This window comes from Mus musculus, chromosome 15, assembly GCF_000001635.26.
Source record: "Mus musculus strain C57BL/6J chromosome 15, GRCm38.p6 C57BL/6J".
Taxonomy (NCBI): Eukaryota; Metazoa; Chordata; class Mammalia; order Rodentia; family Muridae; genus Mus; species Mus musculus.
Window position 1 is genome coordinate 99657882 of NC_000081.6, and position 68213 is coordinate 99726094.

The 68213-nt window shown below is 52.2% G+C and overlaps 4 protein-coding genes, 3 long non-coding RNA genes and 1 pseudogene across 12 annotated transcripts in view; 4 read left to right on the forward strand and 4 right to left on the reverse strand.

The window, feature by feature from the left end:
* Positions 1 to 6482: 6482 nt before the first annotated feature.
* Gm34880 lies at positions 6483 to 11975 on the reverse strand. 2 transcript variants are annotated; one of them, XR_875662.3, is made up of 4 exons: positions 11527 to 11975; positions 10530 to 10868; positions 7586 to 7703; positions 6483 to 6836 (listed from the first exon to the last, which is right to left on the reverse strand). It is a non-coding gene; the product is annotated as a predicted gene, 34880 (long non-coding RNA). The 2 variants fall into 2 exon arrangements; XR_384449.4 differs by having other exon boundaries at positions 10530 to 11975.
* A 340-nt stretch (positions 11976 to 12315) lies between these two features.
* Asic1 (acid-sensing (proton-gated) ion channel 1) lies at positions 12316 to 43249 on the forward strand. Of its 5 annotated transcripts, none has more exons than XM_006520297.4 (12): positions 12316 to 13013; positions 13903 to 14280; positions 14987 to 15182; positions 36813 to 36963; positions 37592 to 37719; positions 38628 to 38781; positions 39091 to 39147; positions 39558 to 39711; positions 40166 to 40257; positions 40749 to 40828; positions 40914 to 41018; positions 41153 to 43249. In XM_006520297.4, the coding sequence occupies exons 2-12, from the start codon at positions 13919 to 13921 to the stop codon at positions 41255 to 41257; spliced, it is 1584 nt and encodes a 527-aa protein (XP_006520360.1). In that variant the 5' UTR covers positions 12316 to 13013; positions 13903 to 13918; the 3' UTR covers positions 41258 to 43249. The 5 variants fall into 5 exon arrangements, with proteins under 5 accessions (XP_006520360.1, NP_033727.1, XP_006520361.1 ...); NM_009597.2 differs by having other exon boundaries at positions 12496 to 13013; positions 38631 to 38781; XM_006520298.3 differs by lacking the exon at positions 12316 to 13013 and adding an exon at positions 13274 to 13371.
* Positions 43250 to 43525: 276 nt separating this feature from the next.
* On the reverse strand, positions 43526 to 45923 carry Gm34939 (predicted gene, 34939). Its single transcript, NR_168656.1, has 3 exons — positions 45745 to 45923; positions 45361 to 45621; positions 43526 to 44909 (listed from the first exon to the last, which is right to left on the reverse strand). It is a non-coding gene; the product is annotated as a predicted gene, 34939 (long non-coding RNA).
* On the forward strand, positions 44406 to 56114 carry Smarcd1 (SWI/SNF related, matrix associated, actin dependent regulator of chromatin, subfamily d, member 1). The gene is made up of 13 exons (NM_031842.2): positions 44406 to 44617; positions 45225 to 45412; positions 45710 to 45752; positions 45857 to 45979; positions 46450 to 46572; positions 47746 to 47862; positions 49430 to 49531; positions 49759 to 49920; positions 50004 to 50101; positions 51400 to 51535; positions 53212 to 53334; positions 54278 to 54379; positions 54491 to 56114. Exons 1-13 carry the CDS (start codon positions 44441 to 44443, stop codon positions 54542 to 54544), a joined length of 1548 nt encoding a protein of 515 aa, NP_114030.2. The 5' UTR covers positions 44406 to 44440; the 3' UTR covers positions 54545 to 56114.
* Gm17241 (predicted gene, 17241) lies at positions 48624 to 48965 on the reverse strand (annotated as a pseudogene).
* A 1538-nt stretch (positions 56115 to 57652) lies between the features above and the next one.
* Positions 57653 to 66593, reverse strand: Gm16537 (predicted gene 16537). The gene is made up of 3 exons (NR_155353.1): positions 66436 to 66593; positions 64033 to 64279; positions 57653 to 57958 (listed from the first exon to the last, which is right to left on the reverse strand). It is a non-coding gene; the product is annotated as a predicted gene 16537 (long non-coding RNA).
* Gpd1 (glycerol-3-phosphate dehydrogenase 1 (soluble)) lies at positions 59706 to 67133 on the forward strand. Its single transcript, NM_010271.3, has 8 exons — positions 59706 to 59767; positions 60271 to 60448; positions 61253 to 61393; positions 62215 to 62353; positions 62685 to 62797; positions 64054 to 64287; positions 64575 to 64681; positions 65310 to 67133. Exons 1-8 carry the CDS (start codon positions 59727 to 59729, stop codon positions 65404 to 65406), a joined length of 1050 nt encoding a protein of 349 aa, NP_034401.1. The 5' UTR covers positions 59706 to 59726; the 3' UTR covers positions 65407 to 67133.
* A 603-nt stretch (positions 67134 to 67736) lies between these two features.
* The window catches only part of Cox14 (cytochrome c oxidase assembly protein 14), a 2519-nt gene continuing 2042 nt past the window's right edge, over positions 67737 to 68213 (forward strand). The window contains exon 1 of the mRNA NM_183256.3: positions 67737 to 67967. The gene's annotated coding sequence lies outside the window, so the exon portion shown is untranslated. The remainder of the gene's footprint in view (positions 67968 to 68213) is intronic.

A 68213-nucleotide genomic window follows, 5' to 3' on the forward strand; every position in this document is an offset into this window, starting at 1 on the left:
TCCACCTGCCTCTGCCTCCCAAGTGCTGGGATTAAAAGTGTGCCCCCTACAGCCAAAATCAGAATTTCCGTGAGCCAGGTTCCACTTAGAATTTCTCATACAATATCCAGACTGCACAACACAGGCCAAGAAGAGATTAAATTGACACTGAGGCTAACCCTATGTGGGTCCATTGTTACCAGCTGGAGGAACCCAAGGCAGGATAGCCTGATCCTGTCACCCCACTGGGCCTCCACTGACCGACTGGGCCTCTGTACAGGTCTGTTCTTCATGGCTGAGCTGGAAAACTGAACCTATTATTGCCGCCCACATCCCAATTCCATGCTGGAGACTTCATGCAAACTAAGCAAGGCTCCACCACTGAGCCACACCTCCAGCTCCCTACCTCCCCGCCCCCCCCCCGCCCCCAGCCCGGCCCCCCTCCAGTGAAAGAGCTGTCTCTCAGGAACAGCACAGGGGGCTCTGGAAAGCCCAGAGTCTTGCACAGGTTTATAAAGTGCTGTGTCTTCACAACCTGCTGTGTGCTCCAGGCTCATTTCTCAAGGCTTCCTTGCATGCCCTTCCCCTACATCCAGTTTTCCCCTGAAGCATCTAGGAGCATCATCTTCCCCTGCCCTTCCCCTGTGCTGATCTCACTGATCCTCCAAGGACTGAGTAAAAGCCTTCAAGAAGCCTTCATGGAGCTCCTCCTCCTCCCACCACCCTGTCCCGTCATCTGAGATGGGGGAACTTCAACTAAGAAAACTATGCCTCCATAAGATTAGACTGCAGGCAAGCCTGTAAGGCATTTCCTTAATGAGTGATTGACAGGGCAGGGCCCAGCCCCTTGTGGGTGGTGCCATCCTGAGGCTGTACATTCTATAGAATGTATACAACCCTGGTGCTGGGAGCTATAAGAAAGCAGGCTGAGCAAGCCATGAGGAACAAGCCAGTGAGCAGCACCCCTCCCTTCGTGGCCTCTGCTTCAGCTCCTGCCTCCAGGTTCCTTTCCTGTCTGAGTTCCTGTCCTGACTTCCTTTGATTAAACAGCGATATGGAAGTATAAGCCAAACAAACCATTTCCTCTCCCCAAACCCCTTGCTTTTTGGTCATGGTGTTTTGTCGCAGTGATTAAAAACCCCAACTAAGACACACCCTAAACTAGAGGCAATGAATATGGTTTTTCTTGATAAACAAACAAACAAATAAATATACCATCCATGTTTTAGGAAAGCATCCTGACTGTTCAATTACAGTCCCCCAACTGACAGCTGAATACACCTCCCACCTCTGCTGTCCTGGGGAGGAGGCCCGGCACCTCCTGGGTACTAGAAAGGGTTTTGCAGCTGGTAGTGAGGGTTCTTGTGACAGTAAATGACATAAATTTGAAGATGGCATTGGTAACAGTGCTGGATGTCTATCAGCTACATAAGAGATTCCACTCAGAACCCAGCTGCTCAAGACAATACACATTCAGGCTGGTGAGATGGCTCAGCGGTTAAGAGTGCTGACTGCTCTTCCAAAGGTCCTGAGTTCAAATCCCAGCAACCAGATGGTGGCTCACAACCATCTGTAACGAGATCTGATGCCCTCTTCTGGAGTGTCTGAAGACAGCTACAGTGTACTTACATATAATAAATAAATAAATATTTTTTTAAAAGACAATCCACATTCATTGTCGTCTCGGTTCCTGCAGGCCAGGTGTTTGGATGGCCTAAGTTGATGATGAATCTGGCTCCTGTCTCTCACAAGTCAGCTTTGAAGGTCAGCTGACAACAGGGGCTACCGGTTTCATCTGTTATTGCCTTCACTGGATGGTTGTCTAGAGCTGGCTTTGAACTCCTGAACTCCATTAATGCTATTACAAGTATTCACTACCACACTCAATATGGTTTAATCTTTTTTTAAAGATTTTATTTATTTATTTATTTATTTATTTATTTATTTTGGGGTTTTTCGAGACAGGGTTTCTCTGTTTAACCCTGGCTGTCTTGGAACTCACTTTGTAGACCAGGCTGGCCTCAAACTCAGAAATCCGCCTGCCTCTGCCTCCCGAGTGCTGGGATTAAAGGCGTGCGCCACCACACCCGGCTTATTTATTTATTTTATGTATATACGAGTACACTGTCACCGTCACCATGTTCAGACACACCTGAAGAGGGCATTAGATCCGGTTACAGATGGTTGTGAGCCACCATGTGGTTGCTGGGAATTGAACTCAGGACCTCTGGAAGAGCAGCCAGTGCTCTTGACCACTGGGCTATCTCTCCAGCCCCAACCTAGTTTAATCTTAAAGTCACATCACTGGATTGTGTTTGATGGAAATGTTGGGTAAGTGGGCGAAGGGCTTGAAAGCAAGCCTAAGAACCTGAGTTTGATCCCAGAATCTATAGAAGAATGGGAGTACTGATTCCTGAGAGGTATTCCCTGACTACATAGGCACACGCACACACACACGCACACACACACACGTACACACGTACACATGTACACATGCACAATAAACAAACAAACAAATAAATAAATGTAAAAATACTTTAAGTAGAAATGAGTTGTTAATCCCCACTCATACCCAAAGGAATATGATTGCAGTGGTCCCTGGGAGCCATGTTAGAGGATACCTACCACAGTGATAATTGCGGTGACTATGACACAGAGGAAAATGGAGCTGATGGTATTGATTGTACCGGGATGGCAGGGTATCTGGTAGTGAAAGTGTTGGTGTCCATATTACAGTTGAGAAATGCGTCCTCCAAACTGGATCTGAGCGGGCTCTACTGTCCTCTAGCCCGTGTCAGACTCCAGTCCCTGCCATTCCCCAAGAGTCCATCTAATCCATTACTCCTCCTGCCAACGGCCCCTACTCTAGGCTTCTCGTCTTCTTCGGGCAATTAATGAGCTAAGTAACGACCAAATGGAGAGCAATTACCACCAGCAGACAGGGAGGAGGGTAACATGGCCAGAGTCCCAGGGCAGACCAGGAGTGATGCTGCACTTAAGGCCTGTTTGTGGCTCCCTCCGGTTCCATGATTATCTTCCTACCCTACACGGAACCCTCATACCCTTGGTCTCCGGCTGTCATATCCCTGTAGACGTACCCAACCCCATCATCGTATTCCCTTCCTCGATCTTCCCACAGGCTTTAAACCTGAGCTCAGGGGAGCCATAGGCTGGGCCTCCAATCCCTTCCTACTTCTATCTCCTATCACTTTAAACTCCCCAATACCACCCTGTTCCTGGATAAGGCCACGAGTGGGCTCATCTTTGCCAAAGCCTCACCACTAAATCCATCCATGACTCCCCAGTCCCAGCATTTTAAAGCCTGACAAACAAACAAAACCCCTCCTCACATAGACAGCTGGGTAACCAAGTCCTCATGCACTAGGATCTCCACATCCAGTGACAGGTCAGAGGTCAGAGGTCAGAGATGGCAGATTGGGGGAGGAGCCCATGGCTCTAAACATGTGACTTCTGCTCTCCATCCTCAGTACATGTCTGGCTTGGCTTGGTTTTTCCAGTGCTGGGGGTTAAACCTGGCATGTTAGACATGCAAGCAAGTGGTCTTATCACAGAGGAGCAACGGTTCCAGCACTTGGTTCTTTGAGGCAGCGTATCGCCGCTTAACCCAGGCGGGTTTTGAATTCGCTTCATATCCTAGGCTAACCTTAAACATGTGATCTTCCCGCTTCCACATCCCAAATCCTGGTATCGCAAGCATTCGGCACCGTGCCTGGGTAAGTTCCTGCTGGTCCTAAGCTCCTGCAATACCACTTCTCAGAATCTCAGGAAAGGCTGGAGATTGAGCGGGAGGCAGGCGGAGGCTGTGCCAGAAGACTAGGACCATATGGCACAGTTTCTGTTCACCGAGAAGCGTCAACCTGGTCACAGAAGGATCCTTAGTCCTGTGCATCCTAGGAACCAAAAGCCATCTCACTTTCCTGTCCTGCATCTTTTCGGGTCCCAAGTGTATGGCTTTAGTCCCCAGCTCCTCTATGGTCCACATCAGCATGTCCTATGGACCCTATACCTCTTTTACTTCCCTGTCTCTTGATGTATCCATACTGCCCCCACCTAGTTCAGACTGGACCGTTTCTCCTGGCCTTCATAGCACACAGCACCATTTCTTGTCCCCACCCCCTTGGTCTCTATGACCCTGGCTCTTCTTCATCCTGCAGCCAGCCTTTCTTTCCCAGTGCCTCTTGTCCTTCAGGCCCCCTTGCCTCACCTGCCTTCTTTCACCACATTTGTAAAAAACCCTGTGTGGTTTTGTTCTCAGCCATTTCATAATCATAACTTGATAACAAAAAGAAGAGAGAGGGGGGAAGAAAAGGATTTAGTGGTGCTTGTAAGGCACAAAAGGCCTCACGTGTACTTCATTGGTTCCATGAGGCAAATATTATCCTCCAGTTGCCAGAAGTCAATTTTGCCTTCATGGACTTCCTAAAAACTGTCTGAAAAAAAAAAAAAAAAAAAAACCTGTCCTCTCCTTTTTTATTTCCACTGCCACTGCCCTAATTTAAGCCCTTAATACCTCATCTTAAAAACTTGCTTCGGTGCCCTGGCTGACAATGCTGGAGGTCTTAGCAGCTGATGAGAAGGAAAGGCTGAAGTCCCAGTTAACCAATTGACCAAGGGCTTTCAGCTTAACCAGACCAGGCCCCGTTCGGAACAGCGCTATCCGGTGGGCTGCGCTGTAAAGATAAGGCCTCAGGACCAGAAGCATTGGGGGTGGTGGGCGGAGGAAGATTAGGGCCATACACTAAAATATGAAAGCCTGTGATTGGCCTGACTGGAAAGAGAACAGTTCCTGATGAGGTAGGGAAGGGTTGCATAATGAATCCCAGAAGAATTCCTCAGAGGTCCCCCACCCCTGGGGTTTGTGCACACACCAGACTCTCCCTTCCACCTAATCTCCTGCAGGAGTCAGCCTATGGAAAAAGTAAAGCTTCCCTCTCTAGCTCAAGGTGGGAAATTCCTATGTCTGGGAAAAAGCAAGACAAAACAGTAGGAACAAAGAGAGTAGTGGCAGAAATAACACACAAAGACATTTAAGTGCCCGACGCTGGTTTTGCAGTGAATGTTTTGTCTGCTTTTAATTATGTTTAAGGCTTTCAAGAAAAACTGATGGGTTTACAAAGTGCTTAATTTCATTTGCAATCAATGTTTAAATATTTGGAGAAAAGGAATTTGCTAATTGCAGAACTTCTCAGTTTATTGGTTGTGTAAGTAGCATGAGACTATTTAGAGGAATGCTAATCATCGATAACGATAAATGTATTGAACATCAAAATACAAAAATATCTTTTTTCCCCCCAATGCCTGAAAGTGCAGGAGTCATTAAATAATTTATGCCTCCATCTCTGTATCTTCCATTGATTCGAATTCTATCGCCAGCACCTCCATGGCTTTCTCATCTATTTACAGTGAGATAACGCAGCCTCTCTGCCTTTTGACTAAGGTCTAGTGTAAAATGTCTAGGATTTAATGAGACAATCTCTTCCATATTATTTAGTAAATGCCCATCACACATTGTTGACTATGCCACTTCCTGCTCACAACCCCTCAACGGCCACCCTGCACCCCAAGGCTGATCTAAGATCATCCACTTAACCCCAGCCCTTGACCCACTAAACAGATAAAACTACCCTGTCTTCACCCTGACATCCCCCGTCGTCATCTTTTTCTTTTTCAGACTAAAATGCCTTGCCTCCATCTCACGCCATTATTACCAATTCAGATTAATAATAAAAGCACGGGGGCTGGTGAGATGGCTCAGTGGGTAAGAGCACCCGACTGCTCTTCCAAAGGTCCAGAGTTCAAATCCCAGCAACCACATGGTGGCTCACAACCATCCGTAACGAGATCTGACGCCCTCTTCTGGTGTGTCTGAAAACAGCTACAGTGTACTTACATATAATAAATAAATAAAATCTTAAAAAAAATAATAAAAGCACATCCCAAACACTACATTCTAGAATGCTTTCCTGGTTCTCACCAATTCTCTTCTCCCCCCCTCCCTTCCCCCCCCCCAGGCCCCCCTCACTTCTTTCCTCCCCGCCCCTCCTCCTCCCGGTAGTTTTTCTTAGCATCACATTCTTTCTCTCAACGAATCAGCTACCCAGGTGTCAGTTGTCCCTCCCAGGTGTCAGTTGCCCCTCCTAGGTGGTTAGCTCCATGAAGGCAGGACTCACTTCTGATTGTGGGAAGCAGCGCAGAGCTGCCTGCCCACGCCCCTACATGGAATGAGTACTCAGCTAACAGGTGGTGGGTTCCTCTAGCTCTGGGTAACCATGTCTCATAAACAGATGTAGCAGAAATTCTCATTGTCCTATGCAGACCATGGAAACCCCCAAAATGAAAGGAGCCAGAAGTGGGCACGTGCCAGGGCCCACGGGGCAGATGGCAACGAGCTGGCAGAACCAGATTCTAAGAGCATGTGGCGCTGTGTCTGCTTAGACCATCAACATTCACCAGTCAGTCAACGTTGGGTTTTTGTTGTTGGGTTTTTTTTTTTTTTTGGGGGGGGGACTCTTTTCGAGACCGATGCTAGGCAAGGATCAGGATGCTGTCAGCTTCTAAAGAAGTGTGTGCCCGTGTGCCCCCAAGCTCTAGGTGTCACACACGTGTGCCCACGCGTGTTCCACGTGGGCAGAGAGTTCCAGCTCTCCACAGGCAGCCTTATGCGTGACGAGGCTGATAGGGCCACCCTACACCCTGTTTCCAAACAGCTCCCCTTTCTGCGCCAGCGCTGCTGCCTCTGCCGTCTGTTTGCCCCTCGCCTCCTCCTCCCTCTGTTGGGGCTGCCGCCGATGATGAAATTTGGCTTGCAACACCCTCTTCCTCCGGTTCCTGCAGGCCTGGGAGAGGATTAAGCCGCTGGAGTCTGAAATCGGAAAGATCCCAGCTTCTGCTCCCCAGCACCTCCCCTCGCCCTCTCCCCCTCCCCGCCCATGCAAAACCAGAAAATTAATCTCCCCTTCTGCCTGTGATATGGAGGGCTGCATTACAAGCTGGGCGTCGAGATAAAGCAGAGAGCCGAGGGACGCCAGCCCAGCACAGGGGCCCCCGGGTGGGGCCGGCCGGGGAGATAAGGGCCTCCCAGTCCTATGAATTATTCACCGCCTCTGCCTCCTCCGGCTCGCTGGCCGCCCTGGGCGCTGAGATTGCGCCTTCCACAGGCGCCGGTTAGGGTGGGAGGGGGCCCGCTGGGAAGGGCAGCGGACTGGAGAAGTCCTGCTAGGTGGTGGAGGATTGTGCTTGGCTAGAACAGCTCCGAGACCCCAGCGCCCTAAGGACTAACTGATGGAAGAAAAGGAAAACGCGCACACGACACGCACACGCGCGCGCGCGTACACACACACACACACACACACACACACACACACGCGCGCGCGCGCGCGCGCGCGCGTGAGCATACACACACCCTGCCTAACCCAGCCAGGACTCCTGGAGAATGCTCTTCATTTATGCAATTCCTTAAATGCTCACTCCAGGTCTCTGCATCCCACAGTCAGAAACACAGCCCCTCCCCCAGGGGATGCCCTGGATATATGCCCCCACTGCAGGCCAGCAAGTTAAAGACTTGAGCATGCATGCCTAGGCTCACCTTATCCAGAGTACTCTCTCCTCTGGAAATCAAGGCAACCCCTGCTTATTCTGCAACACCCCATGTGAAACAGGTTCAAAAGGATGTAGAGAAGGCCAGACAGGAGTACAGGGAGGACCTGGAACTCAGGTGAAAAATAAATCAGGGAAGTTTCTGTGGGTAAGAAAAGCCCCTGGCACCATGGACCTTCTGTTTCCCTCTGACTCTCATTGCTCAAAGACCCAGACTTTCCAGTCAGGGAAAGGACACAGGGATCACTGCCCCGTCTCAATGTCTCCAGCTCTCCTTACCTACCCGGTCTCTCTCCATGCATCTGCCCTTTTAATCTCTACCTTGCCCCCTTCTCCTTAATGATCTTTCCCTTGAAAAACTGATGTCGGAAAATGACATGTTGATACGTAAGTCAGAATGTGAGGCAGGGAAGAGGTGGCCATCTTCCAGCCCCTACCCCAGTTTGGACGGAGGAAGGGCAAAAGACAGGTTCAAGCTTAGCTATGGCTGCACGGGACAGGGGCAACAGCAGGGGGGAAATTGCCACCACCTCCTGCCCCATATCTGTGCCCTCTCGCTCCATGACCTGGCACAAATAAGAGCCCTTGAGCAGACCAGAGAGCCAGGAGTCAGAAACGAAGACCAGAGGAGGATGCTCCAGGACTGTAGGGGAGACACTGGGACCTGACAGACGACCATGAAGCTGCTGGCTCCTGAGGCAGATGTGGAGCCCACTCATCAGATCCAAAGTCAAGCAGGACAGGAACTGGTAAGGTGAGAGAGGAAGGAGAGGAGATGGGAGGAGGACGAGTGAACCTTGACAACAAAGAAGGCGGTGACTTGAATGAGCAGAGGAGAGGAATGGGGTCAGAAGTGAGCAGAGGGTGAGTGAGAAAGGGTGAAGGTGGCAGGGAGGTATCAGACATGGAGGAAAGGAGCATCTGGATCAGAAGATCGACAGCAGGGGGAGAAGGGATGGTCATGGGTGGGACACAGAGGGGTGAAGGGGTGCAGGGATGGGTCCCCAGCCCCTTCCCTGCTGCCTGCTAATTAACTTCTTAATCGCCTCTGCATTTGCTGAGCTGGCAAAGGAAGTGGATGTAGACAGATTGGGGCGTTCGTGATTTCACGCACGGGGGAGCGAGAAGAGCTGCCTCAGAGTCCCAGGGGGGGCCTCGTCCCCCCTGTGCCCTCCCCTCTTCCCCACCCATCTCTGAGAGGCTGGAGGGTGCTTCTATACATACAGCAGATGGGGCCATATGCAAGGAGAGTGTCCATGGGGAATCTGCCCCCATCAGCCTTTCAAGGATGCTCGCTAGGCATTGCTGATGGAGCGAGTGCCTACCGTTTGCCAAGCACATGCTGTCTTATCAGCCTAGGCATTAGTTGCGTTGTATAGTTTATGGAGAAAAGCGGGACCCAGGTAGACTACATTTCCTGTCCAGGATCACCACACAGTAGGACTGAGGATCAGGTCAGCAAGACATCCAAACCCTGGGTGGATAGGCCCAGGGAAGCAGAAGGAAGCCAAAGGGCTTTAATCTCAGCCCCTGGAATCCTCAAATCCTCAAGCTGCTGCTGCTGCTGCTTCAGATTTATTTATTATATGTACGTACACTGTAGCTGTCTTTAGACACTCCAGAGGAGGGCATCAGATTTCATCACAGATGGTTGAGCCATCATGTGGTTGCTGGGATTTGAACTCAGGACCTCTGGAAGAGCAGTCAGTGCTCTTAACTGCTGAGCCACCTCTCCACCCCCTCCCCTCCCCCAGCATCTTCTAACCAAGGCCTTGGCACCACCGACTCCCTTGCTATAGGATAACTGCCTCTCTGCAGCACTCCCCCACCACCGTGCCTTTCACAACTGACCTTTGTTCTAGAATCAGTCATCAACAAACTCCGCTTTGATGCTGAGAGGTCTTGAGGCAAGGACTGCCCTTGCCTCTGACACAGGGAAAGCTGTAGGAGATGTTTGCTGCAGTGGAGAGGGCTGGAAGAGAGTGGCACCCATGAGGGCTGATCTCCCCTCAGACGACAGAGCGAGGAATTTAGGTGTAAAAACCAAGCTCCAGAGGCTAGGGGTTGTTGTAATGAAGTCTTGATTCAGACAGACTGGTTCTGAGGAGACTTAGGAGTTTTAAGAACTTACGGTGGAGCTGTAGAAGGGCCCCATAGCTAAAAGCCTTGGCTGCTTTGCCAGAGGATTCAGGCTCAATTCTCAGCACCCACATATTAACATATTACAACTATACACAACTCCAGTTCAGGAGATCTAGTGCCCTCTTCTGGTTTCTACAGGCACCAGGCATTCATGTGATACACAGACATATACACAAGCAAAACAACCATATACATAAAAGAAATAATAACTTAAAAAAAAAAAGTTTGGCCACCCAGGCAGGCATGGTGGCTTATACCTTTTACCCAGCACTCAGGAGACAGAGGCAAGCAGATCTCTTTGAGTTTGAGGCCTGCGTAGTCTACCCAGTAAGTTCTAGACCAGCCAGGGTGCCACAGTAAGACTGTCTCAAAACAAAACAAAAAGTTTGGAGATCTGAGCTCCACCCACTGAGTTTGAGGTTTACTTGATCTAAATTAAACTCCATTGGGAGGCAGAGACAGGCGGATTTCTGAGTTCGAGGCCAGCCTGGTCTACAAAGTGAGTTCCAGGACAGCCAGGGCTATACAAAGAAACCCTGTCTCGAAAAACCAAAACAGGGGCTGGTGAGATGGCTCAGTGGGTAAGAGCACCCGACTGCTCTTCCAGAGGTCCGGAGTTCAAATCCCAGCAACCACATGGTGGCTCACAACCATCTGTAAGGAGATCTGACTCCCTCTTCTGGAGTGTCTGAAGACAGCTACAGTGTACTTACATGTAATAAATAAATAAATCTTAAAAAAAAAAGAAAGAAAAACCAAAACAAAACAAAAAAAGAAAAAGAAAAACTTACCCAACTCCCCGAATTAGGAGCTACCATCTCGAAGTCTGTCCTGATATGGCTGATATGGCTATTTTTTTTTCTTCCAGATCTAAATCAGAGTGCCAGTAACATTTGTTACTGGGGATTTACAAACACAGATCAATGAACTATGCATTTTCCATCAGTGATTCACATAATCATTGAAAAACAAGGTGAAATAAATACAACCTTCATCATAAGGATGAAGAAACTGAAGCTTGGACTGGCCAAGGGTCCTGCCGGTGGTATTGCGTGGTGGGGTCAGGTCCTGTTCTTGGAGCCTGGATACCTGATTCATGCCTTTTATCTTTCCCCGGACTACTCCTGCGGCTGTTCATTGGCCTCAATCAGTCCTCGCCTGCCGCCACCTCACCTCATCACCTTCCTTCCCTCCACCCACGCTGCTCCCTGCTCCCTCGGTAACATCCCAGGTGATTGAAGCAATTTGCAGCCATTAGAAGAGGCTCCACGTGTCGCTCAGCTTGTGGGGTTTGCAAAGATGTTACAGATGTTCCAAGATGGTCCTCCCCTCCCCCGAGGACATTGGAGAGCCTGGAACCAGACTAGACCCAGGGCTAGAATCATCACTTAAACCCCGTTTGCGACCCTCCTAGAGTAATTCCTAGTTTCACAGGCCGCCTCCCCCATTGCCCTTTAAGTGGAGTTTAAGTATCCGAGAGAGTGCTGTCACCTGGTGGCTGCCCAGGGGCATGGCAGCCCACCAGCAGCGCTTGTGCCGTTGGACAGCTCCCCAGCCGGAAGGCGAGATACTATCTTTATTTTGGCAGCTTGGCGCTCTGGGTCCTGCTGAATGGACCTCAATCTCTCACCAGACCTAAACCCCTATCCCTGGAGAGACATCTTCACTGGTTTCTAGGGTACCTCTTACTCCCAACCCCTCACAAATTCTCATCAGCTTCTTCCCTCTATGTCAGGTTCATTCCTCAAACTCAAACCCAGAACCATGTCCCTGAGACCTGCTTCTCACCTTCCTTCTCTCAGAGCTTCACCAGCCTGTAAGTGGAGCAAAGGAGCTGCAATGGATATAATTCTGATCTTGCATCACACACACACACACACACACACACACACACACACACACCACACCATCATCTGACACCATCAGACCTCAACAGCCTCTGTGTTAAGAGCTCCTAATGAGCATCAGCAAATTAACAACTTCCCCTTGATTGCTCCTTCTCTGCTAATTGGATAGGGAGGGCCCCCCCCCCAAGGCCTCGGAGAAAGAAAGAGGGAGGGAAGGAGAGAGGTGACAGCTACAGGAGCAGCCTCCAGGTTTCAGGACTCAGATTTCTGGTCCATCCCAGAACACACTCCTCCTTGCAGCCTTCATTTTGTATCTTTTTCTTTTTCCCTACTTCTGCCCCATCTGCCCTCACTTCTGGCCATGTCTCTTTTCTTCTCTCTGTTCCTCTCTGCTTTATAGATCTGCCAATGAGGCACTTGCACACGGGCTGCTTAAGAAATCCACTGATATACAAATGGGGTCTGGGTGGCCAAGGGTATTTATATATGTGCATGTGTGTGGGTCACATGAAGGTGGGAAGCAGGAATAAGAGCAGGTGAGTGAATGTGTACAAACAGGTAAGTGCTCGTGTGAGGGTCAGGCTTCAGGGATGTGTAGGTGTATGTGATGTGTGGATGGCTGAGTGGCAAGGTAAGACTCCGGTCTGAATGTGCCTGTATCTCCACACAGGCAAATGCTTGAATCAGTCAAGTGTGACTGTGACTCGGAGTGTGTGTGTGTGTGTGTGTGTGTGTGTGTACACGTGTGCATGTGCCATCAGAGGAAGCAGCAGCAGCAAGAAGCAGGAGCTTCGATCCGAAGGAGACAACGTGGGGAGGGGGACGCTGGGGGCAGACACCCTCCTTCCTGCGCGCACACGTGCGCGTGCACACACACACACCCCATAGTCACACACGCACACACACGCGCACACACACACAAGCCACAGGGCCTCGCAAGCAGAGAGCGGAGCCGGCTCCGGGATCCGAACGAGGCAGCTCTGCTGAGAGCGGCGGGAGGAGGCGAGCCAGCGGGGGGAGCCCTCGGTTCCGCTCCCGGGCCGGGGGCCCCCCGCGCACACCGGCCCAGAGACACCCTCGCAGACACTCGTAGGCGCGCACGCGCACCCTTTCCCCTCCTCCTCCCCTCCCGCCGCCTCCCGGCCGGACGATGGATCCCTGCAGATCCCGGGGCTGAGAGCACCGCGCAGCGCCAGCGCGCCGAGCCCCGGGCGGACCAAGCCGAGCGAGCAAGCGCGCGCGGGCGGCGGACCGAGCTGAGCCGAGCTGGCCGAGCGGGCCGCTCCCTGCAGGGCTCTACGCGGGTGCCGCGGCAGCCGGCGGCTCGGGCTCCGGGCCATGAGCCCCTCCGCCGCGCGGCGCTGAGCCCACGGACCGCCTCGCGCCCCAGGACCTGCAGCGGCGGCCGGCTTTCCCCAGCCCCCTCAGGTGGGTTTCCGACCCCGCTGCCTTGGGCCCCGGGCTTCCTGGTGCCCCAAAGCCGAGACTCTCCTCCACTGTAGCTTTCTCCAGCTTCTGGGGAGGCTCGGCGGATGGGGAGGGGGCGGGGGGCCGAGCCGGGAATATGACTGCGACGAGAAGCTGGACTGGAGGGGGTGCGTTCGGGGCGGGGATAACTGGCTGTCATAGGGAACCGCGCCCCCCCCCCCCATTCCTACATCCACCTCAGGCAGCCTACCATCCTCTCCCAAACACACACACACACACACACACACACACACACACACACATACACACACAGCCTGCGCCTATGCCTGTGCTTGTTTGAGAACTGGAGACACAGAAGGTGAGGATACAGGCAGGGCCCCTCCCCAGATGTGCCCACCTCCGGAGAGGTGGCCCTGGTTTAGCTCCTGAGGTGACAGCCTGTTCCTGGGGATACCCTTGATCAAGAGAAGAGCCCCTGACCCCTGGTTCAGCCCATTATGGGGAGTTTGATCTTGGCTGGGGTAGATATTCCTGTCCCAGAGTGACCTCACATCTGGAGGGAACTCCCATGCCTGCCTGTGGGTGCATCAGGGACTTCCCTCCTTCACTCTAGTGGCTGTATCTGGGGTCCCCCATAGTCTGGGAAGCTTGCAGACCATTCTCTCGACCCGAGCTGACCCCCCCCTCCAAGCCTCTATGTTTTAATGACTGTCATCTTGGATGGTCCCTCGTTCAAGCCACCTTTGGAGCCTGCATGTCAGGGAAGTCTTCCCTTGGACAAGCAGTGACCTCCGGTTAAGGATTTTGAATGGACATAATTGGAGGGGCCCTATATGCGCCTTCATCTCAGGACAATGACAGAGTCTTGTCTCCTCTTTCCTCCCTCTAGGATCCCCTTGGCAAGCATGGAACTGAAGACCGAGGAGGAGGAGGTGGGTGGTGTCCAGCCGGTGAGCATCCAGGCTTTTGCCAGCAGCTCCACGCTGCACGGTCTTGCCCACATCTTCTCCTATGAGCGGCTGTCTCTGAAGCGGGCACTGTGGGCCCTGTGTTTCCTGGGTTCGCTGGCCGTCCTGCTGTGTGTGTGCACTGAGCGTGTGCAGTACTACTTCTGCTACCACCACGTCACCAAGCTCGACGAGGTGGCTGCCTCCCAGCTCACCTTCCCTGCCGTCACTCTCTGCAACCTCAATGAGTTTCGCTTTAGCCAAGTCTCCAAGAATGACCTGTACCATGCTGGGGAACTGCTGGCCCTGCTCAACAACAGGTGGGCAGCTCCCATCCACCCCTCCGCATGACTTGTGGAGTAACACCGTCCTTAGCCCACCAAAAGTCAAACAGCTCTGCCCTCTAGCATTCCTTTAAACCTGCCGCTCAAGGCGGAGGGGCTGAGATCATGCCAGTACCAGTTACCTACACACAATCTCTGATTCCAGCTTAGGTCAAAACAGCTCTGTCCCCACCCAGCCTGAGCTAGGAGATGTTAGCTCTTTCCCCAGAGAGCATCACCTACCTCCTGGTACTATCCTCCTTGCCTCACTTAGGGAATGGGACGGACCACCTTTTTTTTTTTTTTTTTTTTTTTTCCTTTTTTTTTTTGAGACAGGGTTTCTCTGTATAGCCCTGGCTGTCCTGGAACTCACTTTGTAGACCAGGCTTGCCTCAAACTCAGAAATCTGCTGCCTCTGCCTCCCGAATGCTGGGATTAAAGGCGTGCGCCACTACCCCTGGCTAGGACGGACCACCTTTTAAGGGTCAAGACTGTACCATCCAAGGCTCCTGCCCTACAGAGCCTTTGTCTTCTTGTATTCCATGTGTCAGGCTCTCCTGGCATACTCAGCTTTCCATCTCTGCCTATCTATGTCCAGATCTGATCCTCCAGGGGCTCTGAGTGCTGCCCCCACCCCACCCCAAGTAGGGCATGGGTACTAGCGATCATGTTGACCCATGTGCCACTCACCCCTGGGCTCCAGGTATGAGATACCGGACACACAGATGGCTGATGAAAAGCAGCTGGAGATATTGCAGGACAAGGCCAACTTCCGTAGCTTCAAGCCCAAGCCCTTCAACATGCGTGAGTTCTACGACAGAGCAGGGCATGACATTCGAGACATGCTTCTCTCGTGCCACTTCCGAGGGGAGGCCTGCAGCGCTGAAGACTTCAAAGTGGTGAGTGAGGCCCCGGTATGGAGCCCCCCATCACCCTGGTCTCTAGAGGGGTGGGGGAGATGAGGAGCATGGTTTATGTTTGCTTTTCTGGGAGGGGAAGCTGGTGTTGTTTGCTTCTGGCCGACGGGGACTTTCCTCAGCACGTGGTGTCTTTGTACTGCATGAAGACTTGGGCCTTTGCATCCGTGATAGCAGGCGAGAAAGGTCGTGGTATAGACTATTACAAACCACCCAGGCAGATGTTCACATACACGTGGACACACTTTACCCAGGGGTGGCCCTAATCCCTCCAAGCTTACATTCTGGGCCACAGAGGTCAGAGTCAGCAGTGGTAGGTACGCTACAGCCTTGCTACCCAAAAGTAGGCCTGCAAACTGTCATCTGAGAGCTTGGAAGAAATGACTGCCACCCCACATTCCTAACCCGATCGAAGCTGAATCTGCGTCAGATAAGATCCTAGGGCAATATAGCTGCATTCTAAGAGCTTGTGTAGCACAGGGAGTCAGGAAGCTTCCTCAGGAACAGCCACCCTCACCACAGAAGGCAGGCAGGCATACATGCATGTGTGCACGCATGCACGTGTGCACACACACTCATGCTCACAGGGCAGGATAGGTTTCCCCTTGCCGTAGTCCCACATCTAGAGCCGGAGGAGGCTCAAGATGCAACACAATTACAGCTGAACTGGAGGCTCCCTCTGCTTCTGAAGATGGAGATCCCTCCCTGCCATTCATATAACACCCTATCAATATAGCGCCCTCCGGCTCACACCCCAGGCTCTGGGGAACTGACTTTGGAAACTGATATCCTAGGTGTTCTTGGGAAAAATCACAGAGATTCCTCAGGGCTAAAAATCACTCAAAGCTACGTGTGGGGTATATACACATAGCTGGCTGTCAGCTACACACACATAGCTGGCTGTCAGCTACACACACATAGCTGGCTGTAGGGTACACACACATAGCTTGCTGTGGGGTACACATATAGCTGGGTATGAGATACACACATAGCTTGCTGTGGGGTACACACACACACATACAGCTGGTTGTCAGGTACACACACATAGCTGGCTGTGGGGTACACAACTGCAATTCCATCCCTTGGAATGCTGAGCCTGATTGGGACTTTTGAATCAAATAGCTAGACCCCGTCTCAAACAAACCAAAACTGTACCTAGACACATTGCGTTGACACATTGGCTCAGCTAGGAGTCTGAGGTAGGATGAGCAGTCGAGCCTGGGGGTTTGAGACCAGCCTAGGCGACAAAATAAGATTCTTTCCAAAATTAAACAAACAAACAAAATCCTGGACACAAACACACAGGCCTGTCTGTAATCCTAGCACTCGTGAAACTGAGGCAAGAGGATTTTGAGTTCAAGGCATACAGCTTGGGCTATAGGGAGGACCTATCTCACAATTCAAAGAAGAAACACAACACACACACACACACACACACACACACACACACAGAGGCAAGAAAAACCCTAAGGATCTGAAGTCTAGACTCTCTCAATCCTTTGGCTAAGTAACCACATTATTTTACAAATGCACGGCTGGAGACAGGAAGCGCGGAATAGCCTGCCTTAGCTCACTGGCTAGCTGGCTGATGAATGACAGATCCAGGATTAGAACCCACGTCTCCTTAGGTACCGATGTACTGTGTTCTTATCACCAGTATTGCTGACCCTGAAGTCCCTATGTCATTTCCATTGTTGGGATTGCTCCTCAGAACCTCCTTCCTAACTCTCCGCTCTCAGTACCTCTCTTGCCCCACTGACCACTTTCTCTTCAACTTGCTTGCTTCCTCTTCACCTTAGGCAGCAGGAACCCACTTGTTTGTGTAGAGAGGTTAGAGCCCTGGGGATATTTAACATTTCCTGCCAAGGTTACAGGAGAATTCCCAATCTCTTTAAGCTCTGCCTCGCAGACCCATTTTTCGGCATTGTCAATGCTTCGGCAAAGGTTACAGGACCATGCTCCTTGCTGAGCCTGGCCATCACCCCAGTGCACAGCAGGAAAGTCCTGGATTCCCCAGACCTTGAGCCCAGAGGGCTCCCTGGCTCACAAACTGTTTCCAAAAGGAAAAGAACTGTAGGTGAAGGGTGTGTGTGTGTGTGTGTGTGTGTGTGTGTGTGTGAGAGAGAGAGAGAGAGAGAGAGAGAGAGAGAAGAGAAAGAGAAGCTGCCCCTGTCTCAGCATACTGAATATACAAGCAGAAGGGAGTAATTCCGAGCAAGGAGAAGACTGCTTGATTGGCATAGCTTGTTTGTAATGTTGAATGTAGCAGGGAAGAGCATGGCTCAAAACAGGAAGGTGCTAAGGTATATAATATGCATGTATTAAGCCCATGGAAGTTTAGTTGGGTGCTGGTAACATTGCTCAGTGGTTAGAGGTGCTTTCTGCCAAGCCCGACGACGACCTGAGTCCAACTCCTGATATCCACATGGTGGAAGAGAAGTTCCTCCCACAATTGTCTCCTGACCTCTGCATGAGTGCTGTGGTGCTTGTGTGTGCGTGCGCGCGCGTGCGCGCGCACGCGCACACACACACACACACGCACACACACACACACACACACACACACACACACACAAGTAATGAAATGTGATTGGCCTGTACTGTTTGAGGGAGAATTCTAAGCTATCAGATGGAGATGCGTTAGGTTTGCAGAGGTCTGGCGCCATCTGGGTCCTTTTTAAAAGAGTATTTTGTTATTTTAATGTGTATGTGTGTTTTCACATATGTGCATGATCACGAGTATGTGAGCACCCTCAGAGGCTAGGGGAAGGGCGCTGGGTCCTCAGGATCAGGAGTTACAGACGGTGGTGGGCATCTGATGTGAGTGTTGGCTCCTCTGAAAGAGCAGCGAATGCTCTTAACCACCGAGCCATTTCTCCAGCCCCAATGTGAGTTCTCGCTCAGAGGACAGACACACAGGCCAACATCCTGGAGACCCAACAGTGGCACTTCTTGGTTCTATAGTGTCAGGAAAGGCTAATTGTTCTGTTTGTAATGTCTAATGCCTGACCCCGAATCCAGCTGGATCCATACTCTTTGGCCTTTGCCCACTGCCGGCAGGTTGGCCTCTCGGTCAGGCTCCTTCTTCATCATGAGCAGCACCATATATGCCTGTAGGGGTCTTAGAGTGACAGCTCGTGGGGACAGAAGGGCCTGGCTGTCATTCTCCTTTGGCTCTTTAGTTCTAAGAGGGCTCACACTTGGTTCCTCTCCTCTTCTTGGTCTCATAATTAACATCTGTCTCCCGGACTTACGATTCTCTGCTGTGCCTGGAGTACATGTCAGGGATGTGGATCTAGACTCTGAGCCAATGTAGCACTAACACAAAGCAATTGCCCTCAGGGTCAGGGCCAAGAGGAGACTATCCTGGTATCCCTCAATACCAAGGTGCCTTTATTTATTTATTTATTTATTTATTTATTTATTTATCTATCTATCTATGAGATCTTGTCTTACTTTGTAGACCAGGCTGGCCTCAAATCCTTCCTTAGCGCCCCCCACCCCCCAGAGCTAGGATCATAAGTGTGTGTGTCTCGGCAGTCTGCGGAGCAGGGAGTCTTAATGGAGGGCCAAGCCTTTGCTCTGTGTTTGTGGATACTGTGTGCATGGGCATATGTGGACCTCTTTGTGTGTTTTCCAAAGGCAGGCTTCACATGAACAGCAAATGCTCTGTTCATGAGGACTGTTCAGGAAGGCACACAGCGCAAGGCTACTCTTGTGCCCAAAGAGCCCAGCTCCCCCATAAGCCTCCCCCCCCCCCCCAGCAAGTGGATTGCTGGTCACAATGTGAGGCCTGGGAGGATAGGGGCAGAGTAGGGCCTGAACCAAGTTGGGAGAAATTATTTTGAAAATCATTTGGGATTGAGAAAGTCCCAAATAGCACTAGGGGCTATCCCTAGGCAATCCAGTTGGGTAGATATCAGTAGCTCCCTTCTGAGCAGCCAAGAAAGCAAGGAAGGCCCAAGACAAGGCCATCTTCTTTCCTGGCCGGCTCCCTTCCTTCCCAGTGGGGTGCTCGGTTGCCAGAGCAACAAAGTCTGAAGCTCCCATCTCCTTCCCCACCTTAAGGGCAGCCAGGCCAAGGCAGGGCAGGGGGTTCCGTGTGGGTGGGGGGCTGGGGGACTCAGCTGCTGCTAGTCCCTGGGCGGGGGCTGGGGAGTGAGCACAGTCACAGCTGGTGGCAGCCTCCAGCTGCACCTTATCCATCCCTGGCAGTGGGAGCAGGATGTGGCTGGAATGCTGAGCGGCACCGACGGGAGGAGGGAGGGGGCCTGCAGATGGTTGCCCAATCCGCCCAATGCCAGCCCCTCCAGCTGAGACCCGGAGCCTTTGCCTAGGGAGAAAGAAGCAGGGATTCATGTGTGGGCCTTGGGAGAGAAAGAAGAAACAGACAGTGGGTGTCCTAGAGGTAGGGATGAGGTAGGGGTGCGGTAGGAGCGGTAATCTTAAATAGGGCTAGACACACAGGGCAGGAATCTGTGGAGTGCCCACAAGATCACTCTAGATCCTGAAGCAGGGACAACCCTCTAATAAAGGGGAGGAGTGAAGGAGGTAGGCCTAGAAGGGGACAGGCCTTCCTCAGGGTTCTGAAGGGAGACAAGAATATTCTGGAACACCGAGGGGAGGGAGGTGCTAATCTAAGAGGAGGTGAGATCCCAGAGCTCAGACTGGGGACAAAGAGGTCATCCAAAGCCACCAGAGGCCTAGTGGCGGCATAGCAGAGTGATGGAACACTTGGTTGGCAAGAGGGAGGTATTAGGTCCAGCGACAAAAAGCATACATTTTAAAAATAAGTAAATCACGATTTAATAAGTAAAAATTTTAAAACGGGGCTGGAGAGATGGCTCAGTGGTTAAGAGCACTGACTGTTCTTCCAAAGGTTCTGAGTTCAATTCCCAGCAACTACATGGTGGCTCACAACCATCTGTAATGAGATCTGACGCCCTCTTCTGGTGTGTGTGAAGACAGCTACAGTGTACTTAGGTATAATAATAAATAAATCTTTAAAAAATAAAATAAAACAAGTAATAAGAGCCCGGGAACGCCAATTCTTGGACCTCGGACACTCCTCATTCTCACTGCACCCCACAGAAGCTCAGAAACGTCCTTAGGGGACATGATCCAAGTGGTTTTCTCTCTCTCTCTGTGAGTACGCTGTCGCTGTCTTCAGACTCACCAGAAGAGGGCGCGCCAGATCTCATTACAGATGGTTGTGAGCTACCATGTGGTTGCTTGGAATTGAACTCAGGACCTCTGTAAGAGCAACCGGTACTGCTGAGCCAACTCTCCAGTCCCCAAGTAGATTTATTCCCTTCAACTAGAGTGGGAGTGGTGAGGAGAAGGAGAGAGAGAGAAAGAGAGAGAGAGAGAGAGAGAGAGAGAGAGAGAGATCCTGATGACCCCACCCAAAGGAGTGTGGGCAGGATAAACAAGCACACTTTAAAAGAGTAAAGGAATCCGGACACGCCCCATCCTGCTCTCTTCCCTGGCAAGTACGGGAGCCAAGATGCAGGGTGGGGGAGGAGCTAGGCAGAGCCAATCAGGAACCCAGAGACCCTGGGGACGGGTCTCTTGCTGTGCCTTCCCCCTCTTTTCCCTGCATAGATCTTTGGGTAACTTAGCTCTCTCCCTCTCTCACCCCTCCCCCACCCTGGCTACTCCTCCCAGACTGCTATCAGCTAAGAGGCTACTCTAAGCTAATTGATCTCTCTGCTCTTGCCTAAAGTAATAGGGAATTGATGTAAGTAACTAAGTGCCTCTGGGGGCAGAGTCGGAAGTAAGGGCTCTGAGGAGTGGATGTCTATCTAATGCCCAGCTGCAGCCGGTGGACAGCTTGCTGGGTGATGGGTGCTACACCCCACTGTGTTCTGGAGGCAGAATGCTAACAGACTGGTTGGGGACATTCTGTTATAGGTACAGGTCACTCCTGCATGGCTTCAACTTTGTGGAGAGCAATTGTGATTATGGAGGGGAGGGGTGGGGATATCGCCATATTCCTCCGGTGGACAACCGGAGATTGGGGGTGAGGAAGAGGGTGACAAGTTCCGCCATTCACTCCCCTCAGACAGTCACTTCCAAATGCCAGCTCCTGCCCTGCGGCTAAGGTGTGGCAGCTGAATCTAGACTTCACTCCTAGCCTTAGGGGACCTAGCGAGATCAGGGTAGAATCCTCCCACCCACCTCCTCAGCTGGCTACTCCAAAACCCCCAGGGTTACAGAATGCTTGCTCCCACCGCCCCCAGGCACAGATGACAGTTCTCTGGAGCCTTTAGCCATTAGCCAGCCAAACTGAGTGGTTTTGCTCTGAGCTGTGACAGCCAAGGCTTGCTACCTTCTGGTTGAGACCATATCCTCTTGGGTGGGCAATCTGAAAGGCAGGGCAGGGAAGGCCACAGCAGGGCAGGGAAGGCCACAGCAGGGCAGGGAAGGCCACCGCAGGGCAGGGAAGGCCACAGCAGGGCAGGGAAGGCCACCGCAAGGTGTACCTAGCAGGGCTGGAGGGCTACATGTGAGGTAGATTTCCACCAGACTCCTTTCCCCGTTTCTAGTCCCAGTTACTGTGAGGAGATGGGTGGTGCTGAAGTGTTGTCAAGGGGCAACTTTATCCCCTGCTCCTGGGATAAAAAGCCACTGAGATACTTCAGCCAAGGCTAGGTCTGTATTTAACCCATGTGCAGACGTGGACATCCTTTGTTTTGTTTTTGGTGTTTTTGTTTGTTTGTTTGTTTTTGTTTTTGTTTTTTTTAAGATAGTGTGTCTTAGTCAGGGTTTCTATTCCTGAACAAACATCCTGACCAAGAAGCAAGTTGGTGAGGAAAAGGTTTATTCAGCTTACATTTCCACATTGCTGTTCATCACCAAAGGAAGTCAGGGCTGGAACTCAAGCAGGTCAGGAAGCAGGAGCTGATGCAGAGGCCATGGAGGGATGTTACTTACTGGCTTGCTTCCCCTGGCTTGCTCAGCCTGCTCTCTTATAGAACCAAGACTACCAGCCCAGAGATGGTCCCACCCACAATGGACCTCCCACTAATTGAGAAAATGCCTTACAGCTGGATCTCATAGAGGTATTTCCTCAACTGAAGCTCCTTTCTCTGTGATAACTCCAGCTGTGTCAAGTTGACACACAAAACTAGCCAGTACACAGGGTTTCTCTGTGTAGCCCTGGTTGTTCTAGAACTTGCTCTGTAGACCAGGCTGGCCTCAAACTCAGGTAACTGCCTGCCTCTCCTCAGTGCTGGGATTAGAGGACTAGGCTGCCATGCCTAGCCCTGAGGGATACTTTTAAGTTATAGTGAAACTATTGAATTCTCTTAAGAAGTTGTAAGACCTAGGGCTGCTGGCTGGAGATGTAACTGAGTGGTATGCTTGCTGGTCATTAACAGAGCCCTGGGAGATGAGAGAGATAAGAGAGGGAGGGGAAGAGAAGAGGAGAGAGAGAGAGAGAAGATCCCATTAGAGATGGCTGTGAGCCACCATGTGGTTGCTGGGAATTGAACTCAGGACCTCTGGAAGAGCAGTCAGTGCTCTTAACCGTTGAGCCATCCCTCCAGCCCCAGTTAAGACCTTTTAAGATCCTATGAGTTCTAAGAAAGAAAACTTTTTCCCACCCCCACCATCCATCAACTGACTGTCTCATTGGACCGGGAGGTTAGGTTTTGCTGTTCAGTATGGTGTCTCTCTAATTGGTGTGCCCCTCAGCATGCCAGGCAAAGAACATCCCTAAAGGAGATGTTGGCTGCAGTGGCCTGGGCTGTAGCCAACCCAGACTTCTCGTGGTACACCCAATGCATGTGTGCCTCTCCATCCCATGTCTGGAGGAGAATTCGGATGTAGTGTGTGGAATGGACATGTGTGGTTGTGCACGGGGCGCACACAGCTGTGTGTGTGTGCTGTGAGAGGAGCTTCTGTGTGGACACACTTGTTGTTGCATGAGGAAGGAGTCCATGGCAGTGAATTTCAGTCTTGCTTTGAGATTATAAAATCCCCTTTATCTGTGCTCATTCAAGCTTCAATTATGTGTCTGAAGGAAGCTTAATAAATATCACCACTGGAAAGACCAGGACACCGAGGGTCGGGATGTTACGTAGTTTGCCTGAGATCATGACGGTCTAAGGCTTTGACTTTGGATCTTCCACGCCCAGCCTCTTCAGGCTTTGGGCACAGGACCGTGTGTGGCAGACCAAGCTGCTCTGGGCTCTGGGACTACATGTGCTCTGAGGAGAAGCAATGTGGTGAGGTAGGGAGGGGAAGGAAAGGGTGCAGAAGTGACCCCAGGAATCCCATCCCTCTCGAGTGAGCTCAATCTCTAGATGGCTGTTTTTAGTTATTCTATTTCTTACTGTTGTTATGGGAAGAGCTAAGAGGGTTTCCTCGAGTAGCTCTAACTGGCTGGAACTTGCTCTGTGACCAGGCTGGCCTGGAACTCACAAGATCCGCCTGCTTCTGCCTCCCAAATATTGAGACCAAAGGCATATGCTATTCACACCCAGCAACACCTCTGCTTTTTTTTTGGGGGGGGGGGGTCGAGACAGGGTTTCTCTGTGTAGCCCTGGCTGTCCTGGAACTCACTCTGTAGACCAGGCTGGCCTCGAACTCAGAAACCTGCCTGCCTCTGCCTCCAAAGTGCTGGGATTAAAGGCGTGAGCCACCACTGGCCAGCTCACCCCTGCTTTTTAAAATTTCACCATCTTTTCAATCCCTACAACTGGTCCCCTGACTCCCCTCCCCCACCGCAGGGATTAGTCCCAGACAGTCTCACTGTACCAGAGAAAGTCACACCCAGAGCAGCGTGGCATCAAGTCCATCCCCATTGCATTCTTTTTTTTTTTTTTTCCCAGAGCTGAGGACTGAACCCAGGGTCCAACCCCACATTCATTTTTTAAAAATTTATTTATTATTTAATAGTAACACTGTATATTTATGTATTATTTAATAAGACACTGTAGCTGTCTTCAGGCACACCAGAAGAGGGTGTCAGACCCCATTACAGATGGTTGTGAGCCACCATGTGGTTGCTGGGATTTGAACTCAGGACCTTCGGAAGAGCAGTCCATACTCTTACCCACTGAGCCATCTCGCCAGCCTGCCCCTCCCCTCCCCATTGCATTCATGATTAACATCCTTAAGTTGGCCTGCAGTGCTATGTGGGAATCACCCTCGTCATCCTGGCCAACCGATCCACCTCCTCCGTGGTTCCTGCAAGCTTCCTGCCTCTGCCTTTCCTAGCTCTATTCACCCCTCCTCCCAACAGATGACCTTGCTCCTCCACGCGACCCCCACCCCCCACCCCTGTACCAACACCTGGAAGGGGACATTCACTTTATCTAGAATAGTCTCAATGCACTCTGACCCCCTCTACCTGCGTTAGGAGTTGTAATCTGGGGTTGTCTCTCTACTCCTCGAGTAGAGCTGTCCTGCTGACACTGAAACATTCAGGATGCTCCACACTTAAAACGCACACGCCTGAGCCAGGCTCTGTGGTCCATCTGTGGTAACCATCTACTTAGGTGGCTGAGGCCAAGATGAGTACTTCAGCCTTGGAGTTGGGAACCAGCCTGGATATCACAGTAAGACCCCAAATAAATAAACACGTGACCAGAGTCAAATAAAAACACATTCACTGAGTGCTTCCTTTGTATAAAAAAAACAAAACAAAACATACACCTTTCACCTCCACAGTACCCCCATGTTTTTTCTTTTCATTTTAAATTTTTTTCTTTTTTGGATTTATTTGGTTTTTTTTGGGGGGGGGTTGTTTTGTTTTTTGTTTGGTTTTTTTTGTTGTTGTTTTTCGAGACAGGGTTTCTCTGTATAGCCCTGGCTATCCCAGGCTGGCCTGGAACTCAGAAACCTGCCTGCCTCTGCCTCCCGAGTGCTGGGATTAAAGGCTTGCGCCACCACGCCTGGCTGATTTATTTGTATTTTATCTGTATGGGTGTTTTGCTGCCTCCATGTATGGCCGCACCATATGCATGCAGTACCCAAGGAGGCCAGAAGAGGGCATTATATTCCCTGGAACTGAAGTTACTGATGGTGGTTAGCAGCCATGTATGTGGTGGGTGCTGGAACTCAAACCCAGGTCTCTGGAAGAGCGCTGCTTACCCACTGAGCCATCTCTCCAGCCCCCTCCACTCTATGGGGATTCCCTCTGCGATGTTATTAACAGCAATGTGTATGGTTCTCAATACGAATTTCCTCAACTCCATCTTACCCAAGCTTGCCTTGTCCCTGATCTGAATGGCTTTAATCAAAGACCCTCATGTTGTCAAATCCAGCAAACATGTTTTATTCTTGATCTTCAATAGCTTTCAAAACTGGTGAGCCAAGCCATGTGTGGTGGTCCAGGCACTCAGACCAAGCTACTCAAGAAACTGAGGCAAGAGAATCCCAAGGTCCAGGCCAGCCTAGGCTACCCAATGAGATCATGCCTTAAAAAGCCAAGGGGAGGGGCTGCAGAGATGGCTCAGCAGTTAAGAGCACTGACTGCTCTTCCAGAGGTCCCAGCAACCACATGGTAGCTCACAACCATCTGTAATGGGGATCCAGTGCCCTCTTCTGGTGTGTCTGAAGTACTCACATACATGTAATTAATAAATCTTTAAAAAGAAAAAAGATTTATTTAGAAAGGGGAGTTTGACAATGGCCTCTATAAGCTCGATATTTGAATACTTGGTCCCCAGTTGTTAGGACTGTTTGAGAAGGAGTAGGAAGGCTTCTTAAAAGAGGTGCCACTGGGGGCAGGCTCTGAGGTTTCAAAGCCCACACTATTCCCAGTGAACTTTCTCTGCCTCTTGTCTGTATCTTGTAGATCAAGACATGAACACTCAGCTCTTTCTCCAGTGCCCGGACTGCCTGCCTGCCTGCCTACCTGCTGCTGCTGCCGCCATGATGGTCATGGACTCTAACCTTCTAGAACTATGAGTCCCATATTAGACGCTTTCTTTTATAAGTTGCCTTGGTCATGTTGTCTTATCACAGCACTAGAAAAATAACTAAGACAGAAGTTGGCACCAGAAACAGTGTCTCCTCTGTGATTTACTATAGGGGGGCTGCTAAAGGCTCCAAACACCAGTCTTATTTACTACTGGCACCTCAAGTACCACTGGGTCTTCTGGATCATATGGTCCAAGTGGTAGAGCAGCCTGTACAGCAGCCTGGGCCTGATGAAGAGCCTTCTGGTGTTCTAGGCCCCACTCAAAGTTAGCAGCTTTCCGAGTCACTTGGTGTATGGATTGGAGTAACACACCCAAGGGAGGAATGTCCTGTGTCCTGGCTCCAAATCAGCCCCCTAAGCGTTGAGCTGCTTTCTTGGTGGTGGGAGAGGCCAGGCGCAGTAACTTGCCCTTCACCTTAGAAAGAAAATCGCTACATACCCCACACCACTGGATTCCTAGGAATTTCATGGAGGTAGAAGGTCCTTGAATTTTGGTTGGATTTATTTCCCGCCCTCTGATGTGCATATGTGTCTTGTCACCAATGAGTCCAAAGTGGTTGCTGTGTCCAACTGACATGATTGGTTTCTTTTTTATTACCAAAATAAGACAACTTGACCAGGCAGCTTATCAAAGAAATCATTTAACTTAGGGCTTATGATTCCAGAGGGTTAGAGTTCATGACCATCAAAATGGGGAACATGGCAGCAGGCAAGCAGACACGGTACTGGAGAAGGAGCTAAGAGCTCACATCTTGATCCACAAATAGGAGGCAATGACAGCTAATTGGGGGCACTTTTGAAATTTCAAAGCCTGTGACAAGGCCACACATCCTAATCCCTCCCCAAAAGTTCCACCAACTGGAGACCAAATATTTGAATACATGAGCCTACAGTGGGGCGGGGGTGGGGGCGGGGGTGGGGGCGGGGGTGGGGAGCATTCTCATTCAAACCACCACAGGGAAGGAGGGCAGGTAGCCTAGTGGTTTGCATGAAGACCAGGGTCCTCTCTCCATCCCTGCACAGCAGGGTATGGCGACTTGTTCTATAATCCCAGTGTTTTGGATGTGGAAGCCTGAGTATCACTAGTCCAAGCTCACCCTCCCCTACACAATTAGTTCAGAGCCAGCTGGGATACAAGTGACACCCTGACTCAAAGTGTGGGGGTGGAAAGGTGGGAATGCAGGCACATTCTCATAATCCCAGCTCCTGGGAGATGGAAGCAGGAAGATCAAGACTTCAAGGACATCCTCAAGAGAATCAGGAGATCAATGCTGTCCTCAACTACTTGGCAAGTTCGAGACTAGTCTGAGTTCCAGAAAACGCTGTCTTTAAAAACTGAAACACCAAAGGATACAAGATAAAGAAACAAACCAACGGCTAAGAGACTGGGGCAAAGCTCCATGCTAAAGAGCTTGTCTCCAAGCAGAAGGCTCCGGCTTTGATCCCCAGAGCTGCAACAAACAGCAACAAATTGTTTTCATCGTTTTTTAAACCATTAGCTTTCCTGACTGTAGCATCACGGCTTAGCCAGTATGTCCAGCCACTTCTGTTCCTTTACCAGTTCAGTCTCTCTACTTGGCTAGTGTGTACTGTCCACACTCAGGACCCAAACTGGCGTTTTATTCTTCAAGTCATAAGGATATAATTTAAAGGCCTAGCTCGAAGAATTTTGCCCTGGACTACCTTACACTGCAATAGTATGTACTACATTGTTAAATATTTTCATGGACACAAAACATTTCTGGCACTAGGTGGTTCCTTCAGGTGAGTGCCACCCCACAGGGGGAGTCTGCCCTAGTTCTAGCAGTAAGGGTAAGTTTCACTTCTCTTAAACATCCCACAGTTGTGCTCCCCACCACTCCTCCACCCCCCCCCACCCCCACGTCTCAGGGTGACCTACTTTTGCTGGTGATCACCTGGGAGAGTCAGTCATGTTGCCATCCTTGTTTCTTTTTCAATGCTGTGTGCTATCTCATTATATTCATAGAATGCAACTTATTTAGATGTTCTACTAATGCTAGACATTTGGGTTGTCACCAGTTTGGGGCTGTTATAAATAGAGTGACTGTGAACATTCTTCTTCCTGGCTTTTTGGTTGACACCTGTACTCATTCCTCTTGGGTATGGAGGGAGAAGCGGTGTTTAAGTCATAAGGTAGGATTCTATTTAGCTTCAGTGGATAACGCCAAATCAGGCCTCTTTTTCATTCTTTCTTTTTTTTTCTTCGTATTCTATTCTTGGGCAATCACACCTTCGCTCTTGACTTTGAATACCATCTACATGCTGCCTGCCTGCTCCAGGTCTCAGGCTGGCTCTTTTCTCATGACTTCAACTCCAATGGCTAAATTTCCATTAGCGCCTTTACTCAGGTGGCCTTGAAGCTCCTAAAAGCCATCAGGTGCAGAACCACCCTCATATCGACTTACTTCTCAAACAAGTCCTCTTCCTGAGTGTCTGTTCTGGAGAGCACCCCACCAGTTACACAGGCCCTCTCTGACACCCCATCTCGCTCACCTGCCTTGACAGACCCTTCCAAGGCCTGCTGAGAGCTGCAGCTTCATCTGCAATTTCTCCTTCTCTCTCCCTCTCTTTCTGTTCTGTTTGTTGTTTTTGTGAGGTGGGGTCTCGTGTAGCCCAGGTTAGCCTGAAACTCACTGTGGAGCCAAGGATGGCTTTGAACTGATCCTCCTGCCTCAGCCTCCCAAGTACTGAATTATAGGTATATATACCACACCCAGCCAAAACCTAGCTTTGATTTTTTTCTGATCCTTCAACAGGAAGCACACATTACTATTGGACCAGGAGTCTTACAAGGCCAGGTCGCTTGGTTTCCCTTTCTTCCTTTCTAGCCACATCTGACTCTGTTCAGTCCCTCAGTCTCCTGTTTAAAGCATACATGGGCCAGGGCCAGGGGGATGACAGACAGACAGACAGACAGGAGAAGTCGGGAGCAGCACACAGAGAGGCAGAAGCAGAGAGATTACTTCTACTGCAATTCAAACCTCGCTTCCTCGGGAAACCTTACTGATTCCCCAGTCCGCGTGAGGTTTCCCGTCCTCTGCCCCAGGAGTATTCTCATAACATTCCTCATAGTTTGATTCGTAAATGTTTTAAATCACAAGACTGCTCCCCAAGGGCAGGATCCAGCCCACTCTCTGCTCCCCACCATGTTAATGGGTAAGGTAGAGAGAAGGCGTTTAGAGCCAGATGACCTCGGTTTAATTGACCCAGACATCTGTTTGCTTGTTTGCTGGCTTGCTTTTGAGGTATTTCTTGAACTATTTACTCTGGCTGTCCTAGAACTTACTCTGTAGACCAGGCTGGCCTAGAGCTCACAGAGATCCGCCTGCCTCTGCCTTTTAAGGTGTGTACTATCACATCTAACTCTAATCTTAGTACTTGCTCATTAGGAGACTGGAATTGGTTTTTGTGGCTCAGCCCTGTGTGTGTGTGTGTGTGTGTTATGCATGAATGTGGGTAAGCACACTCGCTCATGCGTGCCTGTGTAGTGCTGGGTGTCTTCTCCCATCTCTAGAAAGGGCTAGAATAAATTATTCTATTATTATTATTCTATTATTCTATTTTGGGGCCAAACAGAGCGAGGCCTGGAGCAAGAGGGAGAGGGAAGAGGGAAAAATTATTCTATTTTATTATATGTATTTGTATTTTACATGTATATCTGTGCACCATGGAAGGGGATACAAGATCCCCAGCAGTTGTGAGTGGGTGCTAGGAATTGAACCCAGGTCTTCTAGAAGAGCATCCAGGGCTCTTGCTTGCTGAGTCCCTTCATTTATCTTTTTGGGAGCAGACTCTCTCACCGAACCTGGAGCTCACGAATTAGCTAGGACCCAGCTAGTCACTGAGCTCCAAAGACTCCACCTGTCTCCACCTCCCCAGTGCTGGGATTACAGGCAGTTATCCAATTTCTGCGTGGGTACTGGAACCCAGATCCTCATGCTCCAAGCATGTCACCCATTGCGCCGTCTCCTGAGCTCGCGGTTCAAGCTCTTGCTTGTCAAATGATGATGAGGTCGCTCTGGCGAGGGCCCTGTAAAGAACCCATGAGTTAGTTGAAAACCACCAAACCTTGCCCAATGTGGAAGGAGGTGAGGTTCAGAAGGGATGCAGAGAAAGTAAGGAGCCACCCAGGTGCCACACAGCTGGTGGGGAAGGAAGACAGTCGTCCTTGGCTGGAAAGCCCTGACTCGTTATTCACTGACTTATTTTACTTTAATGTAAGGTGGATGTTCATAGACGAGGTCACCCAACCTCTGACGTCCATACAAGGACACATGGACAAGAGTGCATACACATATGCACATATATATGACTGTAGAACCCTGGTGAGCCTAGAACGTGTGTTATGTAGACCAGGCTAGCCTCAGACTCACAGATCTGCAAGCCCCGCCTCTCGCGCCCCCCCCCCCAAGTGTTGGGATTAAAGGTGGGTCTGCGTTCATGTGCACCTGGTCATCTCCTCAGGGGCCTCTGTGTGTGTCCATAGTCTCTGTGTGTGTCCATAGTGTGTGTGTGTCCACAGTATCTCTATGTGTATCCACAGTCTCTCTGTGTGTATCCACAGTCTGTGTGTGTGCCCACAGGGTGTATGTGTGTGTGTGTGTGTGTGTGTGTGTGTGTGCACAGTGTGTGCACCGTCTGTGTGTGCATGCATACGATACGAGTACATGCACATGCATGTACCTGTATACATGTACATCCACATCAGTGTATGTGTGTGCCTGTATGTGTGTCCATGCCTGTGTGACGATGTATAGGAGTGCAAGGTTGTCTTGGTGTAGGTGTGAGGGGAGTTATATCAGCTCAGTGTCCTCGGAAGCTCCTGTCTCTCTTCACAGCCTCCTCAATCCACCCTGAAGCTCCCTCTGCCTTAGTTTCTGCTTGTGAATCCAGGTCGTCTGAAGGAGAGAGACAGTGCCCTCTAGTGGGAAAGAGGCAGATGGGCAGCTAGGTCAACCCCAGCCAGCACCGCTTAAGCCAAGGCCTCTGCAACTGTCCTGAGGAAGGGCAGCACAGCAAGCCCTGCCCCCTGAGAACTAAGGCCTGGCAGGCAGGAGAAAGCTGTCCATGGAGCAGCAGACAGAAAGGGCATCTATGCATTCGCATTCGTACAGGAGAGAATAACAGTTGAAGGTGGCTGATCTCTCCTCAGACCCAGCCTCTCTGTGGGCTTTCCTTTTATACCACATCTCTCTATGTAGTTTGTGTAGGAGTGTGCACTTGGGAGGTTAGAGGACAACGTGTGGAAGTCAGTCCTCTCCTCCAGCCACGTGAGTTCTGGGGGTCAAACCTTGGTGCTCAGGCTTGTCGGCAAGCTCCTACCTTTACTGCGGCCATCTTGCCCATTCACCTTTAATTTAGTTTATCTTACTTCTTTTTCCTCGATGTAGCCTCTCCATCTCGACCACTCCCTCTCAAAGGCTCTGTGCTCGCTCGAGAGGAGTGGATTGCCTCACATCTGCAATGTTTTGAGTAAGTTACTGACCCTGAGGCAGGCACTGTGCCCTGTGGAATCATCAGAGAAGATATGAATAGGGTATTGAAAAAGATCCAGGGAGTTGGGCGCAGTGGTGTGCGCCTGCAGACCCAGCTGCTTGGGAGGTGAGACAGAAAGATGATTGGAGCCCAGGGGTTAGAGACAGCAACACAGTAAGACCCTGTCTCTTAGAAGGATCAGAGGGGCTGGGACCAAAGAGATGGCTCAGCACTGAAGAGCACTGCTGCTCTTCCAGGGACTGCCTGGCCCCTTCCCAGCACCCATGTAGCAGCTCTCAACCAGCTTCCAGTGGTTTGAGACTCTGGTTCCAAGGGATCTGACACCCTCTTCTGACCTTCTTATTTTGACACACACTGTGGCACATAGTCACACACGCAGAAAAAACACCCACAGACATAAAATAAAATAATAAAAGAATTTTTTTTTTTTTCAAGACAGGGTTTCTCTGTATAGCCCTGGCCGTCCTGGAACTCACTCTGTAGACCAGGCTGGCCTCGAACTCAGAAATCCTCCTGCCTCTGCCTCCCAAGTGCTGGGATTAAAGGTGTGAGCCACCACTACCCGGCAATAATAAAATTTTAAAAGTGATCAGAGGGACCAGACAGGGTGGTGTGCCTTTAATCTTAGCATGTGGGAGGCAGAGACAGCTGTATCTCTGTTAGCTCCAGGCTAGCCTGATTGACATGATAAATGTCAGGCCAGCCTGGGCTATAGAATGAGACCATGATAACAACAACAACTACTACAACTACAACTACAACATCAGCATCAGAGGGCCAGCAAGTTGACTCAGCAGGCAAAAGCAGGGACCCAAGCCACTATGCCCACCCAGCTCCAGGCTTGAATTTGGTTCTGAGAGCCCAACGTGGAAAAGAAAACCAATTTCTGAAAGATGTTTTCTGACCACCAACTCACATGCATGGTAATGATACATAAAATAAAAGAGATGAGAAAAAGAAATGAGCAAGAAGTCCTAGGCTGTGGGTGAGCCCGGTGAGCCTCGGAAGGTTCTGGATGCTGGGCTGGGCTGGGGTGGGGGTGGGGGCGGCAGTGTCAGTAATGAGGGTGCCGAGAGTGAGCTTGACCATGATACACTGAGGAGTTTTAAGCGGAGAAATGGGCAGGATGGCATAACTGAACTGAAGGCACGGACCTGGGGAGTCATTCAGAGGGGATTAAAAAAATTTGAGATGCGTCTAAGGGGAGTGGAGGGCTGGAGAGGGGTCAGACCTCCTGGCTTTCTCCTCTTCTGAGGCTCCATGTCTCTAGAGGTAGAGCTGAGTGAGGCTGAAAGCTGCCCTGCTGTCAGCTCTTCTAGAACCAGCACCTGCCCCTCATCCCAACACACCCCAAGCTCTCTCCCTTGCAATGCAAAAGGGACGGAAGGCCCTGCTAGACTTCTTCAGCCTAGACCTACTCCTGGCCCTGCTGAGAAAGGGTTAATCTGCTTTGCTCCCCACCCCCCCTCTCTCTCTCCCTCCCTCCCACCCTCCCTTCCCTCTCCTAGGTCACCTTCTTGGCCCTAGAGACTTGGCTGCTGGCTCAAGTTCCAAGTTCCTCATCCAGTGGCCCTGGGTGACCAGAGCACACAGAAGGGCCAGGGGCCTGGGGGTAGGGCTTGGTCTAAGGAGGGCAGAGGCAGCCTCAATACCAGAGCTGAGAGGCAGGTGAGAGGCGCTAGAGCTCGAGGGGAGCTCTCAGGTTGGTTCCCAGCCCTGTTCAGCTGCTCCAGGACGTTCCGTCTCCACACTGGTCACAGTTCCTTCCACCCTCTGAAGGAAAAGCCTCTCACATTCCCCTTCTAAAATGGTTTTGTTGTTTTGCTTTTTTTTTTTTTTTTTTTTTTTTTTAGGGGAGAAGGCAAGCTGGGGACTGTGGAGGGCATGGTAGTGTTCTGTCAGCAAGCTTTCAGCTTCAAGAGTCCCTCCCCCAGTGCTGGGAACTGGTCAGAAATGAGTCTGTGGTCAGTGAAAAATACCTGCTAATGGAACCCGGGCTGCCCCACAAGCCACAAAAAATGGGGGGGGGGGGAGGAGGAAACGAGACCTAAATGTGCTGCGCTTGGGGGAGGGATGCGGACCTAAAATAGAGCTGTAGGTTAGGGGAGAGTGGGAGATAGAGACCAGCGGTGGGTCAGGAATGGCAAGGGTATTGTAGATTCAGGGAGTAACGAGGTAAATCCGGGTGGGTGATGGGAAGGTAACTAAGTATCAAAGAAATAATAGCGAATAGAGGCTGGGAGATGGGGAGGGGTGTCAATGAGTGGCTATGGGTGGAGAGGAGTTAGAGAGAATGCCTGCAGAGGACAGGAGGCTTGGAGAGCTCAGAACCAGAGCTAGATGAAATGAGAATAAAAGGAGCCCACAGAACTGGGGTGGGGACACCGAGGAGCATGTGGGGGAGCCGTGGAGGACAAGAGTATTGTGTGTGTGTCCTGGAAGAGGGCAGCAACTGAGGTCATCCTGGCAGTGAGAGGAGTGGGCGTCACCTCACCTGAGGAGAGGGTACCAAGAGCCCAAAACCCTCACCCTGCCGAAGCCAGTGTCAGACAAAGGTTTTCAGCTCTCCCCATCCCTGGCAAGGCCCCCGCTTCTCAGCAGCTCATCATCAATTATTCATCATCGGCACAGGCCACGCCCTCTCTAGCAGAGCTGTCTGGTCCTCTTCCTCATGCCCTGCCCCAGCTCAGCCACACTGCCACAGAGGCTCTGGTGAGAAAGGACAAACAGCCGGGCCAGCGGAGGCCTGGCCGAAGGGTTAGGTAGCTGGCCCTGCTGGACCACACCTGAAGTCCGATCTCCATCCCCTCTGGCACCTTCTTCCTGTCTCCTGGAGAAGATGCCCATCCAGATCTTTTGCTCTGTGTCATTCTCCTCTGGAGAGGAGGCCCCAGGATCCATGGGAGATATCTGGGGTCCCCACCACCACCACCGGCAGCAGCAGGACAGCTCAGAATCGGAAGAAGAAGAAGAGAAGGAAAAGGAGTCAGGGATGGAGCTGGATGAGGGTGACTCACCTAGGGACTTGGTGGCCTTTGCCAACAGTTGTACCCTCCACGGTGCCAGCCATGTCTTTGTGGAAGGGGGCCCAGGGCCACGGCAGGCCCTATGGGCGGTGGCCTTTGTCATAGCACTGGGTGCCTTCCTGTGCCAGGTAGGGGACCGAGTTGCTTATTACCTCAGCTACCCGCACGTGACTTTGCTAGATGAAGTGGCCACCACAGAGCTGGTCTTCCCAGCTGTCACCTTCTGTAACACCAATGCCGTGCGGTTGTCCCAGCTCAGCTACCCTGACTTGCTCTACCTGGCCCCCATGCTCGGGTTGGATGAGAGTGACGATCCTGGGGTGCCCCTTGCTCCACCTGGGCCAGAGGCTTTCTCGGGCGAGCCCTTTAATCTCCATCGTTTCTACAACCGCTCTTGCCACCGCCTGGAGGACATGCTGCTCTATTGCTCCTACTGTGGGGGCCCCTGTGGTCCCCACAACTTCTCAGTGGTGAGTGGGACCCATGCTTACCACAACACCCCAAGAGTATATGCCATGGCTCTCTCTGGCCATCAGATCGGCTCCTGAGGCTGGGGCTGGTAACTGCTGAACCCTACCTAACCTGGGCGAAACTCACCTAGGATCCCAGCGTCTGCAGATAGATTAAGGGGCCCCCAGGTGCATAGCTTTTCCTAGTTGTGTCTTGAAATATGTCGCCAACAGTAATTAGCTGCTGTTCTGATGCCTGGAGTAGCCTTTAGTCTCATCTGCTCTTTTCCAGACCTCTCCATGGCCCCAAACCTTGTTCTAGCTATGAGGTCAACCTTTGACCTGCTGGGGGCTGCCTGTGACTGGCCAGTTGTTGACTATCACCCTGGAGTGATAGTTGTGGGGAGGAGCCACCATTTATCTAGAAGTGCAGAATGGTGTCATAGATGGAGAGGGCAGGCCTCCCTTTACCCCCAACACCTTGTCAACAGATTCACAACAGGGACTTCATTGCATCCTTACTTTGTCTTCTGTGCTCTTTCCTATGGGAGTCCAGCCCCTACCAGTGCTCTCTCTCTCTCTCTCTCTCTCTCTCTCTTGCTCTCTCTCGGGGTGTGTGTGTGTGTGTGTGTGTGTGTGTGTGTGTTTGTGTGTGTGATCCATCTGTTGGTGAAGTTGGGAAACCTCTAAATCAAACCCTTGCTCTTAGCACCTTCACATTCAGAGGTAAAGGGACTTTCTAGATATGGAACCAGCTGTCATCCCCCGATCTCCCTAGATTAGCTCATAGTCTGGTCTAGCCTGATGCCCCTCTAGCCCGTGTAGATTTCAGATGCCTGGCCTTCCCTTCCATACCCATCCCTCTATGCCCTACCATGTAGGAGTACATGGGTGTCATTCCAGTCCCTGAAGCGATTTTAACTCGGTGTTTTGGGCCACTGGGCCTCAGTAAGGGCAGAGGCTACAGCATCTTCTAACAAGGAAAGTATCTTCCTTGAGGCCCTCTGTGTGCCTCACCCAAGCATCCAAGTGTGCCATGCCTTGGTATTCAGTCCTGATTCCTGGGAGAAGAGGTGTTATGCTGGAGTAAGTTTGGTTCTTGGTGTGGCAACTGGGGCTGCTCTCTGGTTCTACTGACAATGGGACAATGGTGGACCCGAGAGAGGTTGAGAGAGGGAAGAGACTGAAAGGCTTAGCTTTGAGGGGCTTAGGTGTGGAGGAAGGCCTTGGAAGGATTTCTAACTCAGGGGTGAAATCCCAAAGCAAACATCTAAAGATCTGTTTCAGAAGGCCTCAGAGGTTTAGCAGTTATAGGATCATGGTGACAGCCGCACACGTTAGGGTCCCAGCAAGATTGTCTCTTGATAGTTCCATTGAAAAGACTTTAACAAAGGGGCTATTTGCGAAGCCCTGAGCAGGATTAAGGAAGCCAGTAAGGGAGGGCGATGGAGCCAGCCTTAGTGGGGAATTGTATCACTCCTAGGCTGAAAGAGTCCTCCTGGCAAGAGTTACAATGTTACAATGACGAGGGGCTAAGCCACTGCCGTTATAGAGACGCAGAGAGGAGATCAGCACTCCACTCTCTGTCTGCCTCTGTCCAATCCCTTGTAGTTCTCACTGGTTAAACGGGACCAGAAGCTCGTCTGGCTGGCAGGACCCTCATGTTCTCTACTCTGCCCTCCACCAGGTCTTCACGCGGTATGGGAAGTGCTACACATTCAACTCGGGCCAAGATGGGCGGCCACGGCTGAAGACCATGAAAGGTGGGACTGGCAACGGCCTGGAGATCATGCTGGACATTCAGCAAGATGAATACTTGCCTGTGTGGGGAGAGACTGGTATGTTAGCCTGCTTAGGACCACCCTCCCTGGGTTTCTCTGAGTCCCTCTGGCCCTAGACTCAAGTAGGGCTCTACTGTGTGGCTCTAACACCAAATTCAGATTCATCCCCTTTCTCCCAAGATCTCACCGTGTTTGCCTTTGCCCTTATGTGACTTCCACACTCTCGATTCCCTGGCTCCTCCTTCCTGGTTTAGTTACTCTCCAAGGTAACCAGGCATCCTCTTCCATCAGTGGCCGCCACTCACTCTATAAATAACTCCCTCTCTTCTTGGACTGCCTGGCTGTCTGGTCTCAGGGGACTTGGGGGCAGAGAGATGGGGAGAAAAGAGAAGGGGATGAGGAGAGATGGAGAGGGGCCGAGACAGCGACAGTCCAGGAGAAATAATCTGAAACAGCAAGATGCATTGCCGATGCCAGGTAAGAGAGGTGTGTAGGATCCGGAGGTCACTGGAGTGTGGTGGAGTTGCTAACATAGGAGGATGGAGATGTGCTTGGACCCCACTGCCTCCTTACTAAGTCCCAATGGAGGCTGCTTATTACCAGGGAGGGAGGTGTGATGCCCCAGGTTCCGGAGACGATTAAGGACTCAGAAATCCTCCCGGTTCTCATGCCTTCATCTTCACAGATGAGACATCGTTCGAAGCAGGCATCAAAGTGCAGATCCACAGTCAGGACGAGCCTCCTTTCATCGACCAGCTGGGCTTTGGCGTGGCCCCAGGCTTCCAGACGTTTGTGTCTTGCCAGGAGCAGAGGGTGAGGGGCTGCAGCAGGTGTTGGGGAGTCGAGATGGAGTTCTGGGGACTGGGGAGATGGCTCAGTGGGTAAAGAGTTTATTATGCAAGCAAGAGGATCTCAAATGAGACCCCAACACCCATGGAAACCAGAGTGGTGCACAGTTGTAACCCCAGCTCTGCCTGGGGGGTACAGAGACAGGTGGATCCTTGAAGCTGGCCAGTGAGCTGCCCCAGATTCAACAAGAGCTCCTCCTTCAAAAACAATAAGTAGAGAGAAATAGAGGAACATATCCGACATCTACGTCTACTTCTGGACTATGCATGGGGGCACAAACACACACACACATGCACACACACACACACTTGGCACATACAGGACACATATATACACATACACTTGACACATACACATGACACACACATACACACACTTGACACACACACATGCACACATACTTGACACATACATGCACACACACTTGACACAAACACATGACACACACATACACACACTTGACACACACACATGCACACATACTTGACACATACATGCACACACACTTGACACAAACACATGACACACACATACACACTCATGTCCACACACGCACACTCGACACACACATGCACACACACTTGACACATATACACGACACACAAATGCACACTCATGCACACACACACTTGACACACACATGCACACACACACTTGACACATAGAATGACACACAAATACACACACATGACACACACATGCACACACACACTCACAGTGGTGGGTGATCAAGAATGGGAGGAACACTCTGAAAACTCTGAGACCTTAGCGCTCCAGGGGTAAGACTCCCAAGATCCATATCTTGGCAGAGAAGTCCATTACGGGGAGCTGGGGAAAAGCCCTACACTTCTCCAGCTCCCCGGCTCTCCCAGCAGCTCATCTACCTGCCCTCCCCCTGGGGCACCTGCAATGCTGTTACCATGGACTCGGATTTCTTCGACTCCTACAGCATCACGGCCTGCCGGATTGATTGTGAAACCCGTTACCTGGTGGAAAACTGCAACTGCCGTATGGTGCACATGCCAGGTCGGGCTCAAGATTCCGAGCACAGCCCTGGGCTATCTCAGGCTACGCTGCCCCTCACCTGTGCTCCGTCTGTATTGTCTTTCCTAACCCTGGTCCCTGATCACTTCATTTCTTTTGTTTCTGGCTCTTGTCTCTTGGTCCCTGCCTATGTCTGCAGGGAGTAGGGGAGGGTTTTTAAAGGGTAGACTGGAGAGTAGGTCCCTTCCAGGGCACCAGGGTTGGCTTCTGTCCCATCTTCCACCTTATATAGTACCACAGCATCACGAGACCCTTTTAATCTCTACCTGTCGTGTCTCCTTTCCTTTGCAGGGGATGCCCCATACTGTACTCCGGAGCAGTACAAGGAGTGTGCAGACCCTGCCCTGGGTGAGCATCTCTGACCTGGGACAGTTAGGGGGAGGGAAGAAAATGCTGTCTGTCCCATGCACAGGCCACTGAGATCAAGGTTGAATTTGATTGGACAATGTCTGTATGCTTCCAATGTCTGCATCTGCCTCTAAATGCCGAGAACTGCACCTTCAAAAGTCTCTGTGACGAATTAATAAGAGTCTCTTGGGAGAGCCTTCACCCTCTTTCAGCCTCAGATGGTTGGTCCTTTAGAACCCAGGTTAAATACAGGGGCAGGAAGGCTGGGTGAGGATGAGCTGAGGATAGACACAGGGCTGAGGTGAATGAGAGAGGGTCCTAGGGATCTCTGGGGTAGGGTTGGTATGTCCATATTGGGAAGACACTGGCAGAAGGACACCACTCAGCCTGTTCTTTTCACATGGGTACAGACTTCCTAGTGGAGAAAGACCAGGAATACTGTGTGTGTGAGATGCCCTGCAACCTGACCCGCTACGGCAAGGAGCTGTCCATGGTCAAGATCCCCAGCAAAGCCTCAGCCAAGTACCTGGCCAAGAAGTTCAACAAATCTGAACAGTACATAGGGTAAGGTGTCTACTGCTCAGGGCAGGGCCCTTGTACAAGGACTGCAGAGGATACAGGTGGACTTTAACAAGAGTCTCTGGGGGTACAGGGAAGTGGAGATAAGTCACAGAAGGTCCAAGAGGCACCTGAAGCGTGTGGGTTGTGTGTGTGTTGCGGGGAGGGGATCAAGCTGGAATAAGTAATTCAGGCACTCTCCTCCTCTCTCCTTCTTTTATCTTCTAACTCCATCTCCATCGCTGTAACTGGGATCGCCTCCACTTGCCAGCGTGCAAAGTGTCTCTTTATGCATGCCATTTAATTGAATCCTCACAGCACCCCTAGAAGGCAGGGCTCTTCATTAGCATCGCAGGAACAGGGAACACTGTCTCAGAGGGGCTCACGGCTAAGGTCTAGAAAGGGGCAGAGGTAGGACTTGAACCTAGCTTCCTTTTCCCCCCCTCTCCCCTCTGTACAGGGAGAATATTCTGGTGCTGGACATTTTCTTTGAAGTCCTCAACTATGAGACCATCGAGCAGAAGAAGGCCTATGAGATCGCAGGGCTTTTGGGTGAGCTCGGGAAGGGTCAACCTTCTCCTATGCCTAGGATAGGATACGGCTCCCTCCCACCCCAAACTGGGTGCCCTCAGCCTGTCCCATCCCCAGGGGCCTTTCCCTGAGCCCTCTGGTATGGCTTGAAGTGGAGAAAATGGACCAGGCCTTCTCTTAGGACAACGTGGACCAGTCAGGCATCAGAGGAGGGGTTGAGGGATAGAGGCAGAACCTGCTCCATACGTCCGTCCTTGGAAAGTGGTCCAGACACTAAAAAAGTAGTGTGTTTTGTAAAGAATTTATTTTTTCTTGAATAAGAAACACTCATTTTGGGGAAGGAAAATACAAAAAAAAGAATAGAGAATAAAAACCCTGCCAGAGTCTGGTTGTCTGATCCTTCTGTATTGGGGGTACCAATCTCAGCAAACATGGCTGGCCTGCCCCAGTCCTATTGAGCCCCATAGCCCCTTGGTCCTGAGTCCACTAACCTCTCCGACCTGACCCCACAGGTGACATCGGGGGCCAGATGGGATTGTTCATCGGGGCCAGCATCCTCACAGTGCTGGAACTCTTTGACTATGCCTATGAGGTAAGGAGGTAAGGGGGCAGGGCTTGGCGGGGCCACCCCGGATTGGGGATTCCGGTCCACCCACCCTACCCTGAACATCTCCCAGGTCATTAAGCACCGGCTGTGTAGACGTGGGAAGTGCCAGAAGGAGGCTAAGAGGAACAGCGCAGATAAGGGCGTGGCGCTCAGCCTGGATGACGTCAAAAGACACGTGAGGGAGCAAGGCAGGGAGGCGACCTCCTGTGTACCCTTCCCCCACAGCCTCAAACCAACTCCATCTCCACACCACCTGTCTTTCCTGTATCCCTTTCTGTAACTCGTTCCTGTCTTATGTCCTTCTCTTAGAATCCCTGCGAGAGCCTCCGAGGACATCCTGCCGGGATGACGTACGCTGCCAACATCCTACCTCACCATCCCGCTCGAGGCACGTTTGAGGACTTTACCTGCTAAGCCCTCGCCAGCCGCTGTACCAAAGGCCTAGGTGGGGAGGGCTGGGGGAGCAAGGGGTACCTAACTGCCCCCAGCTACCCTGGGGACTTAAACTGCATCCCTGGGCAGTGGTTCCCTCTTGTCTGTGGTGAGAAAGGAGTCTTGACCAGAGTCCTCTCCCAGCCTCTATCTCATCTTTTTATTTTAACAAAATTAAACTAATATAAAGAGAGAGAGAGAGAGAGAGAGAGAGAGAGAGAGAGAGAGATCAGCCGCGACCTCAGGCTGCCCCTCTGCTCCACGCTGCCGCCCCCAGCTCCAAGCCTGAATTCTGTCTGTCTGGCTGTATGTCATCTGAGTGTCCACCTACATTCTGCTGCCTCCAGTCACCAAAGCCCCCTCCTAGTGAGGGGTGGAGGGGATCTCTAGGGTCTGAAATTTGGCCCCAAACCAGAGAATGTACCTTAAGGGAGAGGGCTGGTGTGGGGGCTTCCCTAGCCTTAAGAGATGCTCTCAGCCGGGTGACTCCCCACGAGCCCAAGTCTCCAGGTAAGGACTCCGTGCCCAGTTACTGCTCCCTCAAGCATACGGAATCTTTACGGGGCAGAGGATTTCCTGAAGAAGTAGAGATTGGGACTCCATGTGGCCCTGGTGCTGTAGGCCACATCCCAATATCTGTAAGTCACCTCCACCCCAAAGCTGCTGGAGAGAGATCCCAAGAGGCAACCCTCTGTGACATCCCCCAGAAGACCTGGCTGGTTAGCGCCCGGCTCAGGGAGAGGGGCACGGCCGCCTGACCTCACTGGCTTCTCTCTCAGAGGCCTTTGCAGAAGGCCACATCCATAAATTTTCTTATGGAACAATCCCAAGTCCTCTTCCCCGACGTCATCCGCTTCTCTCGGCAACCTCATCTGCATTTTCTATTTCTATATGATACAGACTCTATATTACTATAACCTTGTATATACTCCCCTCCGGCCCTGTTTGTCTCCCCCTCCATTCCCTCTTGTCTCCAAGAACCGCCCTCCCGCCCCTAGTTCTCCCTTCTGTCTCTCCCCCATTCTCCTGTCTCTGAATGCCTTTGCCCGTATAAAGAGCTGGATTCTCCCCTGGTGTCTGTACTGTACTGTGTACACACATCCCTCTGAGAAGCACAAGGAGATGACACGCGCATTGTAACCTTCGCACTGTCTCGGTGGCGACATAAAGGAAGCTGTGAATTACAAGCTCTGCCTCTTTCTGGCCTCGCCCTTTGCCCCCACGACCGGGGCACCCTCTGCCCTCCCCACAGCCTTAACATACCCTCTACCTTGCTCCACCTATCCCAGTGCCCTTTGCCTGGCTGACTGTGGCCTCCCTGAGGGAAGTGACTGCTGGAGAGGTAGCTCCTACCCAGGAATGGAGGACACTAAGCGGAGAGAGTTACAGACGGGAGGTGGGGAGGGAGGCTGGGGATTGGTGACTCCCTCTTGCAGCTGGGCGGTGGGTACCCACAGCCAGAAGCCGGAGCCCTGACTCAGTGGCCTTTCTTTCTTCGGGGTGCCCAGGGCCCAGTCCTCACCTTGATGCCCAGGCCCACCGCTTGCATTTTCTGGTGAGTCAGGGCGTGGTCACATGAGGAAAGAGATTGGCCTAGAGCAGAAGTTGAAAGACGTGCTGTTGTGTGTCCCTACCCTAAGGGGGCCACAAGGTGAGGTAGAGGGCCTCCTCAACCAGACACCCTTCCCAGGCCAGCTCTCCAATCTCATTCCTGGCCTTCTCTGTCCCCACTGTCTCTTGGTCTCTAATCCCAAAACAGGACTTATGGGCAGATCACCTGTGTACGTTGGCCTGGAGCCAGAGAGCAAGGCTTTGGCATCTTTGAGACCTCTTGGTTCTCAAGAGTTGTTTAGAGATCAGAACTCCCCAGAAAGAAACAGGGCAAAGCTGAGAAATGTACACTGGCTGGGGGGGCAGCAGGAGGGGCTCTGGGTGACGCATGCCTCTGGTCTAATAAACTGGGTTTCAACCATCTCTTCAGTGTTGGTTTTCTGTTTGTTGTTTGGTTTGTTTTGAGACAGGGTTTCTCTGTGTAGCCCTGGCTGTCCTGGAACGGCTCTGTAGTCCAGGCTGGCCTCGAACTCTCACAGAGATCCTCCTGCCTCCCAAAATGCTGGGATTAAAAGCCTGAGCTGCCATTATCCTGCCCAGTGCTGTTTTTAGTTGCAAACTGTGGGTGTTACCTTTAGAATGGAGCTTGCCTTGAGAGCCACACAACTAGAGTAAGGGAATTTGAGTGGTAGCCCGGTGTGGTGGTTATACCTGTAATTCCAGCAGGTAGGAGATGGAGCAGCTATCTTCCATTACACAGTGAGTTTAACGCTAGATTGGGCTACACCAGACCCTACATACTTGATCAGGTAAACACTGATCCTGCTGGGAAAAGACAGGCTCAGGATTCGTCTGATCACTGGGCAGGGGACCAGCAGTTATCTATGGCAACAAATATCCAGGACTCTTTGGAGAAAAGTCACGGGAAAAAACGCATCAAAATCTTAAGTTAAACGTCTGAGGTGAAGGGTCCCGAGCCTTCTCTGTGTATCCCTGGCTGTCCTGGAACTCACTCTGTAGACCAGGCTGGCCTCGAACTCAGAAATCCGCCTGCCTCTGCCTCCCAAGTGCTGGGATTAAAGGCGTGCGCCACCACGGCCCGGCATGGGTTTTCTCTTGCTGATTTGTCTTTGCCACGACATTGATCTCCTTCGAGTTCTACTTTTCCCGAACGAACAAACAGCACGTTTTCCTCTTTAGTACCCGGAGTCTGAGCAGTAGGAGAACGAAAAGCAAGGCAACCAGAATGCTTTGGAGAGGTAAATGCACTGGGCCAAGGTGAAGCATCACTCCAGCCGCCAGCCGGATGGGCTGGGCTCTCTGCAAGGCTTTTTACCGTCCTCCAACCGCGTGGAGGCGCTCGCTCCCGGCACCTCTTTATCCGCACACCGCTTCTCTATGGTGCTCCCTCCTGGCCCGTGAAGGCGGGAGGGAGTGGTCAGCACGCCTTTCCCGCTAGTCGCCCCCTCTAGCCCGTAGTCTCGCTGCTCCGAGCCGCCTGTGCCCGCCGGCGGGCCGGGCCCACAAACAGCCCAGGCGCTCGGGGGGCGCGCGGGGGGCGGGGGGAGTTCCGGTTCCGGTTCTTTGTGCAGCTGCAGCGGCGGCTCCGGGAAGATGGCGGCCCGGGCGGGTTTCCAGTCTGTGGCTCCGAGCGGCGGCGCGGGAGCCTCAGGAGGAGCGGGCGTGGCGGCTGCTCTGGGCCCGGGCGGAACTCCCGGGCCTCCCGTGCGAATGGGCCCGGCGCCGGGTCAAGGGCTGTACCGCTCTCCGATGCCCGGGGCGGCCTATCCGGTGAGTGGGACAGGAGGAGGGGCGCGCGGGCCGGGGGCGGGGCCGAGCGAGGGCGGAGGACTGACAGGGGTGAGGGAGAAGTGGGAGGGACTCCCTGGGGAGGGGCTCGGGCCGGGAGTGGAGGTGTGTGGGGGGGGAGGAGGTTAGCATCCTTACCTGCTCCTGGCGGCATTGTTTCCATGTGAGGAGTGAGTGTGGAACCAGGGTGGGCGAAGTGGGCCCTGGGATGGTCATGGAATGCAGAGGGGAGTGGGCAGCCCCCGTGTCCCCAGGAATACCCAGGCTGTTATAGCTGCAAATGGAGGTCAGCTTTAGAGGAGACAGTAGCTAGTAAAAAAAGAAATGTAGGGCTGACTAGACATGTCTGGTGAGTCAGATCCAGCATAGACCAGAAAAATTGAGTATAATCTAGTTTTTAGACTATATGCAATGAAATCACTGAAGGTCCAGTGACTGTATTTCAAAGAAGCAAAGGACTGTCTTGTTGTCCCCCCACCCCACCCCCAGCCCTAACCCACTCCTGAAATCCAGGCTGCCACCATTTTTCCTTTCTTGGTGGGGCTAGCAAGGAAAAGTATGACATTTCTGGGTCCTCTCCCTTCTGTAGAGACCAGGTATGCTGCCAGGTAGCCGAATGACACCTCAGGGACCTTCCATGGGACCTCCTGGCTATGGGGGGAACCCTTCAGTCCGACCTGGTCTGGCCCAGTCAGGGATGGACCAGTCCCGCAAGAGACCTGCACCTCAACAGATCCAGCAGGTCCAGCAGCAGGCGGTCCAAAATCGAAATCACAAGTAAGATGACCCCTGGGGGTGAAGGAAAGAAGGGTATGGGGGAGAGGAGGCCTGTGAGGATGCTGGTGGTGGGCATGCAGAACCAGGAAGTCAGCGCTGTGGCACCAAACGGTGCTGCAGGGACTAACAGGGCCTCATGATGCAGTGGAGTTTTGGTGGTCATGGGAGAGGTAGCGTCTTTAAATGGAGAGTCATTTCGTAGGCCTTGGCTGTAACCATAAACAAAGGTGCTCACAACACTGCTCACGTTCTGACTAGTTCCTATCCCAACCTGATCACAGTATTTATTCTGAACAGTGCAAAGAAAAAGAAGATGGCTGACAAAATCCTACCTCAAAGGGTGAGTGCAGCTGCAGAGGTCTCCTTGAAGGGGTAGTGGCTTTGAGAATAGAAGTGGTCAGAACGAGGGCTGCCCCATCCCATCTCTGTCTTTCTGTTCCTAAGATTCGGGAACTGGTCCCAGAATCACAGGCCTACATGGATCTCCTGGCTTTTGAAAGGAAACTGGACCAGACTATTATGAGGAAGCGGCTAGATATCCAGGAGGCCTTGAAACGTCCCATCAAGGTAACAGGACAGTACCAGGCTGAGGGTCAAGGGAGGGGCCCAGGTCTCTCTCCAGCTCAGGATGGAAAAATCAAAGGCACAGCACAGCTCTCTGTGGCATTTAAATTGCATCTTTCCCTTCCGCCTACAAACCAGGAATTACATTAGGAGCATAGGAGTCTAACAGCTGGCAGGGAAAGGGGCGGGGGTGGGGGGTTGGGGGGGAGCTATCCAGGGCTCTAGACAGAAATAGACCCGTGCGCGCTTTTTGCTGTAACCACTTGCTACCTTGGGAACATGCCACTTTGCACAATTTTGTCTCCCTAGTCCCCTGGTGCATTCACTTGCACCCAGGCTCAGGTCGGGACTGTACACTTCCGAGTGGAGTCTCTGTCCCCTGTAGTGAGCCAGCCAGTGAGGAGTCACTTGGGAGTTTTAGGGGACCTTTACTACCGAAGCTCCACTGTCGATCCTGTTTCTGCCTTCCTCAGCAAAAACGGAAGCTGCGAATTTTCATTTCTAACACGTTCAATCCGGCTAAGTCGGACGCGGAGGATGGGGAAGGGACGGTGGCTTCCTGGGAGCTCCGGGTAGAAGGCCGGCTCCTGGAGGACGTGAGTTCAAGGTCCACTGTGGTTGGTGCTCAGGGAGGGAGCTGCAGGGGTGGCACTGTGCCGGGTGCTTGGTGCGGTGTGCTCAGCAGGAAACCTGACTGCAGTTCACCACTCCTGCTGGGAGCTTCCGGGAGGGGGCTGGGGGGCTGTGTTCCCTGCATACAAAGACAATGGTCCTTTGTGTCTGCTTCCTCAGCTGCACGGTTTTGTCCTGGGGTCTGGGTTGCTGTTGACTTGGCCCTGGTGATGCTGCCCTTTGGATTTAGCAGTATCAGTGGATGATCTCAGTGGTCCCCATCCCTGCCCGCCACCCATCTGTGCTGAGCCTTTGAGGCCATGTTTCCTCCCTTGAATCCTTGAGGTTATTTCTGTGTTCCCAACTTTCCTTGGAGGTACCACAGTTTAAGTGTGAGAGTCCCCCAAAGGCTTGGCTCTCTGTTGCTCCAAGGGGATCATCAGACTAATGAGCACCCCCAAACTCTCCACCCAGCAGCTCATGCTCACCCAGTGCTGCGCTCTGGCACTATATTTAGCTGTGCAAGTGAGCTCGTTCGAGTGCACTTTTGCTGGAGAACCAGAGCCTCCTGTGGGTAGTCCGGGCTGTTTGCTGGTCATGTGTTCTGTCCAGATAAAGGCAGATTTTGTTCCACTGCCTTTTGCCTGTGATTCATTTGCCCTCTGCTGCCAGGCTCTTCTCTGTTCCAGTGTGCTTTGTTGTGTTAATGGTCGGGCTTAACTTGCCTCCCTTCTCAGTCGGAAGTCGGAGACCCTGCCATTGTTAGTGCACTGCTGTGGCCAGGACTGACTTAGTGGCTGCCTAGCCATAACCAGAAGATATTTCCCCAGTGGAGTTAGAAATTGCTTCTTTTTTTTTTTTTTTTTTTTTTTTAGATTTATTTATTTATTTATTTATTTATTTATTATATGTAAGTACACTGTAGCTGTCTTCAGACAGCTACAGAAGAGGGCGTCAGATCTCATTATGGGTGGTTGTGAGCCACCATGTGGTTGCTGGGATTTGAACTTCGGACCTTCGGAAGAGCAGTCGGGTGCTCTTACCCACTGAGCCATCTCACCAGCCCTAGAAATTGCTTCTTAAGGAACTCCATCCTGGGGACTTCTTTCTGGCCTTGTGTAACAACACACTCCACCCACTCCCCATCTCTTTTCTAGGCGGCCTTGTCCAAATATGACGCCACCAAGCAAAAGAGAAAGTTCTCTTCCTTTTTTAAGTCCTTGGTGATCGAACTGGACAAAGACCTCTATGGCCCAGACAACCATCTGGTAGAAGTGAGTAGTTCTGCCTTCCAGGCCTTAACATTTTCAGGGGATGATTAGCCCAGGTTCACACATTGGCCTCTAGGCGGCGCTAGCTGTGCTGAGTTGGGCCCCAGGAGCTCTTGGTAACTGATTTGACTCACTTGTTGCTGTCCAGACTGCTGCCCCCAAAGAGATCTTGGTAGAGTGGAGTCCTTACACTTTCAACTGTCTCTGCGTCTTCCTTTAAGTATTGGTGGGCTGTAGTAACTGACGTGTTTTATTTTCTTGATAGCAGTTTCTGTAGCTAATGGGTGACTCGTAGACTAATAGAGCACTAGCTTGTCTGGGTTACTGATCTGTACCTTCCTCTTGGCCCCTGATCCTTTAGATTTATCCTTCAGACAGCCAGGAACACTTAACGCCTGGTTGTACAATGCTTCAAAGACTGTTAGCTGTTAGCAACAGGGTTGTGGGGACATAAACTAGAGTGGCCTAGTGCTCTCTGGGGACTTAACCTGCCCCTTTCTTTACCACCGTAGCTGCAGCCCCTTATCTCCAGCCACTAAGAGACATGGGAAGTAAGTCACAGAGTTGGTAGAAATCTGTAAAGTGCTTGATTTGATAGCATAGCAGTAGTGTAGAGTAGCTAGACCTGTGGCCTAGAGTCAGCTCAAGTTCTAGCTCTGTAACGTACTGAATGTAGTGTGTCGTAGACTCATAGACAGCTTAGCCCTCAGTAAATTGAAGCTTAGGTTTCTTTTTTTTTTTTTTTTTTTTTTTTTTTTTTTTTAATATCCAAAACGTGTTTATTGGGAAGGTTCCCACTCATCTTCAATCAGGGGCTTTCAGTGCTGCTTCCTCCTGAAGGAGCATCCTTCTGTCAGCCTTGCTTTTCCACCTGTAGGCTGACAGAGGACAGTGGAGCAGCCAACACACAAGACTACCGTTTGTGCATGGCTAAAGACCGTGGTGATTTTATAGCATCCTGGGCATTTCACGTCCATAAAGTAGGAATTGGGGCTCTGCACCAGGCGCTTTTTTTTGTGTTTCCTCTTCTCCTCTTCTGGAGCGGGATGAAGGAGATCCTTTGCGAGAGGCATGTTCTCGTAGGGAGGTCGTCACCGCCGGAAAGGCGAAGCTTAGGTTTCTGTTCCATGTATAAAAGTCATTTTGTGGGTGAAATTATCACTGGGAATTTAAGCCTTTTTTTTTTTTTTCTTTTTCTTTTTTTTTTCCGAGACAGGGTTTCTCTGTGTATCCCTGGCTGTCCTGGCACTCACTCTGTAGACCAGGCTGGCCTGGAACTCAGAAATCCACCTGCCTCTGCCTTCCAAGTTCTGGGATTAAAGGCGTGCACCACCACTGCCAGGCGAATTTAAGCCTTTTTAAACACCGCCATTTCAAACAGGATTAGAAGGTTCTGCCTACATAGACAATAATTCCAAAGCCATATGTGTTTTTAGAGATACCTTGAGCTGTTGCTCTTCCCCAGTAGCCTCAGTAATCAAAGTTAAATGTTGAGTTATTACCGACACGCGTCCCTCCCACCCCAGCTCTTCCTCTGGAAGAGTACACCCTGACACCTTCCTCTCTGCAGTGGCACAGGACCGCCACTACCCAGGAGACCGATGGCTTCCAGGTGAAGCGGCCAGGAGATGTGAATGTACGGTGTACTGTCCTGCTGATGCTGGACTACCAGGTATGCTTTGGAGGTGTGAAGGAGTCCAGCTTTCACGGCCATATTGCATGAGTTCTTACTCAGAAGGGTCAAAGTCTATAGCGACAGCAAGCGAGTCTCTCTGTCCTCTAGCTTTGCTATCCAGATTTGCCAATGTTTGTTAGATTGAATGTGTTCCTGTACTGAGCGCCCCAAAAGACACATGGAGCCAGCTCGTTAGCTTCATCTGTACTCTTGGTTCCCCGCAGCCCCCCCAGTTTAAATTAGACCCTCGCCTGGCTCGGCTCTTGGGCATCCATACCCAGACACGTCCAGTGATCATCCAAGCACTGTGGCAGTATATTAAAACACACAAGCTCCAGGACCCTCACGAGCGAGAGTTTGTTCTCTGTGACAAGTACCTCCAGCAGGTATGTGAAGGGCACCTTCTATTTTGGGAGTCTCATCGCACTGAATGTGCCGATTTGTAGCCTCTCCCTCTTCCCCGCCTCAGATCTTTGAATCTCAGCGGATGAAGTTCTCAGAGATCCCTCAGCGGCTCCACGCCTTGCTTATGCCACCAGAGCCCATCATCATCAATCATGTCATCAGGTGAGTGTGTGCTGGCGCCCGCCTGCCCGCAGAGCAGTGAGTGTGTGCTGGCGCCCGCCTGCCCGCAGAGCAGTGAGTGTGTGCTGGCGCCCGCCTGCAGAGCAGTGAGTGTGTGCTGGCGCCTGCCTACAGAGCAGTGAGTGTGTGCTGCCGCCCGCCCGCAGAGCAGTGAGTGTGTGCTGGCGCCTGCCTACAGAGCAGTGAGTGTGTGCTGGCGCCCGCCCGCAGAGCAGTGAGTGTGTGCTGGCGCCTGCCTACAGAGCAGTGAGTGTGTGCTGGCGCCCGCCCGCAGAGCAGTGAGTGTGTGCTGCCGCCTGCCTACAGAGCAGTGAGTGTGTGCTGGCGCCCGCCTGCCTGCAGAGCAGCTTGCACGGCCCGTTGTCAGGCTGTGGTGGTCTTGTTAGATGTGCCTGTTCTGTTTCTGTTTAAATTACATAAGCTCCTTACTATATTAAAACTGATGGTGACACCAACTTGTGCTTGCCTGTTACTCTGCTCGCCTGTGAGGGGTTTATGCCCTGGAGGTGACTGTTGTGGTGGCATGCTCTTCTCTGGCCCATGCTAGAGTTAATGGCTGGATGTGGGCCAGCACTGTCATAGCAGGCCCACTTCCCTTTGGAGTCTAGTTACCAGCTCCCACTATGGTGGGATCAGCAACCACCTTTTTTTTTTTCTGAGACAGGGTTTCTCTGTGTAGCCCTGGCTGTCCTGGAACTCACTCTGTAGACCAGGCTGGCCTCGAACTCAGAAATCCACCTGCCTCTGCCTCCCAAGTGCTGGGATTAAAGGTGTGCGCCACCACTGCCAGCTTGGACTCCTGCTTAAAACTTTACACAAAATGCCTTTGGTGCTACTTGAATTTTATGACTTTCATAAAGCCAAGCTCAGCCCAGCAAGATGGTTCAGCAGGTTAAAGGCTCTAGCTGTCTGGCCTGACATCAACCCAGGCACCCAGTGATAGATGGAGAGAACTGGTTCCACAAATGGTCCTCTCACCTGTAGAGTGTGCACACACACGCGCACACATAATAAGTAAATGCAATGAAAACCAAATTTAGTGAGTTACAATTTGTTATTCATAGAGACAGGCTATATCATACGTTATATCTATTTAGAGTACAGACATCTGGAGATACAGCTCCATACAGCTCTCAGAAGGAAGATGTAGAGCGTCTCCTCTGTGCCCTTTGACCTTTGCAGTCGCTTTGTTTCCCCCTCATCCCTGGACCATCTTTCTGACGTTGGCAGGTAGGTCTCAGGGACAGCCATTTACTGAACCCTGTTGCTTTCCTCCCCAGTGTGGACCCAAATGACCAGAAAAAGACCGCGTGCTATGACATTGACGTGGAGGTGGATGACACTCTGAAGACCCAGATGAACTCTTTCCTGTTGTCCACTGCCAGCCAGCAGGAGATCGCCACTCTAGACAACAAGGTAGGGCTCTCTGTCCCTCCCCTCCATCATAGCTCCTCACTGCCTTTTGATTTTTGGTTTTAACTAAAAACATATTGATATCCAGAACCAGCACATGCCAGGCTGTTGGCAGTGTTGGGTGATAAGTGGAGGCAGGCTCACACACATGCACCTAGAGCTGCCTGTTAACGTTCTAGTTTTTGGTTTTGGTTTTGGTTTTTGGTTTTTCGAGACAGGGTTTCTCCGTGTAGCCCTGGCTGTCCTGGAACTAGAGCCCAGGCTGGCCTCGAACTTAGAAATCCGCCTGCCTCTGCCTCCCAAGTGCTGGGATTAAAGGTGTGCACCACCACTGCCTGGCTACATTTTGTTTTTGTTTTCAGTATTTCGAGTCCATCTCTCCCTTATAGACTAGGCTGGCCTTAAACACACGATGATTCTCCTACATCGTGTTCAGCAGAGAAGCCATGGTGGCTCTGTGCATGAAATGAGACCCATGTTTTTAAAGACCCGGGCCTGTACCTAGCCCAGTAAGACAGTAGTGGACGGATGCTCTTCCTACTCTTCCTGCTGCTACCATTGGTATTGTTAACAATATAGGCAGAGTTGCTGTAGGCAAAGCCAAAGTGCCTTGTGACCACCAGAGATAACTTATGTCTGGGCTATCCTGGGAGAGTAGGTGCCTCACCTAAATTCCAAAGGGTAACGTGGACTCGAACAGCTGGGGAAGGAGCACAGCAGTGCTGGGGGGTGGGGGGGGAGAGGGAGACAGAAAGAGAGAGAGAGATAGAGAGAGAGAGAGAGAGGAGAGAGGGAGGGAGGGAGGAGAGAGGGAGAGAGAGAGAGATAAAAAAGATAGATAGAGAGACAGACAGAGACAGAGAGAGGTATGCAGAAAGCTAAAACTCCCTTTCATCAGCCTTAGGAGGCAGGTATGGTGGTTCCCTCCTGTAACCCCAGCGCTTGGCAGCAGAGGCTGCAGGCACACCACAAGTTCAGGGCCAGTCTTGTGTACATAAGGAGTTCCTGGCCAGATGACCTCAAAACCAGCATAAGAAGTACAGAGCTCTCTGGCTGAATGTGACACAAGGTGCCAGGGTGCCACTGGGGCAGTAGGAGCCTGGTTGTAAAGCTTTGATCTGGGAAAAGCGTGTGCAAACCTTCTTCATGGAGGTCCTAATGCTCTTTGCATTAGCAGGTAGGTGGAGAGCGTTGATGAGGGGTAGATCTGGAGCAAGTCCACTTCAGAGACCAGACTGATAGTCTGTGTGAGAGAGGTCAAGGTTCTAGAGTTCTGTTTTGAGAGTCACAGTAAAGGAATGTGGCCCCTGTTGGATGGGGCTGAGAGGAGGCCTGCCTGGGGTGGAGAGTTGTCTGCAGTAAGATTGAGAAGAGGAGCAGCGGGAGGAGATGTTAGAAAAATGGGAACCATTTTAGTTTGGGAGATTTCAGCCCAGGTGTCTTGAGATGTGGAGAGAGCACGTGGGTCTGTTGGAAGGTGGCAGGTGATCAGACACTGAAAGCACAACTTTCCTTACCTGGATAGAAGCAAGCACGCTGCTTTCTGAAGGGGGCCAGAGGGCTGCAGGAGCTCTTAGACCCAGTGGACTCTGGGCAGCAAGCCCAGCAGGGCCAGCCTGCGTCTGCCTTTACTTTAGAGCTTCTCTGCCTTGAACATGGAGCACACTTCTTCCTTTCAGATCCATGAGACGATAGAGACCATCAACCAGCTGAAGACCCAGCGAGAGTTCATGTTGAGCTTTGCCCGAGACCCTCAGGGTTTCATCAATGATTGGCTTCAGTCCCAGTGCAGGGACCTCAAGGTAGGAGCCTGGGAAAGGCCCGGAGGGACCTAGGGAGTGCAGCGTGTGGTCACTTTACTCCTGTGCAGAGAGCTGGGGGACAAGGGAGGGATCACCGGTCTTGTTTTTTGTTTGTTTTAGTACATCTCAGGGTCCGTGCTAGAGTTGATAAAGGGAGTAGATGCAGGACATGAGGACATAGTCAGTGCTTCCCAGTGTTGTCTCTGGACTCCCAGCTGTTGGGACTAGAACTGAGGATCTGGGCTCTGCTCTCCCGCAGATGTATTCCATCAGGAAAACATAGCTAGTGTGAGTAAAACGTTGGAGATGCTTCCCAGGAGAAGACCATCATAAGCCTAGACGGGAACATGCACCTGGGTGTCACAGCTCAGGTGCTTGGTGTGCTGTGACTGCTGTGGCCAGCACAGCAGAAAGGGCACCTGGCAGTGACTTAATGGGTGCTTGGGTCACGTGACTTGGGATGTCATTTATTTGTTTATTTTGGCCTGCTGGGTCTTTTGAAGAAACCTGACCCAAACTGGGTAGCTTGAGCAATGGGGATTGTCTCCCAGTGGTGGAGACTGGAAATCCAGAGTGAAAGTGACAGGGTTGGTCTCTGCTATGCTCTCTGCTAGCTTCTGGTGACCCTGTGTGTCCCTCAGGTCAGGCTTGCTGTCTTTGTGTGTCTTCACATTGTGTCTGTGTATCTCTCTTTGTCTACATTTCCCTCCTTCGTAAGGACACCAGTTATACTGGATTAGGGCCAATCCCAATGAGCTCACCTTAACTTGACTATCTGCAGAGACCCTATTTCCATATCAGGTCACATTCACAGGTGCTGGGGAATTAGACCTTGAGCATCTTTGGCGGGGAGCTGGGGGCAGGCAAGGGGTACAGTCCAACTGAGAGCAGCTGTGAGAGCGGGAACCATGTTGTCCTGTCCTCCCGCTCCCCCCACCCCCAGACGATGACTGATGTGGTGGGTAACCCGGAAGAGGAGCGTCGTGCTGAGTTCTACTTCCAGCCCTGGGCTCAGGAGGCTGTGTGCCGATACTTCTACTCCAAGGTTGGTGCTGTGTCTGGGGCGCCCAAGGGAGGTGACACAAGGCAGGACGAGTGGTGTCAGCTGGTTGCCAGCCTTTGGTATCTCCAGCTTGCATCCCTATTTTCTCTGCAGGTGCAGCAGAGGCGGCAAGAGTTAGAGCAAGCCCTGGGAATCCGAAACACATAGGGCCTCTGTGGCCCTAGCCTGGCTGCACCGATTCCTTGGGCCCTGTGCTGCCTGCCTCAGTGTACCTGTCTTGGTCTTGCTTGAGGCATTCCAGGGGACTTGGCTTCAGGACAGTGTCACAATGAAGAGGGTGTCACATTTCTGTCTCACAGTCACCTGTTATCCCGTCCTGTACCCCAGTCGTCCCCCGTCCCGTCGTGTCCCCCCCTCACCCCACCCCGCCTCAGCTCCTCCCCATCAGGCTCCTGTGTGCCTCTACCTCCCTATCCTACATAGGACCTCTAGATAGTGTTAGAGAACCACAGAGTGGGGGCCTCCTGAGGTCAGGTGGTCTTGAGGGAGACCAGCTACACTGATCCTGCCCTTGTCAGGAGACCTAGGCCTTGGGAGCTATCCCTGTCTGAGCCTCAGGCCTAGGGCAGTCTGTAAGCTAGCTGACCTTGGCCCTCCCGGTAGCTTGACTTCTTCCCTCCCCTCCGCAGGTTGGGGCAGAGGCTCCTTTACCTCTGGCAGTAAAGGAGCCTGGGCTTCACTGAGCCCCGGGTTGGTCCCCTGCCCTCTGGACTTAACCTGCTGTCTCAGTGTCCTCTGACCCCTTAGGGGTCCATGTCAGTATTGGAGTGTGTGTTGAATTGTTGCTCCCTCCCACACACTCCCGTAGCCGCCCAGTTTAGGATTTCCCTACACCTGCCCTAACCCACGCTTTTGGGTTGGGGATCTTGCCTTTCCTTGTCATTCCCAGCAGAGACTGTTCCTTCCTGCTGTTAGAGGAGTGGCTTGTTTATTCACTCCACCCTGCCCCCTCCTGTAAATGGAGAAACAGGCCTGAAATCAAACGGGTAAAGCCCTAGGCCATCCCTGTCTTCCTGTCCCATGTCTGCCCAGTTGAATCCCACTGGTGGCTTCCCGGGCACTGAGGAGTAAAAGCGCCTAGGGCTGGAGAATAGGTCTGAAATGGGTTTGTGACTCCCCACCCCCTGCCCTGCCCTCAAAGCTTCAGACCCCTCAGGGAGCAGCAGGATGTGGGATCGAGGCCCCTTGGGACAGATGCTTTGAATCTTCCAGGGAAGCCTCCGATTCTTCCAGGTTTGTCACCCGGAGTTAGCATGTCCCAGGCTCGCAGACAACACTGCAGGGTGGGAGACAGCTGGGCACAGGGGGATTCTGTTGAGCATGGGCTCTGAACCCACAGAACTGACAAAGCCCCTGCTTCCCCACCCCCACCTCAGGCTCCTGCGAGCAGTGCTCCTGCACCCTTCCCAGCCTGTTCTGTACTGGGGACAGCAGTCTTCTCCCTGTCCTCCCATGTCCTATATCCACCCCTCCCCTTGGAAGGTCCTCCCCACAGTGACACTGGACAGCCCTGGGGCAGCTGAGCCCCAGCCTGGCTTCTGGCTGGAAGCGCGATGAGGAGACTTAGCACTCCACAGTGTCCCTGGTGGTAACTGTTCTTATTAACTGATTGTGTTTTGTTTTGTTTTGTTTTGTTTTCATGGACCAAAATTTTTTTTGTACTGTCTCCTTAACTGATGTCACCCAGTTTTAATAAAAGACTTCTAAAGAGCAGGTCCCTGCTGTCTGGAGGGGTCACTGTGGGTGCCTGCTGTCTGGAGAGGCCACTGTGGGTCCCTGCTGTGTGGAAGGGTCACTGTGAGTCCCTGCTGTATGGAGGGGTCACTGTGGGTGCCTGTTGTCTAGAGAGGTCACTGTGGGTCCCTGCAGTCTGGAGGGGTCGCTGTGGGTCCCCACTGTCCGGGGAGTCACTACTGTAGTGCCATCAGGGTTAGGCTGCCCAGGGCTCTCTTACTTGAGAGATGTTTCTTGAACACTGGTGATCTCCAGTTGTACTGGGCTCTGGGGGTCTGGGGAAATGAGTCTTTTCCCCGGGGACTCTAGGTCGTATCAGAGGCTTGTGACCTCAGCAATGCCCTTGGGATAGTCCCTCCCACCTCCATCATGAACAGACAAGGCAGTGGCACTGCTGGTGTCTCCCTCGTCCTTGAAATCTCCAGGTCACTTGCTGGCTGGAACAAGCTGTCCTTTGGCATCTGTGGGCCCCTTGAGCTTGATGAAACTGGGCTCTGTTCTCCCTAGGGTGCATGCCCATCCAGCTGTTGCCAAGGCCCCGGTGACAGCAGGTTTCTCTGTTTCCCATACAAACCCATCAACCTCATGCTTTTCAGGTTCCACGGACAGCCCCAAGATAGCAGGGTTCTCTTTGTGTTGTATTCCTGTGTATGTAACCAAGGCTGACCGTAAACTTACTATGCAACTGCCTCCTTCTCCCCAAGTGGAGATTACAGATGTGTGCCATTACAGCGCCCAGTGTAAGAAGTCTGTTCTTTTTTTGTTTTTTTTTTTCAAGACAGGGTTTCTCTGTGTAGCCCTGGCTGTCCTGGAACTCACTTTGTAGACCAGGCTGGCCTCGAACTCAGAAATCCGCCTGCCTCTGCCTCCCGAGTGCTGGGATTAAAGGCGTGCGCCACCATGCCCAGCTAAGAAGTCTGTTCTTAAACCCAGTGTGGATGGCCGCTTTAGTCCTGTGTTGAGTAGATAGGGCTGCCTAGCTGGCTGCTCAGACATCAGAGATGCTCCTTGGGAAAAGCAGGCAATGCCTGCAGTTCTACCTGCTTCCACCAGGGGGCTCACAACCTCCTACTGCACTCCTGCCCAAGAAAGTGTGGAACATTGGATGAGCCACTGCCACATCCTGTAGTCAGCTGAAAAATCTTACTCATCAGTACATTGATACATGCCTTTAATCTCCACGCTAGGGAGGCAGAGGCGGGAGGGTCTCTGAGTTCCAGGCCAGCCAGGATTACAAAGGCACTATTTCACAAAAAAGTGAATAAAATTTTACCCACTGAGCAGCTGGGGGTCTGCTGAGTAGTGTTGTCTGTCTGCTGCCAATCTAGAACATCCTGGCTTCTCTGAGTTGAGAGGGTTAAAAAAAAGGTGTAATCACTGGGTCTAGAGAGAGCGGGTGACTGAGCTGGCATCTGTTTTTACCCAGGCTAATTGCACGTGTAATGAGTGGCCGATGAATCATCAATTCCAAGCAGATACGGCACAGCCTGCTCTTGGAGAGGCTTTGGTGGCACAGACAACTTCCTGTTAACGAGCATTCTCTTTATTCCTTCGTGAATGGCCACGTGCTTTGTCTCTCCACACAGCCTAATAGGATGTAGGGGCAAAGAGAGGCGGGAGTATTTAAGCAAAAACAAGGATCCGTTTCAGGCATAAATGCCCATTCTTTAGGGTTCCTATCATATGTGCCAGGGACAGGAACATCCTTTCTCTTCCACCCCTCGTAATCAGCGCTCCCAGCTGGCGGCCTGGCACCGGAGCCTTCATCTCTGTGCCAGTGTGATAAAGGAGAGGTCTGTGGGAGGCTAGCTCTGCATCAGGCAGAATCTGATAGAAGAAAAACAACTAGCTATTGATTGATTTCAGTGATTCTCCCCATCATTAGAGACTGCCTGGCCGCGAGACCATGATAGGCTGCCTCTGTGTAATCCCCGAGCTGAGAAAAAGACATGCTTCCAATCCTGACCTCCTACCCACTTCTCCTCGCCGCTGGTGGCATTGGTGACACTCCCCTCTAACCTAGTGCTGATTACTGTCCCTGGCCAGGGGCAGCCTGGGGGGGTGGGTGGCAACACTCCATTAGTGGTGTGCCAAGCCAGGAGGTCTGCACATGAGCATACAGTGGCGCCTGCCCTGTGGGTCAAGGTGCAGCACTGGAGGGCGAGAAGCCTGCGCTGCGCTTTCCAGAGTGACTTGGAAACCCGAGTTCCTCCTCTTAGTCAAACAGATGTCTGTGGGTGCCATGGAGCCCAAACTGCTGGATATGGGCCTGCCTTTCTCCCCCTCCCCCAAAGCTACACACCCACACCGGCATCAGAGACCACAGAGCTGCGGAGACATGGCTACCCTTGAGTTTTAGAGGCTGCTGCTGTAACTGGCTTCTCTGGCCCTGTCTAGAGACTGTAACCAGCTGTTTAATTTAAGGGTCCCTGTGGGATAAGCAGAGCCTGAGAGAAGAAATTGAAGGGAGATCAGGCTTATCCAGGAGCATGTGCTGGCCACCACCTTCTGCCCTTCCTGAAGCCTGGAAGGAGTGTGGGTGGGCCACGTGTCACCAGTGGCCTTTGACCTTCCTTCCCTTTAGAGACCTTCAAACGGAGATTATCTGAGGTGAAGGGGCAACCTGTGGGTCCCTGACCTGCAAGTAACCAAGATGACCTTGTTATTTTTAGTTTTCCAAGACAGGGTTTCTTTATGTAACCCCCCCCCCCCCACTATCTGGGAACTCACTCTGTAGACCAGGCTGGCCTCAAACACACAGAGATTCACCTACCTCTGCCTCCTGAACGCCAGGATTAAAGGTGTGCACCACTATGTCCATTTTCTCCCGAGATATTTTAATCCTTGGTCGGGGTGGGGGTATACACCAAAGCAGCCCCTTACTGTGTATGTGGTATTGTAGTATTATTCCCTAGAAGGTGCTCACATCCCTTGATCCTCTCACCCAGAGCCCGTGGTGGAGCTACCATCATGGGACATCATGGGAGTGGAACAGCTGAGGATCTGGGGGAGGCACATGCTAGCTAGCGAGAGCGATGAGGCGTTTGCCTTTGAAAACATCGCTGTTGCTGACGCTAGTGCTTTTTTCTCTCTCTCTCTGAAACAGACTAGCCTCGAACTCATCGAGACCCTCTTGCCTCTGCTTCCCAAGCGCTGGGGTTAAAGACATGCACCACCATGCCGAGCCCTGTCAGTTGCAGTTTATTTCAGTGCTGGAGACTGAAGGCATAGCTGGGGGGGGGGGGTGTGATAGCTGGGGGGGGGTGTGATAGCTGGGGGGGGGGGGGTGTTACTGTTTCTTGACCAGACTCAATACCAATACGTAGGTGGAGAACTAAGCCGAGGCCAAACGAGGGAAGAAGCTGGCCAGCACTGTCAGCTGGGAACTCGAGAGGAAAAGCTGGCCTGGCCTCAGCCTCAGTCCTGTTCTCCACCTGTCTGTCCCCTTTACTACCCTTTCTGCAGGCCAGACTCCTAGTCCCTGGGTGCCAGCCTCTGGGCCACCTCAGGGGCGGAGCTTGGCTGCACCCACGTGTGGTGGAGTTAAATACTCGGAGCCCACACCCGCCGGGGCAGAGAAGCAGCAAGCAGCACCATGGCTGGCAAGAAAGTCTGCATTGTCGGCTCTGGCAACTGGTGAGTGGTTCTGTGAAGGGCAGGGGGGGAGGGAAGGGCTCTCCGAGGGCTGAGGGGCTCCGCGGAGGGAGGCTGGGTGAGCAGGAAGCGGGCAGAGGGTAGGAAATGCCCTCAGGAGCCAGCTGGACTCCTGCTGCCGTCTCCAGTGCTTACGGTACACAGGACAGTCTGTGCCCAGCCTCCCGGCTGTGCCCGCCTGGGCGCTGCACCTGTTCACCACAGGAAGGTGAGCAGAGTGCTGTTGCCTTCCCTGCCTGAGAAGCTGCCTGCGCGGTGTAGGGAAGGCTAGCCCACCTCCCCAGCAGCAAAGACTGGATAGATTGAATCTTCTATTGCCAGTTGTGGGAGACACATTCATCATAGGGGACCAGGGTGGGAGTAGGGGGGCGGAGTGACGTGAGAGTGAGAGGCAGGAGGTAAAAAAAAATCCAACAAGCTTTATGAGTTCCTCCCCCTCCTCCCTGTCACCCTAGTCCACTTTCCTGTGTTTCCTCTCCCGCCAGGGGCTCAGCCATTGCCAAGATCGTGGGTAGCAATGCAGGCCGGCTGGCACACTTTGACCCACGGGTGACCATGTGGGTGTTTGAGGAAGACATCGGGGGCAGAAAGCTAACTGAGATCATCAACACTCAGCACGAGAATGTTAAATACCTGCCAGGGCACAAGCTGCCCCCCAATGTGGTGAGCTCCAACTCGATGTGAGAAGAGAGAGAGAGCGAGGCAAGGAAAGGGTATACTCAGTCAACACGCAAAAGTGACTTCGAGGTGCCTCCTTCCCAGAGGAGGGGAGGAGGCCACTGTAGGCGCCCGCTGGCTTGGTGGAGCAGCAGGCGGGGTGCTCTAGGCCTGGAGTACCCCTCCCCCATTAAGCCCCTATATTACTCTTTTGGAATCTTTCTGGAATCTGAATGTACCACCCCTTAGAGGTGCTAGGTGGAAAAGAGGGGTCTCCATGGCAACCAAAGGCTGGTTCTCAGGCTCCCGGACTCGGGGTCCAACTTCTCCTGCCTGCCCTGAACTCTAACCCTGTTACTCATTCACTGGTTATTAGCAGATCTGAAGGCTGATCATTGGACTTTTGGTCTTTGGTCAAATCCATATGGCATTCTCCTCACCTAGAAAGGGGGGACAGAGAGTCCGCAGGGAGACTGGGGCTCCCACTGCCAAGTTCGGGCCCCTAAGACGCAGCAGTGATGAAATCTTAGTTGGCCTCTTCCCCCTGCCAGGCCTAGGCTGCCTTTGGCAGTCTTCACTGACCCATAGCCAAGGGCTAAACGTGTGGCAGCGTGGAGGCAGGCGTGTTCTAGGAAGCTTCAGTGCCCCAGGAGAGCTGGGGACAGGGAACACAGAAGTTCTGATAGTTCCTGTTAAAGTCTCAAAAACCCTCCCTCCCCTAACACTGGCTTGGAGATCTTCTGCAAGGGGGTCCCCTTGGGACTAGGAGAGGTCTACCAGGCACACGAGAGCTTCTGCTCTCCTTCACAGGTGGCCATCCCAGACGTGGTCCAGGCTGCAACAGGCGCTGACATCCTGGTTTTTGTGGTACCCCATCAGTTCATTGGCAAGATCTGTGACCAGCTCAAGGGCCACTTGAAGGCCAATACTATTGGCATATCTCTTATTAAGGTACCAGAGACGCTTTGGCATGTTTGGGGGTGAGGTGCAGCTAACTTTTGTGGGGTGTGGGGGTAGATAGAAGAGCACATAAAAGAATATACAGAACAAGACCGACAACCCGGATGGAGATGGGAGGGATTGGCTTTGGAGAGAGTAAAGAAAGCAGTTGGGGCTGGGCGTGGTGGCACACACCTTCAATCCCAGCACTTGGGAGGCAGAGGCAGGCTGATTTCTGAGTTCAAGGCCAGCCTGGTCTACAGAGTGAGTTCCAGGACACCCAGGGCTACACAGAGAAACACTGTCTCGAAAAAACAAAAAAACAAAAAAACCAACCCCCCCCCCCAAAAAAAAAGCAAGCAAGCAAGCAAGCAAGCAAGCAAGCAGTTGGGGCTGAAGTATAGCTTAGTGGCAGAGAGTTTGCCTAGCATGCATGAGGTCCCGAGTTCAATCCCTAGCAATCTCCCCAGAAAGGGGAGGGAGGAGGGAGGCAGAAAGAAAGACAGAAAGAGAGAAGGAGAGGGAGAGGGGATGAGGGGGGGTGTCAGCTGCTGGGCTACTTAACAAAGACAAGATAGCTTTGGAGGCAGATGTCTTAGAAAAGAAGTGGGTTGGGGTGTCTAGGGGGTTCCTTGGGGGTATAAGGAGTAGAATGCTTCTAAGAGGTAGGCTGGATAAGCCGTGTGTGGGTGGGAGTTTGCTGAGATGGGTTGGTCACTGCTGTCTGCTATGCTCACAGCAAGTCTGGGCTGGGTAGGATTGGGGCAGAACCTCTGGAAAGGGGCACAGATGGGCCTGAAGGACAGCTTACCTGAGCTCCACCCTCTGCCCAGGGGGTAGACGAGGGCCCCAACGGGCTGAAGCTCATTTCTGAAGTGATTGGGGAGCGCCTTGGCATTCCCATGAGCGTGCTGATGGGGGCCAACATTGCCAGCGAGGTGGCTGAGGAGAAGTTCTGTGAGACGACCATCGGTGAGATTTCTGTACACACCACACAGCCCCAGCTGCTGCCCAAGCCCTTAGCTATCGGTCCCTCCACAGCAGGGAAAGAAGAAAGCCTCAGAGGGGAGGGGAAGGAAGGGGAGGGGAGGGTGGGACATCGGGGATGGGGCTGTGAGTCTTGTTTATGTGAGGGACAGTTGAGTTGTTACTTTGTACCATGCACCTGTTGTCCCAACTTCTCAGGAGACTGAAGCCCAGGAGTTCTGGGCCAGCCTAGGCAACACAGCAAGAGTCCAACAGACCATCTTAAGGATCAAAATAAGAGGTTGTCCCTCCAAGCTTCACCCCTTCTCTACTTTAGGCTGCAAGGACCCGGCCCAGGGACAGCTCCTGAAGGACCTGATGCAGACACCCAACTTTCGCATCACTGTGGTACAAGAGGTGGACACAGTGGAGATCTGTGGGGCCTTGAAGGTGAGAGGATACGGAGATGGCTTTGGAGTGAGGAGAAGCCCGCCAGCGGGCCCAGCTGAGCTCTTTCAGGTTGCTGGAACCAACTCTGGCATTTGGGCAGCATCACCACTGCCCCATTCAGAGCAGGGCATCCAGGCTTGCTGACTCTTAACCTTAACCAGTCAGCAGTGGGTCCTTCTTCCTCCACCCCCCTTAGACCTCCTCTGAGATGGATCCAGCCCTGAGTCTATGTGATGGTCCAGTGTGAAGAGATGTCAGGGTAAAGAGCTTGTCACACAACAACAGGGAACAGATGGCCAGAACTATAGTGGCACATGCCTTTAATCCCAGCACTCGGGGGACTCAGGAGGGAAGGCAGATCTCTATGAGTTAGTGGCGGGTCAGGGACTACATAGTGAGGCACTGTCTGAAAAGAAAAAGGGGGTAGGGGAAGAGTGACTCTCACAGGGAATGTCAAGAATAAATATGAGATAGAAATTAAGAAAAGGTGCCAGGTGATGGTGGTGTGCACTCTTTTAATCCCAGCACTTAGAAGGCAGGGGTAGGCAGATCTCTGAGTTCAAGGCCAGCAAGGCTAGGGAGATGATTCTGTTGGTAAAGAGCTTGTCACACAAGCCTGGTGAGGACTTGATCCCCCAGGACCCATGCTGAAAAGCTAGGCTCAGTGGTAACTCCAACAGTGAGGAAGCAGAGGGGTGAGGTTCCTGCAGCCTTCTGGACAGAGAGTCAAGCTCAACCAGTGAGCTCCAGGTTCACCGAGAGATGCTATCTCAAAACCAAGGTTTTCTGGGCATCGTGAGGTACGCTTTTAATCCCATCACGTAGGAGGTAGAGGCAGGTGGTTCTCTGTGAGTTTGAGCCCAGCCTGGTCTACAGAGATTTCTAGGCCAGCTAAAGTTATATAGTGAAACCCTGTCTGGCAAATTATTATTATTATTAACAACACTGGAGAGGAAAACCATGTCAATCACTTCCACACATATAAGCTCACAGATATATCTACACACACACACACACACACACACACACAAACACACACACACACACACACACACACACACACGCGCACACGTGGGTGTTGGGAAGGCACACACCACATGGGAAAGCAGGAAGCAGAGATCTTGGTTTAAGAGGAGGCTACATGGTTCATTGATGGGTTTGCCAAGGCTGATACATGCAGCATGGGGAGGTGCAGAAGGCTCCAAGTGGAGCCTCTGGAGAGGCAAATTTCTCACCTGTGTCTCTACTCCTCAAAGAATATAGTGGCCGTTGGGGCTGGCTTCTGTGATGGGCTTGGCTTCGGTGACAACACCAAGGCGGCGGTGATCCGGTTGGGGCTCATGGAGATGATCGCCTTCGCCAAGCTCTTCTGCAGTGGCACTGTGTCCTCGGCCACCTTCCTGGAGAGCTGCGGGGTCGCAGACCTCATCACGACCTGCTATGGGGGGCGGAACCGCAAGGTGGCAGAGGCCTTTGCTCGAACTGGAAAGGTAGGCAGGGAGATGTCAAGGTGGGGGAGGGGTGATGTGCGGGGCAGGTATTCCGGCAGCCAGACCCTGTCTCAGATGGACAGTGACTGACTGGAATGTGGCTCAGTGGTAGAGCACTTACCTATGCAGAGTTCGCATGAGGCCCTGCGTTCAACCACGGGAATGGAGAAATTGTTTGGAACAGGGGCCATTACTCCTTCACCCCCTCAAGATCCCACTTCCCACCCGACCTTGCTGCTCACACAGCGCCCTCTCCCACTTCCCTTCTCGTGGCATCCTCTCCACAGTCCATTGAGCAGCTGGAGAAGGAGATGCTAAATGGGCAGAAGCTACAGGGGCCCCAGACAGCCCGGGAGCTGCACAGCATTCTCCAACACAAGGGCCTTGTGGACAAGTGAGTGTTTGCCAGCGCCCTTGGGGGAGGAGTCACAGGTTGACTGCCACCCCTTTCCCCATCCTCTTGAACCCCACACAACCTGTGCAATGGACAGAGAGAGCTTGGAGTGTCTGGGTGCCGAGTATCTTCAGCCAGTCCACCCTCTTTCCACTAGCTGCTCAGCCCCTTTTGCATGGTCTCCCCTTTCTTGGCTCATGGCTTTGGATATAGGGAATAGCCAAGCGGGGATGATAAGAAACAACTGGCTTAGTATACCAGTATATAGAACATAAACTACATCTTTGCTACTTTATCATACTGGACCCATTTTACAACCGGTGACACTGAGGTCCAGAGAATTGAATGGTTTACTTGTTAAAAACCAAACAATATTTAAAGCCTGCATGCGACTGAGTCAAGCAAGTGCAGAATGCTAAAGATCAGAGTGGATGGCAACCTGACCCCAAATCCCAGGGCCAGGAATTCAGATTCCTGGCAGGTAGCAACAGAGAGCTGGCTTCTGGCTGAACTCCCACTGCGGGAGGCTAGGGAAGTGGTGAGCTAGCACTGAGTCTGGACCTGGGTGGGCATGCATGTTGAGGGTGGACTGTGTGTAGGGAGTGAAGCTGAGGCTCTTTTTCTCTAGGTTCCCCTTGTTCACTGCGGTGTACAAAGTGTGCTATGAGGGCCAGCCAGTGGGCGAATTCATCCGCTGTCTGCAGAACCACCCGGAACACATGTGAATGGGGCCAGGGCCCAGGACAGGCAGCCCCTTTGCCCCAACGGAGACAAGCGGAAGGAAGCACGTGACACCCGTCATCAGGACTGTCTCCAGGACTCCCCATCTAGCAGAGTCCTCTCTGAAGGACCCTGAGGACAGGAGGCTGCGGGGCTCAGCTACACACCTAGAGATGCTCGCCACAGAATCCACACTTCCTTGCTGTCCTCTGGGAAGTGTAGAACTAAGCCCCAGTGGTGCCTGCTCCAGGGGTGGGGTTGGGGGAAGGGAAGGCGCCAAGTCAAGGGCTGCCGGTTGCTGCCTCACACACACTGGGAACCGGTCCCAAGTCCCATTAAGTGACTGAAGAAGCACTTCAGCCACAGGAAAGATGGGGCAAAGGCTGCCAAGGGAAGGGTCTGGATGCCTGAGCTGACACAGACCCCAGAGACCCTTTGGCCGACCTCTGCCAGGCCCCACACAACATCAACGATCTCACTGTTTGCTAACAAAATACAAAGCTCTCAAACAACCCCACTCTAACTTCTCCTAGCAACACTTGCTTCCTCAGAAGCCTCTACTTCCCCCTCCCCCAGGCTACTCTGGCACAAGAGTTGCTCTCCACAGGCATCTCTGGCCCTGGGGCGCTCCATTCTTCCCAGAGACTTCCTGGTTCCTGGAGCTTTGTCAGGGCCTCCCCACCCTGTGTGACCTTTCCCAGCTTTCCCTTGCCTGCACCCAGCTGCCAGCACCCTCTTTGGGGAGCAGGAATCTAATCTGCTGACAGAGCTACACTCTTTTCACAGCAGGCTCAGATGGCTCAGGCTCCCCTGACCTTCCTATTTGTCCACCTCCCCAGTCAGGAGCTCCGGCCCCGGCCAGCCCCTCCTACTGCTGACCTTTCTTCTCAGGGTCCTCCCCACAAGGCCGCTTCTCTCTGCAGTCACCACCAACTTCACGTCTAACAGAATGTAGGATTTATAGTTTATCGTCCTCAGGGCTGTCAGCCCATATTCTTGACTCTGCCCTTTCCTTTTGCCCAAGTCGTTCTCACCCAGCCTGGAAGGCCACCCGGCATCTGTAGGCTTAGAACTAAGGAGCAGCTCAAAGGTTCAGTAGGTTTCCACAAGGGTTGGTGGGTCCTAGTCCAAGGCCAGCTGTCCTCGGAACAGAACAAGGTCCTCGCGAGATCGGACCCACACACCTCAGGAGCTGGGGAACTCGAGGGAAGGACAATTGAAAACTGCCTGCCCTGGGGTGAGGGAGATCAGAGGGGGATGGGAGACTGCTTTGCACTGGCCCTGTTCCAAAGTTGGGTGGCAGCAAGAGAATGTCACAGATCAGCAGCCTGGAGCGCTAGCTATAAATAGCTGGAGGTTTCTCTCTCCACCAGGGGTCTCCATTTCCTGTGTGGCAGCAACTGGGACACCGTGGCTCTGGCCAGCTTGATATTAAACTAACACATTAAGGTGCCAGGTCCCTCTCTGCTCCTAGCCTTTAAGAATTCCGTCTTAGTGAAGGTCAGAGCTGTCGGGTAAGGGGAAGAGGGGGGGCCCTGTCATCGATCCCGACTGGGCTGGAACCCTCCCACGCATGACTCAATTCAGAGCTGTTCCCCGGGAGACTGGGGCGGGATGCAGACAGATTCCAACACCTTAACCTATGTTTGCTCAGTCAGTCAACTGTGAATCTGAGGTCTTCTGTCAGGCCACTTGTCTACCCAATAAAGTGTGGTTTTTCCAGAAACTGGAAGAGTTGGGGGAGTTTATGTGGCAGTGTGTGGGGTCATGTATCACTGCATGCATGTTTTACTCAATGTAAGACAAGAAGTGGAAAAAATCATCCTTGTTTAATAGCAGCCACACTCGGGCATCAATCGGCATTGGCGTCCACTCTGCTCACAGCCCCCACCTCCACCCCCCCACCCCACCCCCGTCCCCTTTTGTGCTTCGTATCCCCTCTTCCACCCAAGCTGTCAGCCAGTCTTCCCAGCGCTTCTTACAGGGTCTGTCACGTTGCCTGCCTACGAGGAGGTCGCGCACAAGGCAGAAATATTAGCGAGTCACCCTCCCATCCCCCGACTCACCCCCTACACCCATTCTGTGGCCTCACTAGTGCTGGTCCAGCTAAGGTCGGTTCCTCCGGATCACCCTGTAAAGGGCCGCTCCAGGCGGTAGGGGGCGCTAGGCCCATCGCTGGAGAATTCCGAGGATCTACCTAGCTACAGTTTACGTCACTGAACTTAGACTGCGGATTGGCTAATTCTGAGCTAAAATTTTTCCCGTTTTCCAAGGAGCGCTCTTGATGGACCAGAACCACACCCCCCAGAATTCAATGGGCCTTTCCGAGAGGAAGGCTAGACTGAGCGTGCGTAAGAGAGAGGTAGAAGCCGGAAGTTCAAGGCTGGCTCTCGCTTTAGTGGGCGAGTTTTCGCAGGGGGTGTCGGGTCCGGAGCGGGGCTGAGCACCAGTGGCTGAGGAGCTGCGCGTTGGTGACTGCCTCTTCCTGCCCTGCGGCGGCCGCGCGACTCTGCGAGTGGCAGACTGAGCAGGCATCGCTCTGACGCGGCCGAGTTGCAGCCTCCAGGTAGGCCGCGGGCCGGACGGCCAAGCGCACTCGCCCTCCCCCCACGCTCTCCTGCTCGGCGCACCGCGCCCCCTGCTCCCCGTGTCGCCGCTTTTCACGCTGTTCCCCTGCTCCCCGTTCCGAGTCCCTGCTGTCCCCTGTGCCCCGCACCGCGCTCCCCTCCGCTCCCCTGTGTCCCGCACCGCGCGTCCTCGGCCTGTGCCCTTGAGAGCGCGCGGCTCCTAGTCCCTGCGCTGTGCTAGCCCC

Coding starts and splice junctions, on each gene's coding strand:
- Gpd1 (NM_010271.3), top strand. CDS start 59,727: ATGGCTGGCAAGAAAGTCTGCATTGTCGGCTCTGGCAACTG. Junction 62,798..64,053: donor AGATCTGTGGGGCCTTGAAG/GTGAGAGGATAC, acceptor TACTCCTCAAAG/AATATAGTGGCCGTTGGGGC. Junction 64,288..64,574: donor CCTTTGCTCGAACTGGAAAG/GTAGGCAGGGAG, acceptor TCCTCTCCACAG/TCCATTGAGCAGCTGGAGAA.
- Smarcd1 (NM_031842.2), top strand. CDS start 44,441: ATGGCGGCCCGGGCGGGTTTCCAGTCTGTGGCTCCGAGCGGCGGCGCG. Junction 47,863..49,429: donor CAGACAACCATCTGGTAGAA/GTGAGTAGTTCT, acceptor TCCTCTCTGCAG/TGGCACAGGACCGCCACTAC. Junction 51,536..53,211: donor TCGCCACTCTAGACAACAAG/GTAGGGCTCTCT, acceptor TCTTCCTTTCAG/ATCCATGAGACGATAGAGAC.
- Asic1 (XM_006520295.3), top strand. CDS start 34,490: ATGCCCATCCAGATCTTTTGCTCTGTGTCATTCTCCTCTGGAGAGGAG. Junction 35,147..36,812: donor GTCCCCACAACTTCTCAGTG/GTGAGTGGGACC, acceptor GCCCTCCACCAG/GTCTTCACGCGGTATGGGAA. Junction 40,258..40,748: donor TGAGATCGCAGGGCTTTTGG/GTGAGCTCGGGA, acceptor CTGACCCCACAG/GTGACATCGGGGGCCAGATG.